Below are 72,089 nucleotides of genomic sequence, written 5' to 3'. Positions count from 1 at the left end.
TCATTTATTACTACGTTTGGTAACCAGAGATAGGGTAAGGGCTTGAAATTATCCTAAGGGGAAGGTGTTAGGCACCCCTCAGGATCTACTAGTGTGGTTTCCAGCCAAACAGGTTTTATGAATTTGTACAAGTAGCCAAATAAATAAGTATGGTTCAAATAGTGGGGGATTTAAGTTTAAGAACACAGATGTTTGAAAAGCAATTAATGAAAAGCAAGAGTTAAAAAGAATTACAATATAAGCACATTTGTGAATGTAAGGGGAGGGGGTATCCTAGGTTTGTTTATAATATGGATCACATCAATGCAATATCCGGTATGACACTCCTCAAAGAGGGACTACACGTGGTATTAACTCACCGGTCATCATGTCCATATCTACCCTTTCCTGCCCCGTGAAGGTAATTAAAGCGAGAGTTGGTCTCGACCCCTATTGCATGCTATTACCCGTCCCTTCCTATTAGTCCCGGAGGAATTTATGACTCCTATCCTATAAGAAAGGGGTTCTAGGCAGACCCTCAAGTTTAAAGGCAAAATACTAAGGCGACATATAATAAACAAGTAGGACTTTATTTAAGGGGAGCATGGAAGACAAATGAAAGGCTCAGATATACCTTCACACATAGTACACATAAACAACATGACTCATACACAATTAAGGTCTGAATTCAGATTGTAAGCATGGTATCTAAGTGATAACAACAGAGTCATATTTTGTGATGATCCAAAGGGTCATCACCTATTTTCTTATCCATTCTGTGCTTCCGAGTCCTTGAAAACCTCATTTAGAGTTGCCTCGATTTACGTGTGCAGTTCGGGTGCGTAGCCGGAAAGCTTAAACATGAAATTCTGTGAATAATGCTAAGTTTTGAGTTTAAAATGAATAAGTTTGACTTTGGTCAATATTTTGGATAAATGGACCAGGACCCGTAATTTGACGGTCTCGTAAGGTCCGTAGGAAAATATGGGACTTGGGCGTATGCCCCGAATCGAATTCCGAGGTCCCGAGCCCAAGAAATAAATTTTTGAGTAAAATCATTTTTATGAAATTGTTAAGGAATTTTGAAATGAAATTTGATTAGAACGTGTTGGTATCGGGCCCGTATTTTGGTTCCGGCGCTCGGTACAAGTCATATATATGATTTAAGATGTTAATGTAAAATTTTGTGAAAAATGAATTTCATTTGACATGATTCGGACCTAATTTGCAAAAGTTGAGGCTTAAGAAGTTTTGAAATATTTCTTTGATTTTGAGGTTTAATTCGTTGTTTATGATATATTATTGGCGATTCAGATAAGTTCATATGATGTTTTTGAGTTAGTATGTATGTTTGGTTTGGAGCCCCGAGGGCTCGGGTGTGTTTCGGGATGGTTTAGACTTAGGAAAAAGTTGCAGAACTGTTGTCTGCTGTTGTCCAGTCGTTTGTTCTTCGATCGCATAGCTATGTCCGCGATCGCATAGTGTAACCTGTTCAACGGTTCATTTTGTTGTATGCGATCGCATAGATCCTCATGCGATCACATAGTGTGAAGTTGACAAGACCTTTATTTTCCTCTACGCGATCGCATAGTGCTGTTCGCGATAGCGATGCCCAGCCTATTTCTTCTATGCGATCGTGTTCGTCCTCCGCGATCGCAATGCATAAAATCCAAACCTGGGAATGGAGCCAGTTTCTTCTATGCATTCGCAACACTCTTCCTGCGATCGCAATGGCCAATTTTCTCCTTCCCTATGCAATTGCATGACCTTATTCGCGATCACATAGAGCATTTTTCTGCCCAGTTATTTTTAAACTTCAGAAACAGTAGCTACGGGATTTCACCAAGTTTTCACAAAAACCTTTCTTCTCCAAGCTCTTAGGCGACCATTGAAGTAACCCTTCACCAAAACCTCGTGGGTTAGTAATCTGTAACTCGTTTCCTTCATTTTTCATCAACATCTATTGAAATCCTAGGCCTAAAACATGTAATTAAGGGTAGGAATTAGGGAATTTGGTAGAGTTAGGACTTTTTGATTTTTTCTTGATTTAGACCTCGTTTTGGGGTCGAATTAGAAAAAAAAATTATATATTCGGGATCGTGGGTGAATGGGTGATTCGATTTTGGTCCGAACCTCGTATTTTGACCAAGTGGGCCCGGGGTCAATTTTTGGGTTTTTGGAAAGAATGCTTGGAAAGCTATAATTAGGCACTAGGTTCGCATTGTTTAGCATTTATTGATGTATTGAAGTCATTATTGAATAGATACAATCGATTTGGAGCCAAATTCGAGAGGAAAAGAGGTAATTGAGGATAATTGGCCGTGAAAGTTCGAGGTAAGTGTTTGGTCTAACCATAACTTGAGGGACTAGGAGTTGAGTCTTATTTGTTACGTGCTAATTGTCGAGTACGACGTATAGGCATGGTGAAAAGTATCTATACGTTGGTGTCTAGCATGACCGTGTGTCTTTATATTGCAGATATTCTGATTTTTGTTGTATCTTTCATGCCTTAATGATGATTTCTATATGTTGTATAAAGCATGTGAAAGAAATTGTGATCTTTGAACTTCGAGGAGTATAGGCTCGAGTTATAATACGAATTGTGAAGGTATATGAGATAATTGAATCCTTGAGGCATTGGCTCGAGTGGTAAAGTGAGTTATAAAGTAAGAAGTGAAAGAAAGAGAAAGAGTAATTGAATTGTTCCCTTGCCGGGATGTTTGTCGTTCTGTTGTTTATCTCCTTTGCCGGGATGTTGAGATTTATTGATATTGTTCCCTTGCCGGGATTTAGCTGTTTAATTGTATTCCCTTGCCGGAATTTAGTTGTTTAATTGTATTCCCTTGCCGGGATTTAGCTGTTTAATTGTATTCCCTTGCCGGGATTTAGCTGTTTAATTGTATTCCCTTACCGGGATTTCTACCATTAATTGTCTACTCCCTTGCCCCTTTGTTTGTGATTGTTGTTTGGGTGAGGAAGAGTGTAAAGAACGTAGGGTGATGTCGTGCACTGCTTGCTATTGTGAGGAAAGAGTGTAAAGCACGAATTTTACACGAAGGGTGATGTCGTGCACTGTTTGCTATTGTGAGGAAAGAGTGTGAAGCACGAAGGGTGATGTCGTGCCGTACGATGTATCATTTTGTACCGATACTCATTGACTATATTCTGAGGAAAGAGAGTAAAAGCCTGAAGGGTGATGCCGTGTACATTATTATGATACGATTGATTTGGTGAGGACAAGAGTAAAAGCACGAAAGGTGATGCAATGCAAATTGTCGATTTGTAATTCTTGTTGATATTCTGGCTTTGTTGTTTCTTTCTTTTATTGAGGTTTTCCATTTGGAATTGTTACTACCCCCACATTATGTTTCCCCTTCCCATATTGACTGGTTACTTCCTGTATTTCTTTTTCCACTGTATATGTATATTTGAATTGCATAGGTTTATTTGGTAGTCTGGTCCTAGCATCGTCACTACTTCACCGAGGTTGGGCTAGGCACTTACTAGCACATGAGGTTGGTTGTGCTGATACTACGCTCTGTGCTCTTTTGTATAGAGCCAGGTCTTGGACAACAGAAGTAGCGCGGGAGCCAGCCTTTAGGCCAACGAGACACCGAGGTAGCCTTGCAGGTGTCCGCATGCCCGGCGTCTCCTCTATCTTTATTTCAGTTTGTTATCTCATGTATTCGAGACAAACAGTTTGTATTTTTCTTTCAAACGGTTGTATTTAGTACTCTTAGAAGTTTGTGAGTAATGTGACACTAGTTCTTGGGTAGAGACTTATGTTGATTTCCGCATTATTGTTCAGTTTCTTTAATTTAAGTCTTCTGCATATTTATTTAATTCCGTTGTTTTCATGATATTACTGATAATTGTTTAAAGAAGTAATTTGTTAATGAAAACGGTAGTTAAGAGTTGGCTTGCCTATATCTCATTAGTAGGCGCCATCACGACTCCCGAGGGTGGGAATTCCTGGTCGTGACAAGTTGGTATCATAGATCTAGGTTACGTATGTCTCACAACTCATGGACAGGCTTAGTAGAGTCTGAGGAATCGTTACAGAGACGTCTGTATTTATCTCTCAGAGGCTACAGAGTTAGGAAAATTTCACATTTGTTCTTTCTTGTCGTGCAGATTTGTCCCTCAAATGCTAATTGGATTTCTACTCTATTCTTTCGCAGATGGAGAGAACATGCGCTTCCTCATCTACCGCTCATCAGCCCGAGCCCCTAGAAGCAGCTCCCACCAGGGGCAGAGCGAAAGGCCGAGGTAGGGGCAGAGCTCAGCCCCGAGCAGCACCACCAGTGGCGGAGCCCCATGTTGATTTTGAGGAGGAGGTTCTAGACCCAGCAGTTCCGATGGGCCCAGCTCAGGTCCTAGAGGGGTTTATTGCCACCCTAGTTCTTTAGGATGCTCTGGTCCGATTGGTGGGCCTCATGGAGAGTGTCACCCGAGCAGGTTTGCTTCCTGTAGCACCAACCACTTCTCAGGCTAGAGGAGGGGCTCACACTCCTGCTATGCGCACTCCGGAGCAGGTAGCTCCCAAAGTTCAGGTTCCAGCGGTTCAACCAGCTGTGGCAGTTCAGCCGGGTGTAGTGGCTCAGACCAGCGATGGAGCGGCCATGTCCGCCGATGCTTTGTGGAGGCAGGATAGGTTCACCAAGCTCTTCACTTCTACATTCAGTGGTGCATCTACTGAGGATACCTAGGATTATCTGGATAGTTGTCACGAGGTTCTTCGGAACATGGGGATTGTTGAGACCAATGGAGTTTATTTTGCTACCTTTCGTCTGTCTGGATCCGCCAAGACTTGGTGGAGGGATTATTGCTTAGCTAGACCAGTCGGTTCGCCATCTTTGACATGGGAGCAGTTCACAGTGTTGTTTTTTGAGACGTTTCTCCCCGTTACTCAGTGAGAGGCCTTTTGGAGGCAGTTTGAGCACCTTCAGCAGGGTTCCATGATGGTCACCCAATATGAGACCAGGTTCATCGATCTAGCTCGCCATGCTCTTGTCATACTTCCTACCGAGAGAGAGAGAGAGGGTGATAAGGTTTATTGATGGTCTTATTCAGCCGATTCGTCTTCAGATGGCCAAGGAGGCCAGGAGCGAGATCACATTTCAGGAGGCGGCCAATGTGGCCTGTAGAGTTGAGATAGCTCTGTCATAGAGAGGTGGTCATGGGTCGGATAAGAGGCCCCGTCATTCAAGCAGATTCAGTGGTACCTCGTCTAGAGGTAGAGATTCATATGGTAGAGGCCCTTTCAGTCAGCTCTCCAAGTCTCACATGGTACTTCAGGTGGTAGTGGTTCTCGGACGCATTATTCTAATCAGTAGCCTTACAGTGCACCACCAGCTCCCATTAGTGCACCGCAGCTTCAGAGTTTCCGAGGTAGTCATTTAGGTCGACAAGGGCAGCAGTTTTAGAAGTCGAGGGCTTGTTATACTTGTGGTAATCTGGGTCACATTGCTAGGTTTTGCCCTCGAGCACCGGGTAGCTCTCAACATCAGTGTTCTCGTGCTATGGTACAGGCACCAGGTGTTCCACAGCCTGCCTAGCCAGTTAGAGGTGGGGGTATAGGTGCTAAAGGTGGAGGTAGAGGTCCTAGAGGTAGAGCTAAGGCCGCCAGAGATGGAGGCTAGCCAGCAGCAGGCCATCCCAGAGAGGTAGTTTAGGGTGATGGGGCCCAGCCCTGATGTTATGCCCTTCCAGCTAGGCTCGAGGCTGAGGCTTCAGATGCAATTATTATAGGTACTATTCTAGTTTGTGATAGAGATGCTTCAGTGCTATTTGATTCAGGGTCTACGTATTCGTATGTGTCATCTTATTTTGTACCGTACTTGGTCATGCCTAGTGATTCATTGAGTATTCCTGTTTATGTGTCTACACCGGTGGGTGATTCTATTATGGTCGATCGAGTTCATCGTTCTTGTATTGTGGTGATTAGGGGTCTTGAGACTTGTGTTGATTTGTTGCTTTTAGACATGGTCGACTTCGATGTTATATTGGGGATGGACTGGTTATCCCCGTACCACACTATCTTGGATTGCCATGCCAAGATTGTGACCTTATCCTTATCGGATTTTCCTTGTTTAGAGTGGAGAGGGACTCATGGTCATTCTACCCGCAGTGTTATTTCGTTTGTGAAGGCTCGACGTTTGGTCGAGAAGGGGTGTTTGGCCTATTTGGCTTATGTTTGTGATTCCAGTGCTGAGGTTCCCTTTATTGATTCTGTGCCCGTGGTTCGTGAGTTTCCTGAGGTTTTCCCTTCAGACCTGCTGGGGATGCCACCCGACAGGGATATTGATTTCTGCATCGATTTGGCTCCGGGCACTCAGCCCATTTCTATTCCACCATATCGCATGGCCCCACTAGAGTTGAAAGAGTTGAAGGAGCAGTTGAAAGACTTGCTTGAGAAGGGTTTCATTAGACCCAGTGTTTCGCCTTGGGGTGTGCCGATGTTCTTTGTTAAGAAAAAGGATGGTTCGATGAGAATGTGCATTGATTACCGGTAGTTGAACAAGGTCACCATCAAGAATAAGTATCCACTGTCGAGGATTGATGATTTGTTCGATCAGCTTCAGAGTGCCAAGGTATTTTCAAAGATTGATTTGAGATCTAGCCACCATCAGTTGAGTATTAGGGCATCCGATGTCCCTAAGACAGCATTCGGCACTCGGTACGGGCATTATGAGTTCCTAGTTATGTCATTCGGGTTGACAAATGCCCCAGCAACTTTTATGGATTTGATGAACCGAGTGTTCAAGCCTTATTTGGATTCGATCATGATCGTCTACATTGATGATATTTTGATATATTCCCGCAGTTGGGAGGAGCACGAGCAGCATCTTAGAGTGGTTCTTTAGACTCTAAGGGATAATCAGTTATATGCTAAATTCTCGAAGTGTGAGTTCTGGTTGAGTTCAGTTGCATTCCTGGGTCATATTGTGTTAGTAGAGGGCATTCAGGTTGATCCGAAGAAGATTGAGGCAATCAACAACTGGCCTAGACCAGCATCAGCTACAGAGATTCGGAGTTTCTTGGGATTGGCAGGCTACTATCGTCGGTTCGTGGAGAGGTTCTCATCTATCACAGCCCCGATGACCAGGTTGACCTAGAAGGGTGCCCAATTTAGATGGTCGGACGAGTGTGAGGTGAGCTTTCAGAGGCTCAAGACAGCTCTGACTATGACACCGGTGTTAGTTTTGCCCACAGGTTTAGGGACTTACACAGTCTATTGTGATGCTTCCTGTATTGGGCTTGGTGCAGTGTTGATACAGGATGGTAAGGTCATTGCCTATGCTTCGAGACTGTTGAAGATTCATGAGAAGAACTATCCAGTTCATGATTTAGAATTGGCAGCCATTGTTCACGCATTGAAGATTTGGAGGCATTATCTGTATGGCATGGCATGTGAGGTGTTCACTGATCACAAGAGTCTTCAGTATTTGTTCAAGCAAAAGGAGTTGAATTTGAGGCAGAGGAGGTGGTTGTATTTGTTGAAGGATTATGACATCATTATCTTATATCACCCAGGGAAGGCCAATGTGGTGGCCGATGCTTTGAGTAGGAAGTCAGCCAGTATGGGTAGTCTTGCTTATATTCCAGTCGGTGAGAGACTGCTTGCTTTGGATGTTTAGGCTTTGGCCAATCGATTTGTGAGGTTGGATATTTCTGAGCCTAGTCGAGTATTAGCTTGCTCGTTCTTCAATATTGGAGTGTATCTGTGATCGGCAGTTTGATGATCCCCATTTATGTGTCCTTAGAGACACGGTGCAGCGTGGAGGTGCCACGTAGGTTACCTTAGGAGATGATGGAGTTTTGAGATTGCACGGTCGAGTTTGTGTGCCTAATGTGGATGGACTTCGAGAGTTGATTTTAGAGGAGGCCCATAGCTCTAGGTACTCTATTCATCCGGGCACCGTGAAGATGTATCAGGATTTGCGGCAGCATTATTGGTGGCGTAGAATGAAGAATGATATTGTGGCATATGTGGCACGGTGTTTGAATTGTCAGCAGTTTAAGTACGAGCATCAAAGGCCTGGTGGTTTATTTTAGAGGATTGAGCTTCCTGAGTGGAAGTGGGAGCGGATCACTATAGACTTCGTTACTGGACTTCCGTTGACTCGGAAGAAGTTCAACGCAGTTTGGGTCATTGTTAATAGGCTGACCAAGTTAGCACATTTCATTCCTGTGGCACTCTCCTATTTGTCCAAGAGGTTAGTGGAGATCTATATCCGAGAGATTGTTTATCTTCATGGTGTGGCGGTGTCTATCATTTCAGACCGAGGTACGCAGTTCACCTTTCGTTTTTGGAGAGCAGTTCAGCGAGAGTTAGTCACCCAGGTTGAGTTGAGTACAACATTTCATCCTCAGACAGACGAGCAGTCCGAGCGGACTATTCAGATATTGGAAGATATGCTCCGAGCTTGTGTTATTGATTTTGGAGGTTCGTGGGATCAGTTTTTTCCTTTAGCAGAGTTTGCCTACAACAACAGTTACCAGTCGAGCATCCACATGGCTCCTTATGAGGCTTTATATGGTAGGAGGTGTTGATCCCCGGTTGGATGGTTTGAGCCAGGAGAGGCTCGATTGTTGGATATGGATCTGGTTCAGGAGGCATTGGACAAGGTCAGGATCATTCAGGATAGACTGCGTATAGCTCAGTCTAGGCAAAAGAGCTATGCAGATCGCAAGGTTTGAGATGTGGCTTTTATGGTTGGTGAGCGGGTATTTCTCCGAGTGTTTCCTATGAAGGGCGTGATGAGATTTGGGAAGAAGGGAAACCTTAACCCTAGGTTCATTGGTCCGTTTGAGATTCTCGATCGAGTGGGAAAGGTGGCTTATAGACTTGCAATGCCACCGAGCTTATCAGCCGTACATCCAGTGTTCCATGTGTCCATGCTTTGAAAGTATCACGGTGATCCATCCCACGTGTTAGATTTCAGCACTCTAGTTGGACAAGGACTTGTCCTATGAGGAGGAGTCGGTAGCTATTCTAGACCGGCAGGTTCGTAAGTTGAGATCCAAGAGTTTCCCTTCTGTTCATGTTCAGTGGAGAGGTCAGCCTCCTGAGGCATCGACCTGGGAGTCCGAGTCTGATATGCGGAGCCGTTATCCTCATCTATTCCCCGAGTCAGGTACTTCCTTCTTCTGTCTGTTCGAGGACGAACGATTATTTTAGAGGTGGAGAATGTGATGACCCAAAGGGTCATCACCTGTTTTCTTATCCATTCTATGCTTTCGAGGCCTTGAAAACCTCATTTAGAGTTGCCTCGATTTGCGTGCGTAGTCCAGGCACGTAGTCAAAAAGCTTAAACATGAAATTCTGTGAAAAATGCTTAGTTTTGAGTTTAAAATGAATAAGTTTGACTTTGGTCAACATTTTGGGTAATTGGACCCAGACCCGTGATTTGATGGTCCCGGAAGGTCCGTAGGAAGATATGGGACTTGGGCGTATGCCCAGAATTGAATTTCGAGGTCCTGAGCCCGAGAAATAAATTTTTGAGTAAAATTGTTTTTCTAAAATTGTTAAGGAATTTTGAAATGAAATTTGATTAGAACGTGTTGGTATCGGGCCCGTATTTTGGTTTCGGTGCCCAGTACAGGTCTTATATATGATTTAAGATTTTTCTATAAAATTTGGTGAAAACGGATGTCATTTGACGTGATTTGGACATAATTTGCAAAAGTTGAGGCTTAACAAGTTTTGAAATATTTATTTGATTTTGAGGTTTAATTCGTTGTTTATGATGTTATTTTGGCGATTTGATCGCACGGATAAGTTCGTATGATATTTTTGAGTTAGTATGTATGTCTGGTTTGGAGCCCCGAGGGCTCGGGTGTGTTTCGGGATGGTTTAGACTTAGGAAAAAGTTGCATAACTGTTGTCTGCTGTTGTCCAGTCGTTTGTTCTATGCGATCGCATAGCTATGTCCGCAATCGCATAGTGTAACTTGTACAGGGGTTCATTTTGTTGTATGCGATCACATAGATCCTCCCGCGATCGCATAGTGTTAAGTTGAGAAGGCCTTTATTTTCCTCTATGCGATCGCATAGTTCTGTTCGCGATGGCGATGCCCAGCCTATTTCTTCTATGCGATCGCGTTCGTCCTCCGCGATCGCAATGCATAAAATCCAAACCTGGAAATGGAGTCAGTTTCTTCTATGCGTTCGCAACACCCTTCCTGCGATCGCAATGGCCAATTTTCTCCTTCCCTATGTGATCGCATGACCTTTTTCGCGATCTCATAGAGCATTTTTCTGCCCAGTTATTTTTAAACTTCAAAAATAGTAGCTACGGGATTTCACCAAGTTTTCACAAAACCCTTTCTTCTCCAAGCTCTTAGGCGACATTGGAGCAACCCTTCACCAAAACCTCGTGGGTTAGTAATCTTTAACTCGTTCCTTCGTTTTTTATCAACATCTATTGAAATCCTAAGCCTAAACACATGTAATTAAGGGTAGGAATTAGGGAATTGGATAGAGTTAGGGATTTTTGATTTTTTCTTGATTTAGACCTCGTTTTGGGATCGAATTTGAAAACAAATTATATATTCGGGCTCGTGGGTGAATGGGTGATTCGATTTTGGTCCGAACCTCGTGTTTTGACCCAGTGGGCCCGGGGTCAATTTTTGGGTTTTGGAAAGAATGCTTGAAAAGCTATAATTAGTCATTGGGTTCGCATTGTTTAGAATTTATTGATGTATTCAAGTCATTATTGAATAGATACAATCGATTTGGAGCCAAATTCGAGAGAAAAAGCGGTAATTGAGGATTGAATTGGCCGTGGAAGTTCGAGGTAAGTGTTTGGTCTAACCTTAGCTTGAGGGATTAGGAGTTGAGTTTTATTTGCTACATGCTAATTGTCGAGTACGACGTATAGGCATGGTGACTAGTATCTATACATTGGTGTCTAGCATAACCATGAGTCTTTATATTGCGGATTTTCTGATTTTTGTTGTATCTTTCATGCCTTAATGATGATTTCTACATGTTGTATAAAGCATGTGAAAGAAATTGTGATCTTTGAACTTCGAGGAGTATTGGCTCGTGTTATAATACGAATTGTGAAGGTATATGAGATAATTGAATCCTTGGAGCATTGGCTCAAGTTGTAAAGTGAGTTATAAAGTAAGAAGTGAAAGAAAGAGAAAGAGTTATTGAATTGTTCCCTTGCCGGGATGTTTGTTGTACTGTTGATTATCTCCTTTGTCGGGATGTTGAGATTTATTGATATCGTTCCCTTACCGGGATTTAGCTATTTAATTGTATTCCCTTGTCGGGATTTCTACCTTTAATTGTCTACTCCCTTGCCCATTTATTTGTGATTGTTGTTTCGGTGAGAAAGAGTGTAAAGTACGAAGGGTGATGCCGTGAACTGCTTGCTATTGTAAGGAAAGAGTGTAAAGCACGAAGGGTGATGTCGTGCCATACGATATACCATTCCGTACTTATATTCATTGACTATATTGTGAGGAAAGAGAGTAAAAGCACGAAGGGTAATGTCATGTACGTTATTATGATACGATTGATTTGGTAAAGACGAGAGTAAAAGCACATAGGGTGATGCCGTGCAAATTGTCGATTTCTGATTCTTGTTGATATTCTGGCTTTGTTGTTTCTTTCTTTTATTGAGATTTTCCATTTGGAACTGTTACCACCCCCCCCCCCCACAGTATGTTTCCCCTTCCCATATTGACTGGTTACTTCCGGTATTTCTTTTTCCGTTGTATATGTATACTTGAACTGCATAGGTTTATTTGGTAGTCTGGTCCTAGCCTCGTCACTACTTCGCCGAGGTTAGGCTAGGCACTTACCAGCACATGGGGTCGGTTGTGCTGATACTATGCTCTGTGCTCTTTTGCATAGATCTAGGTCTTGGACAACAGCAGTAGCGCAGGAGCCATCCTTCAGTCCAGAGAGACACCGAGGTAGCCTTGCAGGGGTCCGCAGACCCGACGTCTCCTCTATATTTATATCGGTCTGTTATCTCATGTATTCGTGACAAACAATTTATATTTTCTTTCAAACGGTTGTATTTAGTACTCTTAGATGTTCGTGAGTAATGTGACACCAGTTCTTGGGTAGAGACTTATGTTGATTTCCGCATTATTGTTTAGTTTCTTTAATTTAAGTCTTCCGCATATTTATTTAATTCTGTTGTTTTCATGATATTACTGATAATTGTTTAAAGAAGTAATTTGTTAATGAAAACGGTAGTTAAGAGTTGGCTTGTCTAGCTCTCATCAGTAGGCGCCATCACGACTCCCGAGGGTGGAAATTCCGGGTCATGACATATTTATAACATAACTCAAATATGAAGTCCTAATCAGGCTTGCCTACTGATTTTAACATACTGACAGTTAAACAAAGACAGTTCTGGTTTTTATTTAAGCTATATTACATAAGGCTTGCCTAGGTAAAATAATATGCAACAGTTACCAGAATTATAAAACAGTTATTTTATCTAAAGCATGTTGTTCTAAATGGTGCAAAAACATGTAGGGATTGTGACCAATTTCACTGTTTTATGTCCTTTTTCATGCATCAATAGTGTAACTAGGTGTAACTGAGCGAGTGTGAACGAGATCCTAAAACAGGGTTGTTGATACCCAATATTTTCCTATATATTTTTCAATATGCAAAAGACCTTCAAAATAGTATATATAAGCATTTCCAAGTGTTTTATTATTTTCCCATAATTTTAAAGGTTTAAATTGATTTATTTTCTTCCTTTTTACCCATAAAATCCCCAATAATTATTTCCAAAATTATTATTTTGATAATTCACCTATTGGATTTTTATATTTATGCCAAAATATGGCTAAAGTAATTTTACAATTGTATTAAGTATTTTTAAAGTTAAATTTCACATAATTGTAATATTAGCAATTTTAAGGTTTAATTGTGTTTTATACGCATAAAATTGGGTCTTGTATTTTTAAATTGTTAATTATGTATTATAAATCATTTTAGCCCTTTAAATTAGTTTTCAGAAACTATTTGCTATTTTTTATAATTTAAATAGAGAAAAATAACTATTTAAATTATAGCCAAATTTGGCTTTTAATTATAGCCAAATCAAAACCCCAATTCCCAGCCCAATTAAAACCCACCGGACCCAAGCCCAAACCCAATTTTATAACCCGACCCCCAAAGCTTTCAATCCTGACCGTTGATCACAGAGATCAACGACAACCATTCACCCTTACCATAATTAATTCAAAATGACCCCCCCCCAAACCTTCTCATTCTTACAATATGTTGCCCTTGAATCCCCTCTCCTCTCCAACTCTCTCCGAAACCTAGAGCTAACCCTAGACGCCACCACCCAAACTAACCCTTATTCCTTCAATCCTCACTCAATCCATGGACTTCCATGGCCGTTTGAGACGTATACTTGTCTCCTACGTCTCCTGGTTGCCCATTTTTGTGATTTCGTGGAAAGATCTCGAAGATATCTAGTCTTGATCTTGGTCAACTTCTATCCATGGCCTTTTATGCTACTTTCCGGTCATCCATGGCTTCTCGAGTAAGGTCCATGGCTTTTCCAGCTAAAATCGGTAACGATCTAATGTTTTCGCATCCTCTTTAGGTTCTCTGAAACCCTAGCTCTTGAGATTTTTTACTTTTCTTTACATACGTCTTCGATCTAGGTGTATCCATCGGTTTTAACCGATCTTTTCTTCGTCTCCAGTAAATTCTCAAAAAACCTAGCTATAAATCCTCCGATCTTTTTAGATCTGTGATGGATCTATGCGTTTCTTAAGGTTTTCATTTGATTCCTCAAAATGTCTCTCCGATTCCAAAGGGTTTCTTCATTTTCCAAACTAGGGTTTCAAAACCCTTTTTGCAAAAACAATTTCTTTCTGATTTTAGCAATTACTTTGATTTTTAGCATGCTTAAACATTACTTGAGTTTTTCCTTTTTGCTCGATTCATTTTTATCAAGAAACCCTAATACTTTTGGGTTCGATTCAAAGTTTGAATTTGTTTGCAGTGTGTTTGCATAACTATCATGAGCATTCTGGGCTTTATGTGTGTTCTATATGCTCTTGTGCTTCTTGTTTTAATTTATTCTTAAGGTTTATTTGATTTTGTCCAAACCCGTGTTATTTATGGGTCTGACCATTTGTTTTATTGACCGTTCACGTAATTTATGTTAATTCTGTGTAATCTCCTTAAACCTACATCTTTGATTTTGTGTATTTTCCTTGTAATTATATACTTATTTTTCGAAATTGCTTCCTTACTTTTGTTATACTTTTCTTAGATAGTGTTGATTCCCTGTGATTTTCAATCTCATTCGTGATTCTCTGAATTAATTTTCAGAATCAAATTGTACTCTACCTTGTTTATGTGCATAGATATGCTGTTAATTAACGTGCACTTTTCTTATGTTGAAACTATTTTGTACTTAGACCTTATTACATGCTACATGCTTTTACTATTCCTATTATGGCCAAATCAGTCTTAAAAGTAAGTCTTTTCCTTATTTGATACAACTTGTACCCGTCTGAACCATGGCTCCTTAATTGAAGGACGTCCAGGTCTTTAATTGATTTTGATTTGTATTATTTCTATAATTATGCTAAGTCAAGTATTTATTACCTTATTTCCTGTCCGTTTTCAAAAACTATAAATACTCTACCCTCCCTTTAGCATAGATACAAACAATAGTTCAGAACACACACATATACACTCAAACTCTGTTTCCTTTCTCTACTACTTGTGCTACAACTTTGTCTAGCCGGCTGAAAGCCAAGGCTAGACTGTGGAACTCTGATTGCTTTACATTTTCTTCACTTTGCTTCTTCAACTGGTATGTTTCTAGTTCAAATAATAAAACTCAACTCTATGTGTTCCCTTGTTTGTCAATCCCTGTCTCTTTCTGCACTGACTTAATGGCCCATGCTGTTAAATTTCACTTCTTGTTTACTGCTTTACTCAGCATGCTTAAAATTCTACCATCCCTTGTTCAAATGTAATCAACATGTTTACTTGTTCCTGTTTATATCCCTCAACTAGTATGTCTCCTAATATACTTGATTAACACCAATTCATGACTGATTATGTGTAATAGACCCCGTGCATGACTACTCCCAAACCATGTCCCTATGTTTTATTACTGTTATAATTTCAAGCATGATTCCCTTGAAGTAATTATTTGTGTTACTGATTTGGGTCCTCTATGTCCCCAACCCCTACTTCCCTGTATGTAACTTCTGGAACTGTACTATTCTTTGAACTTGTTCTGTGTGTGTGCTGGATGTTTCCAGGTTGTTGTTGCTCCTATCTCTTCCCCCTTTCAAAAATGTTTGCACTAAAGCAAACATCTTCTGTTGTTGTTGCAAACTTATTTCAAGCTAATCATTTTCAAAAACTATTTTCCAACTCAACTCCTTTGAGTCTATGTCAAGTGCTCTCACATGCACTCTTAGACCATTAGGTTCTGCCCATTTTGTGCAAGCCTTGCTTTGGGACCCTTGATCTCCCTCTGAACTTAGACGCATAAGAGCTGGCCTTCCCACAATGCACTTACTCTTGGTTATGCAATCAGGGTGTGAGCAATGCCCGGGATCCCTTGAGGTCTTTTGGGAACTCTGACACGCCCAAATATGAGAAGGTCTATGGAACAATATTGGCACTTGAGGTGGTTTATTACATAACTCAGAGAGGAAGTCCTAATCAGGTTTCCTATAGTGTAACTTATTATTTTTCACTTCTACTTATGTAATTCACTTACATGGCCAGTAATAACTTTTAAACAAGTATCAGGGTGGCTAGTGAAAAAGGGATAGGGTAAATATGCATGCTATAATTTGTTAAAGGTAGAAAACATGTTATTAGGTTTATATTCCTAATTGTGCAATAGAAACCATGCTTAGGATTCATACATGCATTAGAAATCATGTTCTTAAGACCTATGTTTCTTGCTTCAGCACCTCATTTATTGATCCATGCTTTATGTCTATCACTTAGAAATCCTGCTCCTAGGACAATAATAATATTGGCATAAAAGCTGTTACCCATGAAGTCGTATTTCAACCATTCTACAACTCTCGTGTACATTTAGAAATCATGCCTTTGGGACTCTGTTTTTTTAACAACCCTGCTATTTGCATGTGCAAATTAGATATCATGTTCTAAGATCCTATTTGCAGTTTGTTTAAAATGCCTAGTTAATTACTGATTTATGAAAAGGTAGTAAAGTAATAATTTTCATATTGTGACGTTTTCTAAATAAAATTGGTAACAATCTATGCATTCGTTTCAACTAGAAAAACATTCTTTAGGTAAAAAACAAATCTCCAAACTGTCTTAATAACTTGGAATAGCTACTGCATATCGCTTTACGCCTAGGCAAGCCTTAGGTAATAACTTAAATAAAACTGGAACTGCCTTTGTCTAATTATCAACTATTAAAGTCAGTAGGCAGGCCTGATTCGGACTTCTTTTCTGAGTCAGGTAATAAATCTAGTTCTGATGTTATCACTCAAACACCCTACTTTAGGACTCTGGTTTCAGACTTTAGTTGTGCATGAGTCATGCTATCTATGTGCATTATTTGTAGAGGTATACTTGAGCCTTCTACTTGCTTCTATGTTTTCCCCCTAAGTGCAGTCTTATATGTTTTGTATGTTGCCTTAGTATTTTGCCTTTAAACATTAGGGTCTGCCTAGAACCTCCTTCTTATAGGATAGGAGTCTAAAATTCCTCCGGTACTGATAGGAAGGGACGGGTAATCCAATGCAATAGGGGTTGAGACCAACCTTCACTCTAATTACCTTCACGGGGTGGGAAAGGGTAGATATGGATATGATGACCGGTGCGTTAATACCATGTGTAGCTCCTCTTTGAGAATTGTCATACCGGGTATTGCATTGATGTGATCCATATTATAAACAAACCTAGGACCCCCTCCCCCTTTAGGCTTAGATTGTAATTCTTCTAAAAAATCTTTCTTTTCACTAATTGTTTTCAAACACTTGTGTATTTAAACACAAATCCCCTACTATTTGAGCAATATTTGTTTATTTGCTAATTGCACAAATTCACTAAAACTGTCTAGCCGGGAACCACACTAGAGGATCCTGAGGGGTGCCTAACACCTTCCCCTCAGGATAACTTCAAGCTCTTACCCTATCTCTGTTTACAAAAATGTAGTTATAAATGAACCACATAGGTGTCCTAATGCACCTTTAATCGTTAGGTGATGACTCTCCAAAATTGCAAGAACCTCTTTCCTAAAAGGAAAGAGTTGTCCCAACCAAAATGTCATAAACCCGATTCCGCGAGGAAAAAGGGGGCTTGACAACATGGCGACTCTGCTGGGGATATTTAGGCTTTTACCATTTCATACCGTTTTTGTGAATTTGTACCCCTCCATATGTGCAATTATTTGTTTAATTTCTTTAAGTATTTAATTTCTTCTTCAAAAATAAAACTGACATATCTTTCTTGTTTCCTTCCTTTAATGTTTCTTTAAATTATAAAACTGCTGTATTTATCGCTTTCTTAACGTGCAAATACATGTCAACATGCTTTTAATTATTGTATAATCATGCTCAACATCATACTTCACTCGTGCCAAATAAATACTATAGCAATGCTTGATGAGTGGTTGCACCCTTCCTATATCATTACCTCCTAAATTCGTAAAGGCGTATTTGCAGTAAAACTAGTCGATCAGTGGTGCAGTCGACAGTTCCGTATCTTCCCCCTTGAGTTATCCGCTCAAGGGTACCAGTCTAACACCCCATAGAAACCTTACTCTATTTAAATTGTGCATGCATCATGGTCAAACCTAGCCCGGTCAGTTATGTTGTCCAGATAATTATCCTTTAAGATAGCCTTGTCCAAAAGTCCATTAGGTTTCCCTAAACCCAAACGGACATCATCATGTTCTATGCATTTATTTGGAGAACTGAATGCTTCATGCTAATTATTGATATTAAATAGTCGAGTCTGGTGAAGGTAAGGGCCTAACCTTATTTGTCTTGCGGAAATATGAGGCACGAAGTCCCCAGATTCGGCATGGTCACCAACATCCGCCCAAGATTGCAAAGTTGGTAGGAATATTTGCACTCCAGTGAGAAAACTCTCATCAGAAAATAACTGGGTAATCTACCATCCCTCATAGAGATCCAACCTAACAACATGATCATAGAAGCTGCTACATTATTTTGGGATTGTGAAAGGGTCGTGTTCTGTTTTGGGGTCATCGAGATGAAACCTTTGCTAGAGGATATAGGAAGACTAGACGGTCTAGTATGGGAAACTCTAGGTTTCCTAATGCCTGAGAACCGCACAGGCAAGGGTTTCCTTAAAATAATGGGTTTGAAGAAGAACGCAGAATTGGTATGCCTGAAGGAATCATACATCCCTTTCAACTACTTGTATGAAAGATACAGCAACAACAAATCATACAGTACCTACCCTGATGAGTTTTGCCATCACGTCCTTTGGACACATCCATCGTAGGGTTTTCGTCTTCATGTTATGCTTCTTGGGTCTAATCGTGTTTCCGATGAACAAAGGGAGAATCCATACTAGGTTGGATATGGTAACCAAAACCCTAATAGAGAGGATTGGTGGCCAAACATTCAGTATTGTACCCATGATCATTGCAGACATACACCGACCCTTAGAGAAGCGTCAACAAGGAGCGAGACACTTCAAAGGATGCAATTTATTACTTCAGCTTTGGCTCATGGAACACCTCCAAAAGGGAGAATACCGACAAGAAATTCAGTGCAGGGTCTGGGATGACCACATCGCTTTCCACCACCCAAAGCGAATGAATTACATCCCTTACATGTTCACTTAGCCTAAGAATGCCAAAGGATAGGTTGAGCTCTTTGATAATCTAACTGAAGAACCGGTTCAATGGATGTTCGAGTGGTTCCCGATAGAAGAGTTCATTGCCTGATCCATAGTTGCACCTTTCCTCATACTGAATGGTCTAAGAGGAACATATTGTTACGTCCCTCTACGAGTTATGAGGCAAGCAGGTAGGAAGTAAGTCATACCCAGGGTCGACAAGATGAGCCACTTTTTAGTTGACTTCCAAAATGATGATAGTCCCTACAAGTGCCAAGCCCAACACATGTGGCACTACAAGATCAAAATGGGGAAAGACGCCATCAAACCAGACAGATATCGTGTCGGTTGTAATCCTTTCTATTCAGGTTGGTTGGAAGACAAATGGGATAGTCTGGGCCAGCCAGGGTTCGTTCGAGGTCACCAAATTATAGATGAAAAGGTCGAGGCGCAAGTCAAGTACAACCAGCTGCGCAAAAGGATCCGTGAATGCGAGAGCGAACACCGAAAGATACAATAGTCCAACAGAAGCTGATTGAGGAATGGAAGGACATGGCTGTCAGTGCCAACAAAATGCTAGGATACTTGGAGCGAGGCATAGTAGAACTGGAGAGAAAATTTCTCAAAAGGGTGGAAGATTGTCAAAAGGCTGAAGGAACCGAAGGTGGACATCTAGCCAGAGCATACCTATTGCTGGGACTTCGCGAGTTGGGGAAGCTGATCGATAGATCCAGGGATGCCGAATATGGGGAAGGTCCTTCTGGGACCAAGTAGATAGGAGTTTATCTTTTTCGCTTTATAAATGTAATAAGGCCAATGGCCATTAGTGACCTTTATTCCTTTCTTATTTAGTGTCGTGTTGGGATTCGTCTATTTTTATCAATAAAATGAGGCATTTAACATTCTAAGTTTTCCAAATCAATTTGTCGCTAGGCCTACCTCGGGCACAAAGAGGTTCCCAAATTAGGACACGCTTTACATTCCTGCACTATGTGTTTAAATATTGCAATACCTTTTATAATCAGTGGTGCAGTCGACAGTTCCGTATCTTCCCCCTTGAGTTATCCGCTCAAGGGTACCAGTCTAACACCCCATAGAAACCTTACTCTATTTAAATTGTGCATGCATCATGGTCAAACCTAGCCCGGTCAGTTATGTTGTCCACATAATTATCCTTTAAGATAGCCTTGTCCAAAAGTCCACTAGGTTTCCCTAAACCCAAACGGACATCATCACGTTCTATGCATTTATTTGGAGAACTGAATGCTTCATGCTAATTATTGATATTAAATAGTCGAGTCTGGTGAAGGTAAGGGCCTAACCTTATTTGTCTTGTGGAAATATGAGGCACGAAGTCCCCAGATTCGGCATGGTCACCAACATCCACCCAAGATTGCAAAGTTGGTGGGAAGATTTGCACTCCAGTGAGAAAACTCTCATCAGAAAATAACTGGGTAATCTACCATCCCTCATAGAGATCCAACCTAACAACATGATCATAGAAGCTGCTACATTATTTTGGGATTGTGAAAGGGCCGTGTTCTACTTTGGGGTCATCGAGATGACACCTTTGCTAGAGGATATAAGAAGACTAGACGATCTAGTATGGGAAACTCTAGGTTTCCTAATGCCTGAGAACCGCACAGGCAAGGGTTTCCTTAAAATAATGGGTTTGAAGAAGAACGCAGAATTGGTATGCCTGAAGGAATCATACATCCCTTTCAACTACTTGTATGAAAGGTACGGCAACAACAAATCATATCGTACCTACCCTGATGAGTTTGCCATCACGTCCTTAGGACACATCCATCGTAGGGTTTTCGTCTTCATGTTTTGCTTCTTGGGTCTGATCGTGTTTCCGATGAACAAAGGGAGAATCCATATTAGGTTGGCTATGGTAACCAAAACCCTAATAGAGAGGATTGGTGGCCAGACATTTAGTATTGTACCCATGATCATTGCAGACATACACCGACCCCTAGAGAAGCGTCAACAAGGAGCGAGACACTTCGAAGGATGCAATTTATTACTTCAGCTTTGGCTCATGGAACACCTCCAAAAGGGAGAATATCGACAAGAAATTCAGCGCAGGGTCTGGGATGACCACATCGCTTTCCACCACCCAAAGCGAATGAATTATATCCCTTACATGTTCACTTAGCCTAAGAATGCCAAAGGATAGGTTGAGCTCTTTGATAATCTAACTGAAGAACCGGTTCAATGGATGTTCGAGTGGTTCCCGATAGAAGAGTTCATTGCCTGATCCAGAGTTGCACCTTTCCTCATACTGATTGGTCTAAGAGGAACATATTGTTACGTCCCTCTACGAGTTATGAGGCAAGCAGGTAGGAAGTAAGTCATACCCAGGGTCGACAAGATGAGCCATTTTTTAGTTGACTTCCAAAATGATGATAGTCCCTACAAGTGCCAAGCCCAACACATGTGGCACTACAAGATCGTAATAGGGAAAGACGCCATCAAACCAGACAGATATCGTGTCGGTTGTAATCCTTTCTATTCAGGTTGGTTGGAAGACAAATGGGATAGTCTGGGCCAGCCAGGGTTCGTTCGAGGTCACCAAATTATAGATGAAAAGGTCGAGGCGCAAGTCAAGTACAACCAGCTGCGCAAAAGGATCCGTGAATGCGAAAGCGAACACCGCAAGATACAATAGTCCAACAGAAGCTGATTGAGGAATGGAAGGACATGGTTGTCAGTGCCAACAAAATGCTAGGATACTTGGAGCGCGGCATAGTAGAACTGGAGAGAAAATTTCTCAAAAGGGTGGAAAATTGTCAAAAGGCTGAAGGAACCGAAGGTGGACATCTAGCCAGAGCATACCTATTGCTGGGACTTCGCGAGTTGGGGAAGCTGCTCGATAGATCCAGGGATGCCGAATATGGGGAAGGTCCTTCTGGGACCAAGTAGATAGGAGTTTATCTTTTTCGCTTTATAAATGTAATAAGGCCAATGGCCATTAGTGACCTTTATTCCTTTCTTATTTAGTGTCGTGTTGGGATTCGTCTATTTTTACCAATAAAATGAGGCATTTAACATTCTAAGTTTTCCAAATCAATTTGTCGCTAGGCCTACCTCGGGCACAAAGAGGTTCCCTAATTAGGACACGCTTTACATTCCTGCACTATGTGTTTAAATATTGCAATACATTTTATAATCCTCACTGACTTGGTTACCTTTTGTTTTATTTTTATTTTTTATTATTCCCCTCCCCAAAGGTTAGTTCGTGCACTCTAGCATCATCATCTTATTTTATAAGATCCAGGGGCCCTCCACCCACTCCTCCTCTTATTCCTGTTAAAAGCAAGAACAAAGGCAAAATGGAAGATTTGAACAACATCAGGAAGGAGAGCATGACTAAACGGGTAGAGGCCGCTGATAGCCAGGGTATTCGGGTTCCAAATGAGAATGTGTCCCAACTCGAACAGAAACTGCTGAAATTTCAGGAAGAGCTCGATCAGGTTCGGAACCTGGCAAACCTATCATTTTCCCTCAACACCCCAGATGTCAACTTCCCCAACACTCAAAACCCTACAGCTCCTCAAAATATTCCCAAACAATAGAATCATCCCGCTTCTCACCATCACATTGCTCCACCAAAGAACCAATGTAACACCTACCATACCCCAAATAACACTCCACTACTCATCACAGAAGCTCAGAACTCCATAAATGACCATTTCCACACCTATACACCAGGCCACCACAACACTCCTATCTACGTGGAGACCATGCCACACTCCACCCAACCTCTCCCATGCACACATGAGTCTAATGAAAAGGATATGCTTATCAAGAACTTGGCCGAAGAACTTAAGAAACTAACCAGCCGGATCTAGGGCGTTGAGGAAAGCAAAGGAATCGAAGGGCTGAACTATGAGGACCTTTTCATACAGCCTGATGTCGAACTGCTTGAGGGGTACAAACCTCCTAAGTTCGAAATGTTTGATGGTATAGGTGATCCAAGGGTCCATCTGAGGACATATTGTGAAAAGTTGGTTGGAGTAGGGAAAGATGAAAGGGTCCGCATGAAGCTATTCTTGAAGATTTTGAAAGGAGATGCATTATATTAGTACATTAGCCAAGATCCCAAGAATTGGTCAAGCTGGGTAGGCATGGAATCTAACTTTATGGATAGATTCAGGTTTAGTACAGAGAATGCACCAGACGTGTTCTATATCTAGAACTTGAAGAGGAAGCCCATGTAGACGTTTTGCGAGTATGCTACTCGCTGGAGGTCTAAAGCTGCTAAGGTCAGACCTGCCTTAGAAGAGGAGCAAATGAACAAGTTCTTTGTCCGGGCTCAGGACTCGCAGTACTATGAGCGGCTGATGATGATTGAGAACCACAAGTTCTCCGACATTATCAAATTGGGTGAAAGAATTGAAGAAAGTATTAAAAGTGGTATGATTACAAATTTCGAAGCCTTGTAAGCTGCAAATAAGGCTTTACAGTACTGTAGTGTGTCCAAGAAAAGAGACGTGGGGGCCGTGATGGTTACACAGAGGACAAAATCTCCCCTCAAATACCAAACTTACCCAACACCTCCACTCACATACCAGCCAACCCCAAATTACCAAGCACCCTCACCCTCATACCAAGCTCCGCCGCCAACTTATCAGTCATCTCCACCTCCTACATATCAATCTACCTCACCCATTTACTCCCAACCCACTCATGTCTACCAAACTTATAATGATCAACCATCCCATTATCAATCACCCCCTGCACGCCAAAACTTCCCTAGACCCCGACCTAATTTTGATCGCAGACCTCCAATACAATATACAACCATAGCTGAAGCTATTGACCAGCTATACGAGAGACTCAAAGCTTCTAGTTATGTCACCCCCATCCCTACTACGACCCCTCAGAATCCTTCTCAGTGGGTTAACCCAAACAAATCCTGTGCATATCACTCCGGCATGAAAAGGCACACCATCGATGAATGTCGCTCCTTAAAAGACAATATACAGTCCTTGATTGATAACAAGATTATTATGGCAGAGGAGCTCACTCCAAATGTCCGCAACAACCCTTTGCCAGACCATAAGGATAGAGGTATCCACATGATTGAAATAGAAGATGACTGGGATCCTGAGGGATAAATCGACTAGATCATAGAAGGTGATGACCCAAAGAAACCAACAATCACTCTCAATCCAATCATAGTCCAGATCCAACCATCTGAGGATGCTGAGGTGAATATGTCTGTACCACGTGAGTTTGAAGTAGCACCATCCGCAAAGACACCAGCACCGATTGAGGTTGAATTCGTGTCTCCGGTAAATGCCCGCACCATTTGAGGTTGCAATGTTGCCACACAAGGCACATGATCCACTCAAAGTGAGGATAGCCGTGCCGATCCCAGTGGCGATGTCTACCATGACACCATACTATACAAATGTCATACCCTGGGACTATACAACCGAGGCAAGAAGGAAAGGCAAGGTCGGGATTGAAGAAACTGTCGCAGCACAGGGTATGACAAGAACTAGTAGAGTCTATACCCCGGAACATCTAGCTGAGTCAAACAAGCAGGACTCGAATCGGCCGCCCCTCATTAAGACAAGTCCCGACAACCTTTGGAGGAAGATACATGACAAGGAATATTCGGCCATCGACCAGTTAAACAAGACGCCAACCCAAATATCCATTCTCGCTTTGATGCAAAATTCTGAGACACATAAGAATGCTTTGTTAAAGGTGCTAAATGAAGCGTACGTACCAAGTAACATCACTAGAGGGGAAGTGGATAATATGGTAGGACAAGTTTTGGAAAGCCATAAGATCACCTTTCATGAGGACGAGCTGCCACCTGAAGGGCTGGGGCACAACAAGGCACTGCACATCACAGTGCAATGCAAAGATTATTTCATCACCAGAATCTTGATCGATGGAGGTTCCAGTCTTAACATTTGTCCGCTGGTAACACTCAAAAAGTTGGGTAAAGGACTGCATGAGATAAATGATGGAGCAATCAATGTGAAAGCCTTCGATGGTTTTCAGAGGTCCACCGTTGGGGAAATTATTCTATGCTTACAGATGGGGCCAACCTGGTTCGAGATCGATTTCCAGGTGATAGATATACCAACATCCTACAACCTACTGCTTGGATGGCCATGGATTCATGCTGCTGGGGTCGTAGCATCAACGCTGCATTAGGCAGTAGAGTTCGAATGGAATCACCTAGAAGTGATCATTCACGGCGACGGTAACAACCCTATATACTGTCGCTAGACCATTTCAGCGATCGAGGGAAGAAGGAAGCTGGGTGGAGAAACTTACCACCACATTGAGCGAGTCAATGCTATTGATAAAGACAAATGGTAGGATAGAAAAATCGAGAGTATACTAAGTTGGAGTGGGTACGAACCTGGCAAAGGGCTCTGTAAGAACCTCCAAGGAATCTCTAAACCCATAAAACTCAAGAAACATGGCACTACTTTCGATCTGGGATATGATTACACCTGGGAATAATTCAACAACTGGTCGCCACTATGGTGCGGTCCTTACTATCAACTAGAGCAGCCAATATCACATCTGGAGCAGACTTTCGAACAGACCGACATTATTTATGGGTCAGATAAAGAAAAAGCACTTGCAGCAATGAAGAATTTATTTTTAGAGGAAAATGATATGGACTATTGTGTTATTCTCGAGGAGGAGGGGGAGGAAGGCCCTTCCATACAGGCTGTGAGCAGAGGGGCATATCTCAGGAATTGGACCATCAGGACAACCAAAGCCCGACGAGCCTCGGGGTAGCAAGGCTAAAACAAGCATTATTCACTGTTTGATTTACTAAATGATTTTCTTTTCACATTTTTCAATTTATGCAATAAGATCTTCAATGTTCAAAATAGTTATTCAATTTACGCAATAAGATCTTCGATGTTCAAAGTATTTATTCAATTTATCAAAAGAATTTTCGATTTTTCTTATGAATTAATATTTATTGCTATCATTTTATCCCCTTGCTTTACCAATACAGCATTACTATTACTTGTCTTAATGAACCAATGACTGTGACATGCAATGAGACAACGCAACAAACGAACATTAATTCAGAGGAAGATGACATACCTGACGAGATTATCAAAGAAGTTGAGAACTTTGAGAATAGACCTAAGTCCAACATGGATGAGACCAAAATTGTCAACCTGGAAGATGTAGAAAACATCAAGGAAACACGAATCAGTATCCACCTATCGCCATCAGAAAAGAAGGAATACATAGAATTTCTAAAGGAGTATGAGGACATATTCGCTTGGTCATATGATGAAATGAATGGTCTAAGTACGTCCATTGTGGCTCATAAACTGCCAACCGATCCAATGTGTCCACCGGTAAAACAAAAACTCAGAAAGTTCAAGAGTGATATGAGTTTGAAAATCAAGGAAGAAGTTACAAAGTAGGTCAAAGCTAAGGTTCTCAGGGTAGTAGAATACCCGACATGGTTAGCCAACATTGTGCCAGTGCCAAAGAAGGATAGGAAGGTCATAGTCTGTATCGACTACTGGGATCTCAACTGGGCCAGTCCGAAAGACGACTTCCCTTTGCCAAATACACACATCCTGATTGACAATTGCGCTAAGCATGAGATATAGTCATTCATAGATTGCTTCACTAGTTATCATCAGATCTGGATGGATGAAAAACATTCTGAGAAAATGGCTTTCATTATGCCATGGGGGATGTACTGTTACAAGATGATGTCATTCGGCCTGAAGAATGCAAGGGCCGCCTATATGAGGGCCATGACTACCATTTTCCATGATATGATACATAAGGAGATAGAGGTATATATGGATTATTTTATTATCAAATCCAAGAAGGCCACTAACCACCTAGAAGATCTGAGGAAGTTCTTCAATAGATTGCAGAGGTACAATCTGACACTAAACTCCGCAAAGTGCGTATTTGGGGTTCCTGCTGGGAAATTGCTTGGGTTTATTGTGAGCCACCGAGGAATAGAACTAGATCCATCAAAAGTCAAAGCCATTCAAGAACTACCATCGCCAAAGAGAAAGAAGGATGTGATAAGTTTCTTGGGAAGGCTTAACTACATCAGCCGATTCATAGCACAGTCTACAGTTATCTATGAGCCAATCTTTAAAATGTTGAAGAAGGACGCCGCTACCAAATGGATTGATGACTGCCAAATGGCCTTCGACAAAATCAAGGAGTAGCTATCAACACAACCAGTCTTAGTCCCACCCGAGCAAGGCAGACCCTTATTACTCTACCTCGTAGTGTTAGATGGAGCTTTCAGCTGCGTCCTGGGTCAACATGATGAAACGGGGGTATTCTCTATTGGAACGCACATGTTGTGCTTTGACTTGGGTAGCTCAGAAGCTGAGACATTACTTCTGCACCTATACTACATATTTCATATCAAAGATGGATCCTTTGAAGTACATCTTTCAGAAGCCCATGCCCACTGGCAAGCTAGCCAAGTGGCAAATCCTGTTGAGTGAGTTCGACATTATTTACGTAAATCAGAAAGCGGTCAAGGGACAGGCACTGGCGGACCACCTTGCTAAAAACCCTATGAATGGAGGATACGAACCTTTGAAAATGTATTTTCCTGATTAAGAGGTATCATTCACAGGAAAAGACATTGCGGAATCCTATGACGGTTGGAGAATATTCTTCAATGAAGCAGCAAACTTCAAAGGAGTTGGCATAGGAACATTCTTAATATCAGAAATCGGTCAGCATTATTAGGTGTCTGCGAAACTCAAGTTCCCCTACACCAACAATATGGACGAGTATGAAGCCTGCATCTTAGGGCTCAAAATGGCCATTGACATGAGCGTTCAGGAGCTGCTAGTGATTGGAGATTCAAACTTACTTATACATCAGGTACGAGAAGAATGGGCAACCAAGAACTCCAAGATACTCTCGTATCTGCATCATGTATAGGAATTGAGAAAGAGGTTCACGAAGACGGAATTCCAACATGTTCCCAGAGTCTAGAATGAGTTCGCCAATGCATTGGCTACCCTATCCATGATATAGCATCCAGACAAGAATTTCATTGATCCCATTCTGATGAAAATTCATAATTAGCCAGCTCACTGTGCCCATGTCAAAGAGGAAGCAGACGGAAAGCCTTGGTTTCATGATATCAAGGAATATTTGGCAAAAGGAGAGTACCTAGAGCTTGCTAATCCTATTAAGAAACGCACACTTCGAAGATTTTCCAACAACTTCTTTCACAACAGAGGAATCCTGTATAGGAGGACTCCTGATTTGGGACTATTAAGTTGTGTTGACGCAAAGGAATCATCCAGGCAACTAGAGGAAATTCATGTTGGGACTTGCGACCCACATATGAATAGTATTGTCTTAGCAAAGAAGATACTCCGGGCTGGTTACTTTTGGATGACTATGGAAACAGACTGCATCTAGTATGTCCTGAAATGCCACTGCTGTCAGATACATGCAGACATGATAAAGGTACCTCCAAGCGAGCTTAACACAATAAGCTCATCGTGGCCATTCGCCGCTTGGGGAATGGACGTTATTGGACCAATCGAGCATGCCGCTTCCAACGGACATAGGTTTATCCTGGTAGCCATAGACTATTTCAATAAATAGGTCAAAGCAGCATCTTACAAAGCAGTGAGTAAGAAAGTCGTGGTAGACTTTGTCCGTGACCGCATTGTTTATCGATTCGGGATTCTAAAGTCAATCATTATTGATAATGGCTCCAACCTCAATTGCGACTTGATGAAAACCATGTGTGAAACTTTCAAAATCAGACACAAGAATTCCATAGTCTACAGGCCTCAAATGAATAGAGCTATAGAAGCCGCCAACAAGAATATCAAGAAGATATTGAGGAAAATGATAGAGAAGCATAAGCAGTGGCACGAGAAGTTATCATTTGCTCTACTGGGGTATCGCACCACAGTCCGCACATCAATCGTGGCAACCCCGTATATGCTGGTTTATGGTAAAGAGGCTGCCATTCCTGCTGAGGTAGAAATTCCTTCCCTAAGGATCATACCAGAAGCTGAGCTCGACGATGCAGAGTGGGGGAAAAGTCGTCATGAGCAACTAGCCCTTATAAACGGAAAGAGAATAAATGCAGTTTGCCATGGTCAACTCTATCAGAACAGAATGTCTAGAGCCTTCAACAAAAGAGTAAAGCCAAGACAGTTCACACCGGGACATTTGGTGTTAACGAATGTTTTTCCGCATCATGATTAAGCCAAAGGGAAGTTCTCTCCCAACTGGCAGGGTCCATACATGGTTCACTGGGTTTGGACAGGAGGATCCCTCATACTTGTAGAAATAGACGGAGAAGTCTGGCCAAAGCCGATCAATTCAGATGCAGTCAAGCGCTACTATGTGTAATCTTTATGCTTTCCTTATATGATGTAAATTGAACTACTCCTGAACTGATTCCTATTTAAGAGGGGATACATAAGCAGCCCTATGGGCTCGGTCACAATTCAATAAAAATTCCATTCCCCCACCCGCGCAATTGGAAACTGGTAGAATTTTGAGGAGGACCCTCAAAATTCCGAAGTAACTTCATCCGATCGCCGCACGAGCAGTAGTCAGAAACGTCAACCCATCAAACTGGGGCAGAATTTTAAGATGGAACCTCAAAAGCTTTTAGCAGGAGAGGTTGCAATGTCCTGAGCTACGTCACAGTCATCAGTTCATCTAAAAGCTATTTTTAATTTACGTCATACTTTTACAAAATCATGCATGATTATTACTGAAACTGATCTGTTTAGCAACGCTACCCCGATAATACAGAGGTATCACCAGATCAAAGTCGAACGAGTCAAGTGAAGCCAGCAGGGATACGAACTAGTCTCTCCCCTTACAAAACTCACAATTTTTCTTTGGATGCAGGCACTAGGATTGCGAAATCATTAAATATATTGTACGCCCATGGAACAAACATTATTCAAGAATACGACTCTCCAAACCATTGCACTTGCCAACATTTGCTATCAACACACACCAGTAATGTTCCGTACGTCACAATGCTCCTAGTAAACACAACGCCGCAATCTACTATTAGCTAAGAAAACTCTATTGTAATTTGTTAATTTTCTTGTATAAGGCTACCATTCTGTCTTTCGAGACTAAACACTGTCTTCATCCACATTTGCACTGCATAAGGCCACTATTCTGCTTTCCAATTTGCATAAGGCTACCATTCTGCCTTCTGAGACTAAATGTTGTCTCCATCTGCATATGTATTGCGTAAGGCTACTATTCTACCTTCCAATTTGCATAAGGCTACCATTCTACCTACTGGGACTAAATGTTGTCTCCATCTACATCTGCATTGCATAAGGCTACCATTCTGCCTTCAAATTTGCATATGGCTACCATTCTGCCTTCCGAGACTAAATGTTGTCTCCAGCTACATCTGTATTGCATAAGGCTACCATTCTTCCTTCTAATTTGCATAAGGCTACCATTCTGCCTTCCGAGCCTAAACGATGTCTCCATCTGTATTTCTATATAAGGCTACTATTTTACCTTCCAGGGTTAATCTCTACCTCTGTCCGCATTCGCATCTTTGCATAAGGCTATCATTCTGCCTTCTGAGGCTAAGCTCTGCCTCCAATTTTCTTTGAAACTAAGCACTATCTCAAGCACTATTTATCTCGCTTTTCTTATGGTCTAAGCTCTGCCCTTCAATTTGCAAGACTAAGCTCTGTCTTGTCCGCATCATACTACTCTATCTTTCATGGGCTGAAATATAGCCAACTCATCCAAAGGCGTCATCGTTCGAAGGCACCATCTTCATAGCTCGAGAACACCATGTCATGTCCTGAGGATCTCTCTCAATCTTTTGCATATCATTATTCAAAGGCGTCATGGTTCGGAGGCACCATCCTCAAAGCCCGAGAACATCATTTCATGGTCTACGAATCCTTTATCATACACTTCATGGCCTAGGACATCATGGTCTAAAGACGTCATCCTCATCGTCCGAAGACAAAATTCATGGTCCAACGGGAATTTGAATCATGTTTAAAATTTATGCATAATATATACTTGTATCGCTTATTTGCAGGTAAGACGGCGAGCAATGGCTACCCCAGCAGGAGCGATTTCGCTCCATTTCCCTCAAGCCATAATCAAACCTAACCATTCACATAAACTGTTCACTTACCCGACCCTATATATTGCGTCCGTTCTTGAAATTTCTTTATCGGCATTCTCCATCGACGGATCCTGAACTACATACAACCTGATTCCTATGAAACCAGGAATATGTAGGTAGCTCAGAAGCCAGGGTGTGGCCTAAATCTCTTCAAACCATTTCGTTCGGTCAAAATTGGTCATCATTTCTTTACCCGGAAACTCTTTCATTCTTCCCGAGTATAGAGGGGCGGCTGTTGATACCCAATTTTTTCCTAAATATTTTTCAATATGCAAAAAACCATCAAAATAGCATATATATGCATATATAAGCATGTCCAAGTATTTTATTATTTTTCCCATAATTTTAAAAGTTTAAAATGATTTATTTTCTCCCTTTTTACCCATAAAATCCCCAATACTTATTTTCAAAATTATTATTTTGATAATTAATCTATTGGATTGTTATATTAATGCCAAAATATGGCTAGAGTAACTTTTACATATTTTTACAATTATTTTTAGTATTTTTTAAACCTAAATTGCACATAATTGCAATATTAGCAATTTTAAGTTTTAATTGTGTTTTATATGCATAAAATTGGGTCCTATATTTTTAAATTGTTAATTATGTTTTATAAATCATTTTAACCTTTTAAATTAGTTTTCAAAAACTATTTACTATTTTGTATAATTTAAATAGGGAAAATGGCTATTTAAATTATAGCCCAATTTGGCTTTTAAATATAGCCAAATGAAGACCCCAATTCCCATCCCAATTAAAACCCACCGGACCCAAGCCCAAACCCAATTTTATAACCCGACCTCAAACATTTCAATCCTGGCCATTGATCATAGAGATCAACGACCACCGTTCACCCTTACTATAATTAATCCCAAATGACCCCCCCCCCCAAACCCTCTGATTCTTACTATCTGCCACCCTTGAATCCTCTCTCCTCTCCAACTCTCTCTGAAACCTAAAGCTAACTCTAGCCGCCACCACGCAAACTAACCCTAATCCCTTCAATCCTCACTCAATCAATGGACTCCCATGGTCGTTTGAGACATATACTTGTCTCATATGTCTCCTAGTTGCCCGTTTTTGTGATCTTGTGGAAAGATCTCGAAGAGATCTAGTCCATACCTTGGTCAATTTCTATCCATGGTCTTTTATGCTACTTTCCGGCCATCCATGGTTGCTCGAGTAAGGTCCATGGCTTTTCTAGCTGAAACTGGTAACGATCTAATGTTTTCTCATCCTCTTTGGGTTCTCTGAAATCCTAGCTCTTGAGATTTTTTACTTTTCTTTAGATCTGTCTTCGATCTAGGTGTATCCATGGGTTTTAACCGATCTTTTCTTCGTCTCTATTATTTTCTTAAAAAAGCTAGCTATAAATCCTCCGATCTTTTTAGATCTGTGATGGATCTATGGGTTTCTTAAGATTTTCACTTGTTTTCCTCAAAATGTCTCTCCGATTTCAAACAGTTTCTTTATTTTCCAAACTAGGGTTTCAAAACCCTTTTTGCAAAAACGATTTTTTTCTGATTTTAGCAATTACTTTGATTTTTAGCATGTTTAAACATTACCTGAGTCTTTCCTTTTTGCTCGATTCATTTTTGTCAAGAAGCCTTAATACTTCTGGGTTCGATTCGATGTTTGAATTTATTTGCAGTGTGTTTGCATGACTATCATAAACATTCTGGGCTTTATGTGTGTTCTATATGCTCTTGTGCTTCTTGTTTTAATTTATTTTTAAGGTTCCTTTGATTTTGTCCAAACCCGTGTTATTTATGGGTCCGACCATTTGTTTTATTGATCGTTCACTTAATTTATGTTGATTCTATGTAATCTCCTTAAACCTACATATTTGATTTTGTGTATTTTCCTGGTAATAATGTACTGATTTTTTGAAATTGCTTCCTTACTTTTATGATACTTTCCTTAGTTAGTGTTAATTCCCTGTGATTTTCAATCTCATTCGTAATTCTCTGAATTAATTTTCAGAATAAAATTGTACTCCATCTTTTTTATATGCACAAATATGTTGTTAATTAACGTGCACTTTTCTTATGTTGAAACTATTATATACTTAACTTTATTACATGTTCCATGCTTTTACTATTCCTATTATAGCAAAATCAGCCTTAAAAGCAACTCGTTCCCTTATTTGATACAACTTGTACCCGTCTGAACCATGGCTCCTTAATTGAAGGAAGTCTGAATCTTTAATTGATTCTGATTCCCTTGAAGTAGTTGTTTGTGTTTCTGATTTGGGCCCTTTATGTCCCCAACCCCTACTTCCATGTATGTAACTTTTGGAACTGTACTATGCTTTGAACTTGTTCTGTGTGTGTGCTGGATGTTTCCAAGCTGTTGTTGCTCCTATCTCTTCCTCCTCTCAAAACTGTTTGCACTAAGGCAAACAACTTTTGTTGTTGTTGCAGACTTATTTCAAACTAATCATTTTCAAAGACTGTTTTCCAACTCAACTTCTTTGAGTCTATGTCAAGAGCTCTCACATGAACTCTTAGACCATTAGGTTCTGCCCCCTTTTGTGCGAGCCTTGCATTGGGACCCTTGAGCTCCCTTTGAACATGGACACATAAGAGATGGCCTTTCCACACTGCACTTACTCTTGGTTATGCAATCTGGGTGTGATCACTGCCCGGGATCCCTTGAGGTCCTTAGGGAACTCTGACACATCCAGATATGAGAAGGGCTATGGAACAATATTGACCACTTCAATGGAACAATATTGACACTTGAAGTGGTTTATTACATATCTCAGAGAGGAAGTCCTAATCCGGTTTCCTATAGTGTAACTTCTTATTTTTCACTTCTACTTATGTAATTCACTCACATGGCCTGTAACAATTTGTAAACAAGTATTGGGGTGGCTAGTGAAAAAAGGATGGGGTAAATATGCATGCTATAATTTGTTAAGGATAGAAAACATGTTATTAGGTTTATATTCCTAATTGTGCAATAGAAACTATGCTTAGGATTCATACATGCATTAGAAATCACGTTCTTAGGACCTATGTTTCTTGCTTCAGGATCTCATTCATTGATCCATGCTTTATGACTATCACTTAGAAATGTTGCTCCTAGGACAATCACAACATTGGCATAAAAGTTGTTACCCATGAAGTCGTATTTCAACCATTCTGCAACTCTCGTGTACATTTAGAAATCATGCCTTAGGGACTCTATTTTTTTTAACAACCTTGCCGTTTGCATATGCATATTAGATATCATGTTCTAAGATCCTGTTTGCATTTTGTTTAAAATGCCTAGTTAATTACCGATTCATGAAAAGGTAGTAAAGTAATAATTTTAACATTGTGATGCTTTCTGAATAAAATTGGTAACTATCTCTGCATTCGTATCAACTAGAACAACATATTTTAGGTAAAAAAAATCTCCAAACTATCTTAGTAACTCGAAATAACTCCTACATATCGGTTTACTCCTAGGCAAGCCTTAGGTAATAACTTAAATAAAACTGGAACTACCTTTGTTTAATTATCAACTGTTAAAGTTAGTAGGCAGGTCTGATTCAGACTTCTTTTCTGAGTCAGGTAATAAATCTGGTTCTGAAGTTATCACTCAAACACCCTGCTTTAGGACTCTGGTTTCAGACTTTAGTTGTGCATGAGTCATGCTATCTATGTGCGTTATTTGTGGTTGTATACTTGAGCCTTCTACTTTCTTCTATGTTTTCCCCCTAAGTGCAGTCTTATATGTTTTGTATGTCGCCTTAGTATTTGCCTTTAAACCTTAGGATCTTCGTAGAACCTCCTTCTTATAGGATAGGAGTCCTAAATTCCTCCGGGACTGATAGGAAAGGACGGGTAATAGCATCCAATCGGGGTCGAGACCAACCTTTGCTCTAATTACCTTCATGGGGTGGGAAAGGTTAGATTTGGATATGATGACCTACGCGCTAATACAATGTGTAGCCCATCTTTGAGGAGTGTCATACTGGGTATTGCATTGATGTGATCCATATTATAAACAAACCTAGGACCCCCTCCCCCTTTAGGCTTAGATTGTAATTCTTCTCAAAAATCTTACTTTTCACTAATTGTTTTCAAACACTTGTGTATTTAAACTCAAATCCCCTACTATTTGAGCCATATTTGTTTATTTACTAATTGCACAAATTCACAAAAACTGTCTGGCTGGGAACCACACTAGTGGATCCTGAGGGGTTCCTAAGACTTTCCCCTTAGGATAACTTCAATCCCTTACCCTATCTCCGGTTACCAAAACGTAGTTATAAATGAACCCCATAGGTGTCCTAACGCACCTTAAATTGTTAGGGTAGTGACTCTCCAAAAATGCAAGAACCCCTTTCCCAAAAGGAAAGAGTTGTCCCAACCAAAATGTCCTTAACCCGATTCCGCGAGGAAAAAAGGGGGCGCGATAAGGGTATCTAAGGTACACATATGAAAAGTGTAGAATGATTGCAGAATATGTAGAATTCCTAGAGCAGGGTTTCTAAATGCCTAAAAAGTTACATCATGATTTCAAGGTGTGTAGGAGCAACAGTTTTATGTTTATGCAGAATTTTTGAGTGGTAAAATGATGCCAAATGTGATGCTAAAATAGAATACCTTAGAACATGGTATCTAATACATGACATGCTTTGAATATTTTGGTCTTACACATGGATTCTAATGCACATATAGGAAATGTAAATCTAAGACATAGTTTTTACCCATTGATATTGATAGCATATATAGCTACCCTTTTCTTTTCACTAGCCGGCCCCAATACTTGTTTACAACAGATTATTACAGACCAATACTTAAAAGAATTACATAAGAAAAATAAAAGTTACAATATAGAGAGCCTGAAAACAGGCCCAGATTTCCAACACCTGATTAAGACTTCCTCTCTAAGTTATGTAATAAATCACCTCAAGTGCCAAGATTGTTTCATAGCTTTTCCTCATATCTGGGTGTGTCAGAGTTCTCTAAGGACCTTAAGAGATCTCGTACAGTGCTCACACCCAGATTTCATAGCCAATACAGAGTAAGTGCAGCGTGGAAAGGCCATCTTTCATGTGTCCAAGTTCAGAGGGAGCTCAAGGGTCCCAAGGCAAGGCTCACACAAAAGGGGCAGAACTTAGCGGTCTAAGAGTAAAGTGAGAGTGCTTGACATAGGTTTTAAAGAGTTGAGTTGGAAACAGTTTTGAAAAATGATTAGTTTAAAATAAGTTTTGGAAAGCAATAGAAGAGTTTGCCTTAGTGAAAACCAGTTTGAATAAGGAAAAAAACAGGACAATCAGCAACTGTAAGCACGTGATTTTCGCCCTATATGAGAATTACTCCCAAAAAATTCAAAAAATAAAATAATTTTTCTTGGTGTGCAATTTTGTGATATTTTGTGATATTTTGAATAATTATTTGTATGTTTGTCTATGCATGTTTATTTGTTAAATTATTAAAAATACAAAAATATGTCGCATTTCGCATGTAGGATTTAATTGTACAATTGTTAGTAACTAAGTTTGTTTCACAAAAAAATAAAAATTACAAAAATAGGCATCGTTTGCATTTTTAGCATTTAAGGTCCAAATATACAATTTTATGCTTAATTATTACTTAATTGCGCGTTAATTGTTATGGGGAGTTAATATGCACTTTTATAAATTAATTTAGTTCTTAAATAATAGTTTAAGTATTTTTATAATTTAGTTTTAGAAAAATAAAAGAAGAAAAGAGAGCAAAAATATAAAGAAAGTCGGAATTGGGCCTCTTCTTCGATTTCAAGCCACAGGCCCAAAAAATGACCCAATCTTCCCAAACGACCCAGTCCATTTCGAACTGGGTCGACCCAGTCCAGTACCAACAACCCAACTCCCCCTCTTCATTTTAATTTTTTCATTTTTACAAAACAAAAAACAAAACAAAAACAAAAACAAAGAAGAAGAAAACCCTAGACTTAAACCATCCGCCACCCCCCTCCCTATCATCTTCTTCTTCCCCAAAGCTCCAAACCTTCCAACCATGGCTGCCCCTCTCTCATTCCCTTCATCCCCATGCCACACACACACAACCACGTCGACAACACACACACACACACAACCACGGCGACGTAGCACACACACAATCCGCGGCTTCACCAACATGAACGACCATCCATGTTCGATTCCTCCATTGTCGCTTCAGCTGCATCGTCTGCTTCTTCTACTGCTGCTGCACATCGAGCAGTTGGTTCGAATCCACTCCGTCGCCACTGCTTCGTCGTCAACCAAGCAAACCACGCTGCTGCTTCTCCGTCGCAGCTGTTGCCCGCGTCCGCCATTGACGCAGCCATTTCTGCTCCTTCACCTGCTGCTCGACGTGCGCTGCTGCCTCTTCGCCATGACCAGCACTGCTGCTGCTGCTCGTTGCAGCAGTTGCTAATGCTCACGATCCAGGTTTGCTGATTCATACTGCCTTTGCGTCGAACAAATGACGAAGTTGCTACGGCCTCACTAACGTTGTGGCTGCTACTTCATCTTGCCTTCGTCTTTGTCGTCATTCGTTCGAGCTTTGGTCGAGGCTCAGACAGATTTGTTTACAATCGAAGTTCATCGTTGATTCATCTCTGGTTAGTTGTTTTTGAGTTTTATTTTGTCCATATTTCGTTTTTATATTTCTCGAAGTAAAAGTCGATAAATGTTCGATCCTTGCTTTGTTCATGTCTATCGTTTGAATTAATTTTTAGTTTGTTCATGTGTTTTGATTGAATTAATTTTCAGATTTCAAATGGAAAGTTAATTAGTGGGTTTTCATGTTTATTTCATGTTTGTTTTATTGTTTAGGTAAGATTTTGTTAGTTTGATGTTTGTTAGATTCAAATTGAAATTTAATTGATTATTTCTTCAGTTTGTTTCATGTTGTTATATATTTTCCAGAAATTATTAATGTTGTTTGAGTCATTTAATCCGTCATGTTTGTTGTTTTTTAAAAAAAATAGATTCATTCATGCTCATACTTTGTTTGATTGTTCTTCAATCCGAAATTTATATAGCTTGATTTTTTTGTTTACCATTTATGATTATTTCTTGAATTTGTCTCATAAAGTTTAAAATAGGAATTGTTGGTTGTAATGTTGTTAGAGTTAATTTTAAGTTCAATATTATTGAATTTAGAAATCTAAATATACTTGTTTGATTGTTGTTGTTGTTGAATCCGAAAATAGGCTTGTTGTTGCTAAAAATATTGTTCAATCAAATTTTAGTTGTTCTTTGTTGTTCAATTTGTGTTCATGTGATATTGTTGTTATGATGTTCATCCGTGTTCATATTGTTGTTTGAACATTGTTAGAAATTGATCATATTGTCTATATTTTGGTTAAGTTTGATTAATTGATTGTTATAGCTGATGGGGTAGTTTGGTAATTTGTAGTACGTTCAGGGTTAAAATGGTAATTGCAATAAGGTCAGAGGGGTAGTTTAGGAATTGTATATTTTATAATTTTTTATGTGAAGCATGGGGGACAAAATGAAATGGGGTGGGTTGTGATATAGTTATTTAATATAAAGGGGGGACAAGACAAATTTTAGTGTGGGGGAATCTTGTATTTGTTTATGTTAGGCATGGGGGACAAAATATAATGGGGTGGTGTGATATGTTTATTTAATGTAATGGGGATGAGTGGGAAGATAATGGGTTTGGTAGAGAAAAAGTATTAATTTTAATTGATTGAAAGATTTATGGGATGGGTTATATATAGGAAGTCTTGAAACAAGATTATGAAAAGAAAAATACACAAAACGGAGATAGACAGAAAGAATAAGAACGAGAGAGAGAAAACGAATCTGAAAACAAGAGAGAGAAAAGGGCTGAACATTTAAGAGAGAGAAAATTCCGAAAAATATTTAAACTTTCAAATAAAAAAACTAAAAAAAAATATTCTGCTTTCTTTCATTGTTTGAAATCAGAATTAATTGTTGTTTCATCAAAGCTTGAAGCTTTTGTTTTTGGGATTACTGCTCTACTGGTTTGCAAACTCTTTTCCTGTGTTGTTACTGTTGCTGGGTTGTTGCTGCTGTGCTATACTGTTATTACTGCTGCTGATTCTCATCTTCATTTTTTTGCTTCCAATATCAGGTACACAACTGACACGCTGGTTATTGTAATCCGAAATATGAAGCATGAATACATATGAAGAATGAAAATTTGAAGTTTTAATTTCGTTTTTCTTTGTTCCTTTTGTTGATTGTATTTAAGCTATTTCATGTATTACTAAATAATAATTGGAATAAGAAAAAAATAATAATAACATAAGTTAGTCTTTAATGAATCAGTTTGGCAAAACAGGTTAACTCACTAGTTAGGAAGGTTTCAAGATTATCAACAGTAGGTTAATCATGAATAAGTAGCTAAATTTAGCTAAGGCATGAATTTAAATTAAATTTCGTAAATTAGGCATTAAGACATGATTTGAGTTCAAGCAAGATTAGAAGAACGTTTAAGTCTAATAAACTTTTCTAATAAGCTTTAGTAATTATAGCTAAATCTAGTGTCAAATGGTTGTGAATAATTAATATCAATAGTTTTTTTTATATAACAATGTTGAGTTGTATTTGATTCTTTTGGATATTAGTTGTTGAACTTTTATTTTATTTATAATTTCGAAATTAAGAATAAAATTCCTTTTTCATCAATATTTGTATTAATCAAGCAATTTGCATGTCATGTTTTCTTAATAATAATAATAATAATAATAATAATAATAATAATAAACGTAATTAATTAGGATTTTCTTTATTTATTTTAGAGACTAATTTTAAATAGCAAAATGTAGTCGTTTTAAGATTTGTCCATTTAAAATAAATGAGATGAGCCTCGCTTAATGAAATGTATAGATTGCGGGGCCCTCAATAAATGTACATTTAATCGCTTAGAATTAGGGAGGAGCCGTTTTAGCAAATTTCACGGCCCTACCCAAAATAATGATACGCTAGTCGCTCTAGGCGCGTATTTAATAATGTTATTTTCTTAAATACGGGTGTGCATTTATGTAACCCAAATCTAAATCTCAACGGAGTCGAAATGTGTCGATAATCACGGGTGCATTGATTGCGACGTGATTTGAAATACGTTTTCACAATGTTGCAATTCTTCGTAAAATAATAACAATAAATAAAAAATAATAATAAAAGCGGCTAAGGGATAAAATTTGCACATAAGTTTATAATACGTATTATATCAGATAATCAAGCCGAATATAACAGTTGAGCGACCGTGCTAGAACCACGGAACTCGGGAATGCCTAACACCTTCTCCCGGGTTAACAGAATTCCTTATCCGGATTTCTGGTTCGCGGACTGTAATACAGAGTCATACTTTTCCTCGGTTCGGGATTAAAATTGGTGACTTGGGACACCCTAAATCTCCCAAGTGGCGACTCTGAAATAATTAAATAAATCCCGTTTCGATTGTCCTTCAATTGGAAAAAACTCCTTGTACCCTCGCGGGGCGGAAAAAGGAGGTGTGACAGCTCTGGCGACTCTGCTGGGGACTTTAACCCAGAACCACTGGTTCAGGGTTCAAGAATTTGAGCTTAAAATAACTGTTATAGTTGGCTTTATTTATTATCTGATTTTTACATGATATATGCCTAATGTGCTAAATGATGCTTTTACCGCTTTAATATTATCTGAATTGTGTATATACAACTGCTACGAAACCCTTCTTCTTTCTGAGTCTTCTGAACTTATGGTGTACACGTGCGCGTGGCCCACCTTTCTGTTAGAAGTCATACCAAATAAGACGAAGTTGGGACAAGTAACTAGGCCGGGCAGACTTTCGTGCTCCCGGTACGTTGCCCCCACTTCGGCTCAAGCTGTCCACTTGGGTGAGCCAGGGCTAGAACAATATGCCTCAGGTTTTTTCACTTAGAATAACTCAGCTTCATGCCGGATCCCTAGTAGGAGCGATTGTTTGCATCACGTGCATTTGACTTTGGAGGCTCAACACAGGGGATGGGTCTGTCTAGGACAGGTGTACCAAAAAATGAAAATGACCATCCTAATGCATCTTACTTGCTGCTACTTGCGCATTTATTTGATCCGGATTTGAATGTTGACTGACTTTTAAATATCAGGAATAATATTTTGAAATTGAAAAAAAGAAATAGCGGTTAGGGAATTGATTGTGTATTTTTGAAAAAAAAAACCAATGCCCAAATACTGTCAAAACTCTGCCGAAATTTTGAGAAAATGAAAAAAAAATGTTTTATTAGAAGCAAAAGAAAAAAAATAGAAAAAAGGGTCGTTGTTCTGTCTTATTTTTCAAAAAAAAAATAAAAAAGAAAATAGTTTGTCTTCCCCAGAAAAATGACAATAAAAAAAAGTTTTATTTTTAAAATAGTATTTTTTTTATTTGATTTTGAAAATACCAAAACGAAAATGAAAAAAAGTCGTGCTTGGAAAGTGTTTTTGTTATTTGTTGCTGAAAAAGAAAAAAAAATCTGTTTTAAAATAGTTCGGTTATTTTGCCCGAACTACGCGGGTTTAATTCTCACCGGATGTGAGATACGTAGGCAACCCTCATCGGGTCCAACCCCCTTTTTGCTAAAATAGCCAAAAACAAATAAATAAAAAAAAAAACATGTGAAAATTTTAATTTTGTCATAAAGAAGTCGGGTGACGCTGTTTTATCAAGACATAGCCGAATGTTCCCGAAAGGGACGCCGAAAGGCTGACTTTGCATAAACAGCCACCTTTTGGGTCATGTTTAGGATTTTTGGTCCAGTTGACCCATACAGCCTTAAAAAATCTTCGTCCCCGAGGCGCTGAAGGGCCGTGTTTGCAACACCCGGTTTTTATTGTAATTTGAAAAAAAAACACAAAAACAAAGAGTCAACGGTAAGGTGAATACCGTTTGGATATTTGGTCAAAATAAGCCGAGCCAGCTTCGGCCGCGTCTTAAACCGTTCTTGCCGAAATAGCCTTAGAATATCTTTCAGTTGTCGAAAGGCTATTTTCGTAAAAGAACGGACAAGTGTGTAAAGTGTCACAAAATAATCCTCCCCGGCCTCAAAATTCATGTGAGATTTGGAAGGGGCCACATTTGCAAAAATAGTCGTTTGGTTGCATTTGTCAAACGGGGAAAGGAAGCTGGCCTTTTTGTTTTGGAGTTTGTAAATCTTTTGATTAAAATATGTGGGTTGTTTGATTTTCGAGTTTGTAGGTCATCTTCAAACCATTGAAACCCAATTTGTTTTAATATGAAAATTGATAAAAAATGTTTATTGTTTATCTTTTATTGGTCCGAACTACGCAAGGTCTGATTCATGCGGGGTCATGATACGTATGCAATCTCCATAAGATTCGACCATAACAAAAAAAAATGAAAACAAATGATGAAAAAAAAATGAAAAAAAAATCGAAAAAAAAATGATGAAAAAATGAAAAAAAAATCAAAAAAAAGAAAAATGAAAAAAGAGATGTTGTCAATGGGGACCAACTGAGTACATTCTAACCTGTTTTGTTTTGAATCGCAAAGAAAGAAAGTGGTTGGTTTGTGGTAAGCCGGAAATACAAGACCCAGAAGCACACTTTGCGGGGATCAGGCATGATAACAGAAGCACTCGAATCCTATTGGGACTTGTTGACTAAGGTTGATGATATCGAAGTTGGAAATGGTCTGGACAATACTGATGCAAAGCTCAGTGGCTAAAGATGCCAATTTCGATAAAGTGGGAGGACGCTCCGTTCCTTGGTTAGCAAAAGAGAAGCTGGTGGTGTCTTATTTTGTTGTCATTTCTGTTGTCCGGATTATTCTTAGGGTTGTAATCCGAATATTGTCTTGTGTCAAACCTTCTTATCTTTCCAGTTTGTCATATCAATTTGTTTAAGTTTTGTCAAGGCTGTGTTAGGATTTTATTCTGGTTGTTTTGTTTGTTTTATTATTCAAACCATCTCGCCAGTAGTCTAAAGCAAATCCGGTCCTTTATTGTTTCCAGTCATCTTTTTGTTTAGTCCTTTTATCATTTTGTTCAGCGCCGATTCTCGTGACATGAATTGCGCACATATTGGGCCTAATCTTAAAAGTTAATCATAAAACCCTGGGAAGGTGATCAAAGCATTTAAGGGAAATAAGAACAGTTTGAGATTATTTGAAGCCCGAGTCATGTGGAACTGGGGCAAGTAAAACATAAAGAAAACCGTTAAATGCAAGATTCGCCAAATTGGCATGAGGGTCGTTCATGAGAATGAGAGTGTCGCCCAGCAGTGCTTTAGAAATGACAATTGAAAAAGCAAGTGTTTAACATAATTGTCAAGTCCAACACCATCGGAAGAGACTATAAATCTATGTTCAATTGTGTTGTTTGCACTTGGCATGTTTTAAAGACTGGAATGACGAAGGCATTTTGTTCTGCTACCTAAACACTTTATCCTTCATTACCCCTTTTGAGCCTTATTTATTTTCTTTCATACCCCTCGTTCGGAATCAATAGCAACGACTAGGAAATAAGAGCCTGGAAGGTAAAGAAAAAAAATCAAAAAAAAAAGAACGAAAAAAGGAAAAGAAAAGAAAGATGCTAAAAAAATAAAAACAAAAACAAAAGAAAGTCAGAAGAAAACAGAGGAATTGGGAACTACGTTTGACCTGATTCCTCAAAGAGGATACGTAGGCGCTTCACGGCTCGGTCATAGTTTTGAAAAATGAAAAAAAAAATCAATTAAAATATCCCCAAATAAGAAACTGGGGCAAAGGTTGCGTTTGTGGTAAATAAATCTAATTCCGAAGGTTGTAACTAATAACCCAAAATTAATGCATTTTTGAGCCTTTAATACCCTTTCTTTCAAGCCTGTCCAAAAACCCACATTACGGTCCAAAGAAAGACCTTCTGACCAGTCTGAAAAAGATGCCAAGTCAGACAAATGAGAGTCTTACCGGCGAACATAATACTCTGTTCCACAACAGAAAGGACTCTAATCTCCAGCAGAGAGAGTCATACCAGCAACACTCCAAATCCCCAACTGGAAAGTGATACAAATGAGAGAGTCTTATTGGTGAAAATCTTTACGGACACCATAAGGCGATGAAAAATGAGAGAAAAACCCAAAATGAGAGAGGCTTGATAGTGAAAACCCTTCGGGCATTACAAGTCGAATAATATTGGGAATCAGATGGGGGATAGTCAAGGGAAAATCTTGAAAGACGATTGACGACGGAGGATAGGCCACATATGCATGTCATGACCATTAGAGTCGGTGTCTGCGTTTGATAGGTTTTTATTTATAGTTTCTTTTGTTAAAGAGTCATCTTTTTCCGTTGTCTTTTATTCTGTTCCCTTTTATCTTTGCCTTTCATAGAAATTTCCCCAGTAGAGTCTGTTTGGTCAGAACCAGAGGGAAATGACTTCAAAATAGGCCATCAGCTTTCCAAGATAAGATGTGACTAGTACATACAAATGGTATAGTCAGCAAGGAACAAGCGCGAGGCCAGTGTCAAAAAAAAGATATCCCCAGCAAAGGGAATTGACAAAAAGATCAACGAGTGTCAAGAGGGATATCCTTGCCAAAATCAAAGGTTATTAAAACCAGGCCAAGGCCCGTGGACAAAACAAGGAGAGCGATAAGCATGATTTGAGAAATTCATGCAAGACTAAAAGGTCGGGAAAATGCAAGTTTCCGAGCCATGCCACGAAAGAAGAGGGATATCCCCAGCAGAAAAGGATTATCCCCAGCAAATAATATCATCCCCAGCAAGTTTTGGAACGCAGAGCAGGGAATGAGAAAGGGAAAAGCCATCCCAGTAGGAGTATCACAACCAACCACCGCGTTTTAAACTAATAAATTTTGTTTGATTTGAAACGGGTAAAAGAAATGGCATTTAAAATGGAAATGCATGCCACAAGAAAGATTGTCAAACTGGGGCAGAAAATTTTCTTTTCAGTTAGAAAATTTTCTGGAAATCAGGTACACATTTGGGGAAGAGTAAAGATAGCACCAAGGAAGTGGTCTTTGAACCAGGGTTGCCCCCAACATAATAAGTTTCCAATGGAGGAAGTTGATCCCCAGCAGACAGAACCAAAGAGATGAAATTGGTGTTTAGAAAAAGCAAAAGCCATTATCATCCTCAGCAGCTTCCAGGAGAATGAAGCATCGATTTAAAGGGATAAAATTCCTCATCAGCGTTATCCTCAACAACGTTATCCCAAGAAGATAACACTTTTATCTCAACAGTGTTGAGAGAGAAAAAAAAGAGAGAAAACAAATATGTAAAAAATTGAGGAGGGGAAGAAAGGAGACTCCCACAGTGATATTATCCCCAGTAAGCAAGAACAAAACGGCACAAAGGAAAAGAAAAGAAAAGAAGAAATTGCAAAGGTAAGTTTCTCAAATCATTGATCTTTACATTTTTCTCCTAGGATAAAAAGTCCTAGTCTGATGAATTTCCCTCCCGATACAATCTTGGTACGATGAAATTTTCTCCCAAGATAAGATATCAAATCTTAGTCCGATGAAATTTTGTCCTAAGATACCAAATCTCAGTCTGATGAATCTTTCTGCTAAGACAGAAATCTTAGTTCGATGAAATTTTCTCCTAAGATATCAAATCTTAGTCCGATGAATCTTTGTCCTAAGATCACAACAAAATGGACCTAGTTTGACGATTTATCTCCTAGAGTCACAATCTTGGTCCGATGAAATTTTCTCCCAAGATAAGATATCAAATCTTAGTCCGATGAAATTTTCTCCTAAGATACCAAATCTCAGTCTGATGAATCTTTCTCCTAAGACAGAAATCTTAGTCCGATGAAATTTTCTCCTAAGATATCAAATCTTAGTCCGATGAATGTTTGTCCTAAGATCACAACAAAATGGACCTAGTTTGACGATTTATCTCCTAGAGTCACAATCTTGGTCCGATGAAATTTTTCTCCCAAGATAATATATCAAATCTTAGTCCGATGAATTTTTCTCCTAAGATATCAAATCTTAGTTCGATGAATCTTTCTCCTAAGATAGAAATCTTAGTCCGATGAAATTTTCTCCTAAGATAACAAATCTTAGCCCGATGAATCTTTCTCCTAAGATCACAACAAAATGGACCTAGTTTGACGATTTATCTCCTAGAGTCACAGTCTTGGTCAGATGGAAATTTTTTCTCCCAAGATAAGATATCAAATCTTAGTCCGATGAAATTTTCTCCTAAGATAACAAATCTTAGTCCGATGAATCTTTCTCCTAAGATCACAACAAAATGGACCTAGTTTGACGATTTATCTCCTAGAGTCAAAATCTTGGTCCGATGAAATTTTTCTCCCAAGATAGTATAATAAAATATTAGTAGGATGAATCTTCTTCTAGGATCAAAATCTAGTCTGATGAATTTTCTCCTATGATAATTTGAAAAAAGAAGAAGAAGAAGTTTGAATTTGAAAAAAAAAATTGTTGAAGTCAGGAGCCCCCCTGAAGAACAGAATGGCGATTTATTGGTTGAAGTTAGGAGCTCGCCTGAAGAAAGGAAAGGCGTTTTTAAAAAAAGGTTGTTGAAATCTCGCCATCCAAAGAAAGGAATGGCATTTTTTGAAAAGTTGTTGAAGTCAGGAGCCCCTGAAGAATAGAATGGCGATTTGTTGTTGAAGTCAGGAGCCCCGCTGAAGAATAGAATGGTGATTTATTGGTTAAAGTCAGGAGCCCGCCTGAAGAAAGGAAAGACATTTTTAAAAAAGGGTTGTTGAAATCTCGCCATCCAAAGAAAGGAATGGCATTTTTGAAAAGTTGTTGAAGTCAGGAGCCCCCCTGAAGAATAGAATGGCGATTTATTGTTGAAGTCAGGATCCCCCTGAAGAATAGAATGACGATTTATTGGTTAAAGTCAGGAGCCCGCCTGAAGAAAGGAAAGGCGTTTTAAAAAAGGTTGTTGAAATCTCGCCATCCAAAGAAAGGAATGACATTTTTTGAAAAGTTGTTGAAGTCAGGAGCCCCCTGAAGAACAGAATGGTGATTTATTAGTTGAAGTCAGGAGCCCCCTGAAGAATAGAATGGCGATTTATTGGTTGAAGTCAGGAGCCCCCTGAAGAATAGAATGGCGATTTAGGGGTTGAAGTCAGGAGCCCGCCTGAAAAGAGGAATGGCGATTATTTTCAAAGTTGTTGTTGAAGTTAGGAGCCCGCCTGAAGAGAGGAATGGCGAATTATTTTCAAAGTTGTTGTTGAAGTCAGGAGCCCGCCTGAAGAGAGTAAAGACGTTTTTAAAAGTTGTTGAAATCTTGCCAACCTAAATAAAGGAATAGCGATGTATCGGTTGAAGTCAGGAGCCCCCCTGAAGAACATAATGGCGATTTATTGGTTGAAGTCAGGAGCCCGCCTGAAGAGAGGAAAGGCATTTTTAAAAGTTGTTGAAATCTCGCCAACCTAAAGAAAGGAATGGCGATATATTGGTTGAAGTCAGGAGCCCCCTGAAGAATAGAATGGCGATTTAGTGGTTGAAGTCAGGAGCCCGCCTGAAGAGAGGAATGGCGATTATTTTCAAAGTTGTTGTTGAAGTCAGGAGCCCGCCTGAAGAGAGGAATGACGATTTATTTTCAAAGTTGTTGTTGAAGTCAGGAGCTCGCCTGAAGAGAGGAAAGGCGTTTATTTTAAAAGTTGTGTATTTGAAGTCAGGAGCCCACCTGAAGAGAGGAATGACGCTTATTTTTAAAGTTGTTGTTGATGTTGGGAGCCCGCCCAGATAACAGAGGCATACATTTCAGTCTTTACATTTCAGTTGTTGAAGTTGGGAGCCCGCCCATAGAACAGAGGCATACATTCAGTCTTTACATTTCAAGCATTGAAGTTGGGAGCCCGCCCAGATAACAGAGGCATACATTTCAGTCTTTATATTTCAAGCGTCGAAGTTGGGAGCCCGCCCAGATAACAGAGGCATACATTTCAGTCTTTACATTTCAAGCATTGAAGTTGGGAGCCCGCCCAGATAACAGAGGCATACATTTCAAGTCTTTAATTTTCAAGTATTGAAGTTGGGAGCCCGCCCAGATAACAGAGGCATACATTTCAAGATCAAGTCAGAGGACAATAAAACAGAGGGTTACAATAGGAATCCCCAGCAGGAAACAATAAAATTCCCCGGCACCGGGAAACAGAAGGTTGCAACAAGAGGTCACAGTACAAACTCAAGTACATGTGTCAAAAGAAGTAAAGCACCGAAAGAAATGCAAGCAGACAAGGAAGCAAGGCAACAAAAACAAATTGTACTCTAGCCTAGCTTCTTGTTTTTTTTAAGCACGGTGTAACAAGGAGATCGGTAAGCAGTAGTAATAGCATGCAACAACAGTAACATTGCAGTCCAACGGTAGTCCCAGCTACCAAAATTTCCCGAACTACATTGACCTGATTCTTGTTTAGCCCAGGATATGTAGGAAACCTTTGAAGCAAAGGTTCGGTCAAATCTTTTTCAAAAAAAAATGCTTCACACGAAGTACTCGGATGGGCAAAAATCGCTCGCTTTATCTTTGCACGAAAACCCTTCGTGTCTTCGGGCAAAGAGGGGCAGCTGTAAGCATGTGATTTTCGCCCTATATGAGAATTACTCCCAAAAAATTCAAAAAATAAAATAATTTTTCTTGGTGTGCAATTTTGTGATATTTTGTGATATTTTGAATAATTATTTGTATGTTTGTCTATGCATGTTTATTTGTTAAATTATTAAAAATACAAAAATATGTCACATTTCGCATGTAGGATTTAATTATACAATTGTTAGTAACTAAGTTTGTTTCACAAAAAAATAAAAATTACAAAAATAGGCATCGTTTGCATTTTTAGCATTTAAGGTCCAAATATACAATTTTATGCTTAATTATTACTTAATTGCGCATTAATTGTTATTGGGAGTTAATATGCGCTTCTATAACTTAATTTAGTTCTTAAATAATATTTTAAGTATTTTTATAATTTAGTTTTAGAAAAATAAAAGAAGAAAAGAGAGCAAAAAATAAAGAAAGTCGGAATTGGGCCTCTTCTTCGATTTCAAGCCACAGGCCCAAAAAATGACCCAATCTTCCCAAACGACCCAGTCCATTTCAAACTGGGTCGACCCAGTCCAGTACCAACAACCCAACTCCCCATCTTCATTTTCATTTTTTCATTTTTACAAAACAAAAAACAAAAACAAAGAAGAAGAAAACCCTAGACTTAAACTATCGGCCACCCCCCCTCCCTATCATCTTCTTCTTCCCCAAAGCTCCAAACCTTCCAACCATGGCTGCCCCTCTCTCATTCCCTTCATCCCCACGCCACACACACACAACCACATCGACAACACACACACACACACACACACAACCACGGCGACGTAGCACACACACAATCCACGGCTTCACCAACATGAACGACCATCCATGTTCGATTCCTCCATTCTTGCTTCAGCTGCATCGTCTGCTTCTTCTACTGCTGCTGCACGTCGAGCAGTTGGTTCGAAGCCACTCCGTCGCCACTGCTTCGTCGTCAACCAAGCAAACCACGCTGCTGCTTCTCCGTCGTAGCTGTTGCCCGCGTCCGCCATTGACGCAGCCATTTTTGCTCCTTCACCTGCTGCTCGACGTGCGCTGCTGCCTCTTCGCCATGACCAGCACTGCTGCTGCTGCTCGTCGCAGCAGTTGCTAATGCTCACGATCCAGGTTTGCTGCTTCATACTGCCTTTGCGTCGAACAAATGACGAAGTTGCTACGGCCTCACTAACGTTGTGGCTGCTACTTCATCTTGCCTTCGTCTTTGTCGTCATTCGTTCGAGCTTTGGTCGAGGCTCGGACAGATTTATTTACAATCGAAGTTTGTTGTTGATTCATCTCCGGTTAGTTGTTTTTGAGTTTTATTTTGTCCATATTTCGTTTTTATATTTCTCGAAGTAAAAGTCGATAAATGTTCGATCCTTGCTTTGTTCATGTCTATCGTTTGAATTAATTTTTAGTTTGTTCATGTGTTTTGATTGAATTAATTTCAGATTTCAAATGGAAAGTTAATTAGTGGGTTTTCATGTTTATTTCATGTTTGTTTTATTGTTTAGGTAAGATCTTGTTAGTTTGATGTTTGTTAGATTCAAATTGAAATTTAATTGATTATTTCTTCAATTTGTTTCATGTTGTTATATATTTTCCAGAAATTATTAATGTTGTTTGAGTCATTTAATCCGTCATGTTTGTTGTTTTAAAAAAAAAAATAGATTCATTCATGTTCATACTTTGTTTGATTGTTCTTGAATCCGAAATTTATATAGCTTGATTTTTTTGTTTACCATTTATGATTATTTCTTGAATTTGTCTCATAAAGTTTAAAATAGGAATTGTTGGTTGTAATGTTGTTAGAGTTAATTTTAAGTTCAATATTATTGAATTTAGAAATCTAAATATACTTGTTTGATTGTTGTTGTTGTTGAATCCGAAAATAGGCTTGTTGTTGCTAAAAATATTGTTCAATCAAATTTTAGTTGTTCTTTGTTGTTCAATTTGTGTTCATGTGATATTGTTGTTATGATGTTCATCCGTGTTCATATTGTTGTTTGAACATTGTTAGAAATTGATCATATTGTCTATATTTTGGTTAAGTTTGATTAATTGATTGTTATAGCTGATGGGGTAGTTTGGTAATTTGTAGTACGTTATTTTTTATGTGAAGCATGGGGGACAAAATGAAATGGGGTGGGTTGTGATATAGTTATTTAATATAAAGGGGGGACAAGACAAATTTTAGTGTGGGGGAATTTTGTATTTGTTTATGTTAGGCATGAGGGACAAAATATAATGGGGTGGTGTGATATGTTTATTTAATGTAATGGGGATGAGTGGGAAGATAATGGGTTTGTAGAGAAAAAGTATTAATTTTAATTGATTGAAAGATTTATGGGATGGGTTATATATAGGAAGTCTTGAAACAAGATTATGAAGAGAAAAATACACAAAACGGAGATAGACAGAAAGAATAAGAACGAGAGAGAGAAAACGAATCTGAAAACAAGAGAGAGAAAAGGGCTGAACATTTAAGAGAGAGAAAATTCCGAAAAATATTTAAACTTTCAAATAAAAAAAAACTAAAAAAAAATATTCTGCTTTCTTTCATTGTTTGAAATCAGAATTAATTGTTGTTTCATCAAAGCTTGAAGCTTTTATTTTTGGGATTACTGCTCTACTGGTTTGCAAACTCTTTTCTTGTGTTGTTACTGTTGCTGGGTTGTTGCTGCTGTGCTATACTGTTATTACTGCTGCTGATTCTCATCTTCATTTTTTTGCTTCCAATATCAGGTACACAACTGACACGCTGGTTATTGTAATCCGAAATATGAAGCATGAATACATATGAAGAATGAAAATTTGAAGTTTTAATTTCGTTTTTCTTTGTTCCTTTTGTTGATTGTATTTAAGCTATTTCATGTATTACTAAATAATAATTGGAATAAGAAAAAAAATAATAACATAAGTTAGTCTTTAATGAATCAGTTTGGCAAAACAGGTTAACTCACTAGTTAGGAAGGTTTCAAGATTATCAACAGTAGGTTAATCATGAATAAGTAGCTAAATTTAGCTAAGGCATGAATTTAAATTAAATTTCGTAAATTAGGCATTAAGACATGATTTGAGTTCAAGCAAGATTAGAAGAACGTTTAAGTCTAATAAACTTTCTAATAAGCTTTAGTAATTATAGCTAAATCTAGTGTCAAATGGTTGTGAATAATTAATATCAATAGTTTTTTTTTATATAACAATGTTGAGTTGTATTTGATTCTTTTGGATATTAGTTGTTGAACTTTTATTTTATTTATAATTTCGAAATTAAGAATAAAATTCCTTTTTCATCAATATTTGTATTAATCAAGCAATTAGCATGTCATGTTTTCTTAATAATAATAATAAAAAAAACATAATTAATTAGGATTTTCTTTATTTATTTTAGAGACTAATTTTAAATAGCAAAATGTAGTCGCTTTAAGATTTGTCCATTTAAAATAAATGAGATGAGCCTCGCTTAATAAAATGTATAGATTGTGGGGCCCTCAATAAATGTACATTTAATTGCTTAGAATTAGGGAGGAGCCGTTTTAGCAAATTTCACGGCCCTACCCAAAATAATGATACGCTAGTTGCTCTAGGCGCGTATTTAATAATGTTATTTTCTTAAATACGGGTGTGCATTTATGTAACCCAAATCTAAATCTCAACGGAGTCGAAATGTGTCGATAACCACGGGTGCATTGATTGCGACGTGATTTGAAATACGTTTTCACAATGTTGCAATTCTTCGTAAAATAATAACAATAAATAAATAAAAAATAATAAAAGCGGCTAAGGGATAAAATTTGCACATAAGTTTATAATACGTATTATATAAGATAATCAAGCCGAATATAACAGTTGAGCGACCGTGCTAGAACCACGGAACTCGGGAATGCCTAACACCTTCTCCCGGGTTAACAGAATTCCTTATCCGGATTTCTGGTTCGTGGACGGTAATACAGAGTCATGCTTTTCCTCGGTTCGGGATTAAAATTGGTGACTTGGGACACCCTAAATCTCCCAAGTGGCGACTCTGAAATAATTAAATAAATTCCGTTTCGATTGTCCTTCAATTGGAAAAAACTCCTTGTACCCTCGCGAGGCGGAAAAAGGAGGTGTGACAGCAACTCAAAACCAAATCAACATACATAGTTCAAACACAAACAGGGAAAGAAGGAATTGGGGACATGTAGTTCATATGTGAAAGCATATTTGCATACAGGTTAACACCAGAGAAGTACTACAAAACTTTAAATAGTCACAACAATAGTCTATCACAAAGTGTTCATGCCAGGAGCTTAACATCATTAGATTAAGGGGTGCTAAAGAGAGTTACACATTAGGTTTAGGGGGATGGGTTCAGGATCACATAGTAACTAGGTGTCACGAACACATGCTTATAATGTATTGGAGGTTAGGGGGTAGGGCAGAATAGTAGTAGAAAATGTAAAAAAGCAGTAGACATGTTGAATTATAGGGAAAGGGTAATCACATGGAAAAATAAGCATGCTAATTGCAAGGGAGACAGCAGAACCACAAGTAGAAGCATAAGAGAAACAAAAGGAAGTGCAATACAAATAGAGACATATTGTTTTGGATGCTATAAGTTAAACTGAAAGCATACCAGTAAAAAAATGAGAGAATAAGTGTAGGGTGAGGAGTGAAGAGCAGTACAATGAAGGGAAGTAGAGTAGTAGTGTGTAGAGCAGTAAAGTAGTAGAACAATAGAGCAGTAGAGCAATGTAATCACTCAGTTTTGGCTTGCAGCCGACTGAGTATCAAGTAAACAACAAGAGAAGCAAGAGAGTATATATGTGTGTAAGAGAGAGTTCAGAATAGTGTAATTGTTCGTATTTTAAGACTATAGAAGAGAGTCATTTATATAGTAGTTTGAAAACTAGTTAAAATATGGCAAGAGTCAATTCTTCAGTAATTATAGAAATTAGTATAAAAATTGGTTTGAATCTCCCTTTAATTAAGGGAGTCAGTGTAAATGGTAAAGAGCAGGTGACAAGTAAGGAAAAAATCATACACGGCTGGAGTATAACAAATAAGTAAAGATTTAAAAATAGTACCAGTATAGAACAGGTAATTAAGGCTAGGTTCAGAAAGTTTTCAAACTAAGGAAACAATCAGTAAGAATTAAGTAGCAATGCAGACAAGGCAAGGGAAAATAAATTAAGGCAAGCAACTAATCAAATTAAGTGGAAAGGTAGGAGTCAGGGGGGTCTAAAGGAAAATGTTCAAATCACACCAAGTAATAAGGAATTTAGAATCAATCTAAGAGAAAGTCATGGAAATGAGTCAGCATGTTTAACATATAAATAGAGTAAAACATGGGTAGTCAAGAATTGGCACACAACTCTAGCAAAACATGAAGATCAAACTATACTGAATCAGTGAGAAAGATGCAAATCTTGATGCGAACAGTCAAGACGAACACAAACTCATAGAATTGGTGTAAGTCTAGGCTGAGAAACTCAATAAAAGCATATCAAGGCAAGGCAGTCACAAGAAATCACAAAAACTCAAAAGAAACATGAGAATCGGTAAGTCATGCTACTACACAAAAACCAAACGAACAACCCTAAAAGGGGTTTTTACATAGGCTAGTTAGGGTAGGGGAAGAACTCAACAAAATCAGTCAAAACCCATAGACGCAGGGGATTAAGCACTTAGAACCAGAAAGCGTTTCGAAGAAAAAGATTTTCAGAAACACTAGTATAGGAAGATGACAAGCCACTCGAAAATCAGGAGATTTTCCATAAAAATAAGTTCGATCCTTCTCAGATTTGTACAGATCTAAGAAGTTTAAGAGACAAAATTAGGGTTTTAAATAGAATAACTCGAATAGAGGAGAAAGCTTAAACAAACGTTTTAAACATAGAGACTCGCAGATTAATACAAAAATCAGAAGAAAAAAGCGTTTTTGAAGAGGTGTTTAAGAACCCTAGTTCGAAGATGAAGAGTTACAATAGAAAAATCAAAAAAACCTTTGAGGAAAACAACAAAAACTCATATTATACATAGATATAAAAGAAATCGGAAAATCTTAAGAGTTAGGGTTTCAGAGAACCCAGAGAAGATGAGAAAACCTTAAAGTGTTATCGATTTTAGCCGAAAAAGTCATAGATCTTACTCGAACGGCCTGAGGTGGTTGAAAATGGAATGAAGGACCATGGGTAGGAGTTGAACCGCTCCAGATTCACCTGAGGACCTCAGGGTAGTGTCAAACCGGCGTAGGGTGAAGCAGAGGAAAGGAGATGATGAGAGACTATGGTTTCCGGCGAGGGAGGTGACCGGAGAAGGTGGACAGGGTCCATCGGACAGGAGGGGAGAGGAAAAAGTTCTAGAGAGAACCATAGATAGAGAGCGGGAGATAGAGAGACTGATTGAGAGAGAATGAGAAGGGGTAAATGAGAGATGGGGGGGTAGTCATTAGGGTTTAATATGGTATGGGGGATCTGGACCATTGATTAGAATTAATCAACGGTCCAGATTTGACCAGGGATTGGGTCGGGTATGGTTTGGGTTTTGGGTTGGGTCTGGTGGGTTATTTAATTGGGTTGGGATCTGATTCAATTATGCTAGAATTGAAAATGGAATTGGCTATTTGTTAAATACCTAATTAAAATTAGATAAATAATTAATAAAAATAGCTAATAATTGGATAAAATGAAATTAAATCTAAATAGGTGAAATTATGGTAATTAGATAATATTTAAAATATAAAATGACTAATTATTGAATTAAAATAGCATAAAGTGTATAATTAGGCTATAATTACAAAATTATTGTAATTATAGCCAAACAATGCCAAATTGGCTAATTTGTGAAATAATTAAATCCTAATAGGAGTAATAATGATATATTGAGCTAAGAAATTCTTTGAAATTACTTATAATGTAATTTATGAATAATTATTGGATATAAAGTACTGAATAAATCATAAAATAAATTGATAATAATATGGAAAATTATGGAAAAATACCAATTATTATAAAAAGTGATTTTGAAGGTATATATGCAAATTTAAAAATAGTTTGAGAAAAAAATGGTTATCAACATAACCCACACTGCGTCGAACTTCTTCTGAGTCCGTGGGAGTCCAACAACAAAGTCCATATTGATACGTTCCCACTTCCACTCAAGAATCTTAATCCTCTGAAACAAACCACCAGGTCTCTGATGCTCGTACTTTACCTGTTGACAATTCCAAAACTAAGCCAAATATGCAATAATATCCTTCTTCATCCTCCTCCACTAGTAATATTGCCGCATGTCCTGATACATCTTAGCGGCACCAGAATGAATAGAGTACCGGGAACTATGGGCCTCCTCTAGAATCAACTCTCGAAGTCCAACCACATTAGGCACACAAACTCGACTTTAAATCCTCAAAACTCCATCATCTCCTACTGTAACCTGCTTGGCACCACCGTGCCGCACACAAATGCGGATCATCATATTGCTGATCTCTAATACACTCAAATAATGAAGAACGAGCAACCTTGCAAGCTAAAACACGACTGGGCTCAGAATCATCCAACCTCACGAACTGATTGGCTAAAGCCTGAACATCCAAAGCAAGCGGTCTCTCACCGACCAGAATATATGCAAGACTGCCGATACTGACTGACTTCCTACTCAAAGCATTGGCCACTACCACCTTCTCTGCCTCAAATTTAGCTCCTTCTTCTTGAACAAATACTGCAGACTCTTGTGATCCTTGAACACCTCACATGACACGCCATATAAATAGTGCCTCCAAATCTTTAGCGCGTAAACAATGGCTGCTAACTCCAAGTCATGAACTGGATAGTTCTTCTCGTGAATCTTTAATTGCCGAGAAGCATAAGCAATGACCTTGCCATATTGCATCAACACCGCACCAATTCCAATGCGAGATGTGTCACAATTTACTGTATAAGGTCCTGAACCTGTGGGCAAAACCAACACTGGTGTCGTAGTCAAAGCTATCTTGAGCTTCTGAAAGCTCGCTTCACACTCGTCCAACCACCTGAACTAGGCACCCTTTTAGGTCAACCTGGTTATCGGGGCTTCTATAGATGAGAACCCCTCCACAAGCCGACGGTAGTAACTGCCAAAAACAAGAAACTCCAAATCTCTGTAGATGATGTGGGTCTAGGCCAGTCCTTGACTGCCTCTATCTTCTTCAGATCCACCTGAATACCCTCTGCTGACACAATGTGACCAAGAAAGCAACTGATCCTAACCAAAACTCACACTTCAAAAACTTGGCATACAATTGACTATCTCTTAGAGTCTAAACAACGACTCGAAGATACTGCTTATGCTCCTCCCGGCTGCGGGAATAAATCAAAATATCATCAATGAAGAGAATCACGAAGGAATCCAAATATGACTTGAAAACTTGGTTCATCAAGTCCATGAAAGTTTCTGGGGCATTTATCAACCTAAATGACATCACTAATAACTCATAGTGCCCGTACCGAGTGCAGAAAGCTGTCTTAGGGACATTGGATGCCCTAATCCTCAACTGATGGTAGCCAGATCTCAAACTAATCTTTGAAAACACTTTGGCACCCTGAAGCTAGTCAAATAAATCATCAATCCTCGGCAATGGATACTTGTTCTTGATGGTGACTTTGTTCAACTGCCGATAATCTATGCACATCCTCATCGATCCATCCTTCTTCTTAACAAACAACACCAGCGCACCCCAAGGCGAGACACTAGGTCTAATAAAGCCTTTATCCGGCAAGTCCTCCAACTATTCTTCCAACTCTTTCAACTCTGGCGGAGCCATACGATATGGCGGAATAGAAATGGGCTGAGTTCCCAGAGCCAAATCAATGCACAAGTCAATATCCCTATCGGGTGGCATCCCTAGCATGTCTGAAGGAAATACCTCCGAACAACTCACGAACAACGGGCTCGGAATCCATAGAAGGAACCTTAGCACTTGAATCACGAACATATGCCAAATAGACCAAACATCCCTTATAAATCATACGCCGAGCCTTCACATATATGGTAACCCTACGGGTGGAATGACCAGAAGTCCCTCTCCACTCTAAATGAGGTAAACCCGGCAAGGCTAAGGTCACATTCTTGGCATGACAGTCCAAGATAGCGTGGTAAGGTGATAACTAGTCCATCCCCAATATGACATCAAAATCAACCATATCCAAAATTAATAGATCTACTTGGGTCTCAAGACCCCAATCACAACTATACATGAACGACCAACACGATCTACCAATATAGAATCACCCACCGGCGTAGGCACATATATATGAGCACTCAAAGAATCACGAGGCGTGACCAAATACGGGGCAAAATAAGATGACACATATGAGTATTTAGACCCTAGATCAAATAGAACTGAAGCATCTCTATTACAAACTAGAACAGTACCTGTAATAATCGCATCGGAGGCCTCGGCCTCAAGCCTGGCTGGAAGAGCATAACATCGGGTCTGGGCCCCACCACTCTGAACTACATCCTTGGGACGGCCTCTTGCTGGCTGGCCTCCCCCTCTAGCGGCTTGACCTCCACCTCTAATACCTCTACCTCAACCTCTAGAACCTCTACCTCCACCTCTAGCTGTCTGAGCGAGCGGTGGAACATTCGGTGCCTGAACCATGGCACGGGAACCCTGCTGTTGAGAGTTACTCGGTGCTCGAGGGAAAAATCTAACAATATGCCTCGTTTCACCACAAGTATAACAAGCCCTCGGCTATTGGGAATGCCGACCCTGACAACTCTAGAGTGGAGGTGCACTGATAGGAGCTGGCGATGCACTGTAGGGTTGTTGAGCGGAATACTGTATATGAGAATCACGACCAGCTGGAGCACCATGAGAAGCCTGTAGTGCTGAATTAAACGGCCTGGAAGGATGGACCCTACCAAAAGAGTCCCTGCCTCCAGATGAGGCACCACTGAACCTACCGGAATGACGAGGCCTCGTGTCAGACCCCTGACCACTTCCTTGTGATAGAACCATCTCAACTCTCCTGGCCACATTGGTCGCATCCTGAAAAGAAATTTCGCTCCCCGTCTCCTTAGCCATCTCAATCGAATAGGTTGAACAAGTCTCTCAATTAAACTCCTCACACTCTCTCGGTGGGAAGTATAAGAAGAACATGACGGGCCAAGTCAATAAATATGGTCTCATACTGAGTGACAGTCATAGAACCCTACTGGAGATGCTCAAACTTCCTCTGATAGTTCTTCCTCTGAGTGATAGGAAGAAACTTCTCCAGAAACAGCTGAGAGAACTGATCCGATGACCCATCTAGTCTAGAAAAACCATAATCCTTCCTCCAAGTCTTGGCGGATCCTGACAAACAAAAAGTAGCAAAGTCTACCCCATTGGTCTCCACTATCCCTATGTTCCGGAGAACCTCATGACAGCTGTCCAAATAATACTGGGGATCCTCGGAAGATGTACCGCTATAAGTGGTAGTAAAAAGCTTGGTGAACCTATCCGACCTCCACAAAGCATCAACAGACATAGCTGACCCATCACCGGTCTAAGCTACAATACCCGACTGAACTACCCCAAATTGGCTGAGCTACTAGAGTATAAAACTAGGGAGCCATATACTCCGCAGTGTGGGTAGCGAGAGTCTATTCTCCTCCCCCATCGTAAGAGACGGCTGGTGCTACAGGAAGTAAGCTTACTTGGTAACATTCTCCATAAGGCCCACTAGACGGACTAGAGCATCCTAGAGTACTGGGGTAGCGATGAACCCCTCTGGGACCTGAGCTGGTCCTGCTAGAACGGTCTGGGCTAGAACCTCATCATCAAACTCAACCTGAGGCTCAGCCTCTAGCTGTTACTACCCCAGTTCACCCTCCATGAACTATCGTGATGGCACCTAGTCTATACTACTAGGTAAGCCTAACAATTGCGGAAAAAAGTAAAAAACAGATAAAAACTAATAGAAACTGTGGATAAAATAAATAAAAATGTTTAAGATGTCGCTCGACATATACAAATGTAGATATACCTCGAATTCTCTAAAGAATCGCCTCGCCTGAAGGATAGTAGGTCTGAGTTGAAGAACTTAGATCTGCACACAAAAAACATGTACAAGAAAGGGTATGAGTACACCAGAGCAGTACCTAGTAAGTGCCAAGCCTAACCTCGGTTGAGTAGTAACGAGGAAGGTTAGGGCCCTACTGGTCATATATATATATATATATATATATATATATATATATATATATATATATAATAAAACAGTATGAAGTAACACAGGATAACAAGAATAACAACAAGTACAACTGAGAGAAAATCATAGAAAGAACATAACTCCACATAGAGATAGCAATCGGGGATCTACCAGGAAACCATCCTGTAGTCCCCAAATATAAATATCTAGTGGATCTCCCAGGTGTCGTCCCGTAGTCCAACTCGTAGTGCATAGGGGATCTACCGGAATACCAATCCGTAGTCCCAAATGTAAATACCAGTACTAGGAGAATCTACCGAGTGCAGCCCCATAGTTCCAATATAAATGTGCAAGGGATCTACAAGAATACCAATCCGTAGTCCCAAATAAACATGCAAGGGTGATCTACTGGGATATCATCCGTAGTCCCAAAGTAAACACACATCAGCAACACAAAGAATATTCAACTCAATCTAATTTCATAACAAGGTAAGACATGTATTTCTAACCTCGCATGCTGCACAAAATTCAAATAAATCAGTTTGGGCAAGTAAAGCAATTAAGTCATTTAGACATGCTTCCCTAAACTAATAGTAGGATTAAATTACAAGTGGTATAAACAAGAAAGAAAACATAGTTATAGTTACTTAATGAAAACATGATTTTCAACAATTAGCACATGTACGCACTCATCACCTCACTTATAAGGAATTTCATATATCAACAATAACAAATCCTATGGGGAGTTCCCCCACACAAGGTTAGACAAGCCACTTACCTCGACTCCAAATGGCCTGTTTACCTTTAAAATGGTAACAACAATTAAATTTGTAAATGTGATTCTAAAAATACGTGATCTATTCCCTAGCTAGTTGTTAAGGCAGTTTGTGTTAAGAATATGCAGTATAACGATAAAATACGAGTTCAATCGAGGCAGTAAGCAAACCGAAGGGGCTTGCTGCATGAGTGCGGAGAAAATCAATGGAGGCCTCCGGGCCGAGGCTTGAGCCGGTATCAAGCTATTGGGGACAGTCGGGGAAAGTATAACAAGCAAAAACACGATTAAGGCTTTTCGCGACCAGTATTGAGCTATATAATGAAGAGCAGGTTAAGAGACAATGGATATAAGGGTGGATTCGAGCCAATTCTGAATAATAAAAGGACAATCGAATATAAATAACATCGAACTAAGGAGAATGAGCAAATTAGAGAGAGAGAAAAGAAGATATTATTGCTTTTCGCGGAGAAGTGGAGCTCTGCCTTGCAGTGTGTTAGCCTCCCCCTTTTTATAGAAAATGGGGTGCCCAAGCTTAGTATAGAATCTTTTTACATGACAAAAGAGGCGGGATGTGACAGTCCATTAGCTTTGCATCGAGTGAGGGCTGGCATCGAACTGCTTAAATAGGTCTGATCGACCCCAGGCGCATTTCTCGAGGGGTTCTCGCGTTCATCGGGATTTTAGTAGATGTTCATTCTCGGCAAGGCATCGGTGGGTTTTGAGGGGGAAGATCGACCCGAGATCCCATGATTCCGGGGTCATTCTTCAAAATATCACTTCGAGGGAGGGGAAAATTGGTTCCCCGATTTTCACCGCGCACAGATAGTTTCCACGTTTCTTAGAGGTAAGTGATAAGAAACGGTATGAACACATCGTTTCCTGATCATTAGTAGGAGTACCATACCGCTGGCGCAGCCCTTCTACAACAGGTATCGAAGTATTTTGCCTTTTCGCTTCTTTGAGGCCACCCAAAAGGTTACGACCCTTGGAGTCAGTGCTATTAATTCAGTTTCTATGAATGCATTGATTGCGCCTGTTGTTACGTTTTCGAGGGTGATAATGGCACCGTCGGTTTCTTTGTTCTCCCTATAAATGGGGATATTTGTGGTTACCTTTCTTACCCACACTTCATTTGATACCTACCCCTCCTTCCTACTCTACTGCCTTGAAGTTCCACCATCTTGCCGTGTTCGAGGCCCCATCCTTCAAGATTTTACGTCATATGTGCCCCGACTCCTTTTTTGATCTCTTTTTGATTGGACAAAGTCGTACCGCCGTGATGTTGCTGTTGTTGCTGCTATTACTGCTGCTATCAGCTTGGGGCGATGAGGTAGAGGGTCAACTCCTTTCGATCTTAGGGGGTTCCCCTTTTGGATTATGCACTGCTGCTCAAGAGGGGGCTCGGATTATACACCCCTACTCACCATCCTCATTAGGCTAGGTGCATTGCACCCCTTTTGGATACCTAAGGGGGGTGCGACACTGGTTCCTGCTGGCAGTTACCTCCCGAGCTGGGGCAACGTCTCAAGGAGTGGTCTGGCAGGTTTCTCTACAGCCTGATGTTTCACCCATTCGCTTCTTGTTCTCCTTCCCCCACCTTTCTCCCTTTTGAAGATGCTATTCTAAGGAATCGAGGTAGGGTCCCCGAGGGCCTCTAACTTGGAAGATATTATTTTTGAGGTTATACGCCCTAGGAGATGATGACAGAGATGTCATAGAAAGGTAACCTAGACCTTTAGGTTTCGGCTGTATGCATATCTTTGAATTTGTCTTCTGTGTAATAACCCCCTTGCATGCTTTTATAATCATGTGTAAGGACCCCTCGAGGGCTGTTGTTTATGTAATTTCTATGAATATGAATAAACTCTTTTAGACTTCCGCTTTCCTTGCTTTGCTTTTGTTTTTGAATGTTCTCATACCTTTTGAGGATCTTTGAATGCTTCCTCTTACTCGCGGACTATCGACATCTGACTCGGGTGCGAGTATTTGCTCTGATAGGTTCGGGCGAGTATTTGCTCCGATAGGTCTGGGCTATCCCCCCCCCCCCCCCGAGTTACTCGGAGATCATGCGTTGAATTCTAGGACCTCTAGGAACGTTATCTCGGACGAAAGTTGCTTTCGAGTATCTGGGCTCCCTGTTGGTTCTTCGATGTAGATATCCCCTATCCAGAATGTATAGGATTGACCTTTGTTTGTGCTTGACCACTCCCTCGAACATTTGTGGAGCTTTTTGATTAATAAGATGGCTCCGCGTAGGGTTTCTTGTGACCCGACCAAAAAATGAGAATAATAACATCAGGCAGTCAGGTCATTATCGTAAATGTGAGGGTGATGTCTTTGGACTTTGTGATGGGGACTTCCGAGGCCGGCTATTATGACGGCGTAGGATATGAAGATAATGGTCGGTGTCCTTGGTTGAATTTGCATCCTTAGGGGTCGCCGGGACCTGCCTTAATGGCTGCTTCATTTGGGGAAGGCGGAGACCGGGCCCAGGCGAGTCGTTCCCCCGGGCGTTGGGGCCATGCCTTCGATACCCTCGTTAGTTGTTTGCAGGGTTGAAAGGATATCCTTCGAGCTGCATGCCCTATGTTCCGTCGGTTCCATCTATGATGACGGTGAATTCAGCAATTGTTCTTTCCTTCCTCAGTCGCGGGCATTATTGGTGTCGGATGGTCCCTTGGGGGTGCGGATGCGCCTCCTCCCAAGGCTGTAGATCTCTAGGTGGGTGGCATTGATAATGAGATATGTGGTGTGCTATCGCCTTTTTATCAAGGTGAGGCCTCTTTACGCTTCTGTGGAGAATGCATCGACTAAGCTGGGTGCCTCTAGGCTCTTTATTTCTGGGGATGGGCCCAAAATATGGGAGCTATTTGATGGAGCAGGTGGCTTTTTGTAATGCATGCTTCACCCCTTCTGTCTTTAGGGATAACCTCCCCTTTTCCATTTATATCAGCTGTAGAAAAAGAGTGAAGTTTTTGGAGTACCTTAAGGGCGATGTTGATTTCGCCAGAGTGGCTCGTGGGGAGCTAAGATCTCAAGTGTAGGCTTATGCTCTAGAGGGGGCGGATGCCTCGAATAAGGTCTGTCCCTTGAGGCCCGACTCCCTTTGTGCCAGCGTTAAAGATCAGCCGGGTGTGACCAGAAAACTCTGGATTTTGATCTTTAGGGCCGAGATAATTTGAGACTTGGGCCGAAGTGACATTAAGCTGAATCAAGGTGGGTCGGGAGACGGTGATTCGCATGAGGGATGCTGCTGACGTCCAGGCTAGATTAGAGTGAGCCTTCAACCATATGCAGAGAGTCGAGGAATGTGTCCATCGTAGAACCGAAGAGGGGTACTCGAGCATATTGTTGCAAGAGGTTCCGTCATCCCGGAGAGATTGGCTCGAGAAAGGAGATTAACCGTTGCGCTTGATTATTTCTTGTGGAGGGAGAAATTTTGGCAAGCTGTGGCTTTCTTTAGTGCGGAGTGTTGATTCTTCCATTTTGTCACTTTGCTTCTGATGCACGCGGAGTATGTTTGCAGATGGAAAATGTGCCCTTTTTTGCGCACGCAATATATAAGAAGGAATTTGTAATTTTGTAACTTTGGTACCTTTTTCTTTGTTCGTTGCTCTGGACTGGGCGTGCCAGTTTTGGACGTTTGGTGGGATCCTTGTAGGCTCGAAACTAACCGAAGGTTCTTAGGCATGATTCTTGATGCGAATTGGTTTCAGGACTTTCGCGTTTGGCCTGGATGCTTCGGCTTGGCCTCCGAGTTGTGTTCTGACTTCGACCTTTCTTACACTTTGAATTCTTTGTGCCTGTGCGGGCAGGTAGTAGTTTTTTTCATCTTCTAACTTTGGGCATTTTTCTGTTTTTAGCTGTCTTTGGGGTCTGGTCGTATTGTGACCCGAGCTGCACTTTGATCTTTGGGATTTATCCCTGCCACATGGGCAAATGCTGGTGGCCTTTCCTGCTTCGAGTCGAAGTGACCATGCAGATACGTGGCCTAGAAATTTAATCCACAGATGATGGTCTCTTTCGAGTCGTGCCCTTAGGCATCCCGCAACTCAATTATTTTGGGTCCAGTCTCCGAGTCGTGCTGTGACTTCGAGCTTCAATTGATCTTCAAGCTCTACACTGCCTGTATGGGCAAACTATGATGGCCCTTTGTGCTCTTGGTTGAATTTGACCTTGCGGGCACGTGGTCCGGAGATCTGATGATGGTATCATCTGGGCCACGCCCTTAGGCACGCTATGTTTTAACTATCTTGGGCCCAGTCTCCGAGTCGCGTTGCGACTCGAGCTATAATCGACCCTTAAGTTCCTTCGATTCTCTGGCTGGCGATGGTGGCTTTTATTCCTCGCCCTTAGGAATCTCGTAATTTCCGGGTCTAGTTTCCGAGTCGCATTGCGATCCGAGCTGTGATCGACCCTTAATTCTCATTGATATCCCGACTGTAGAACTTATGTCGCGCCCATAGGCGTATTGCAATCTTCGAGTCCAGTCTCCGAATCGTGTTGCGATTTGAGCTGTGTTTTACACTTAAACTTTATTGAATTTCTGGCAATGATGGCACTTATGCCATGCCATAAGGCACGGTGCACTTTTTCGGGTCCAGTCTCCGAATTGCATTGAAATTAGAGCTGTAATCGACCCTTAGCTTTTAATGAATTTCTGGCGATGGTGGTACTTATGCCGCTTGGTCGTAAAGACCTTTTAATATGTGGCCCGTAGGCTTGCATAGTTAACTATTTTGGATTTGGTCTCCGAATCGCGTTACGATCCGAGCTCATTTTAATCCTTAAGTTGTCAAGATTTTTTAGCTGGCGACAATGGCTCTTACGTTGTCTGGTCGTAGAGACCTTTCAATATGTGGCCCGTAGGCTTGCTTAGATGGAGAATGTCTCTTACGCTATTTTTTGCCTGTGGGCTTTGTGTAGGCTTTGTATCCTCTCATTAAGGTCTTTTTGTTGCATTTTGCTTGACCCGTCATAGGTTCTAGAGGAACCTCGATTTCAATTCGTTGTCAACGGAGTTTCGAGCACCTCGTAAGGTTCATAGCTCGTAGGTCAAGTAGATCGACGCTCTTGCATTTTTGGAGCCGACATTGTTGGAGCTCGTTTTTTGCCTGTGGAGGAAAGCCTGTTTTAACCGGTTCTTTCCGAAGTATATCAAAGTAATGGCCGGCGATTTTTTAGCAACAGTCGGGCGTCCCCGAGTCGCGTTATTTGGGCTGTATCAGCCGTTTCGGCCGTAGTCGTATGCGTTTGGCCGTAGCCATTTTTGATCCCTTAGTGATAGTTTAAGCGTCTACATCGAGGGTATGCCCTTTAGGGAGTCTTACAAATGCGATGTGTAGCCTACATATCAGGATTTTTATGCCTGTTGAGGTCTTACAGTTTTGTCATGCTTGTTGAGGTCTTACAGTTTGTTATGCCTATTGAGGTCTTACAGTTTGTCATGCATGTTGAGGTCTTACAGTTTGTCATGCATGTTGAGGTCTTACAGTTTTGTAGAGTAGATCTGGTTATGCCGAGGTTCCCTGCTAAGGTCTTACAATTTCAGATTTTCCAGTGTGTAGCGATTGGCGATAGCCTCCAAGTCATCGAGTTCCCTTGAAGACAACTTCTCGTGAGTTCAGATTTTCTTTCCAGGGGCTTGATGATCCCGGCGTTCTGACCCTGGAGTTATGCAGGTTGTTAGAATTGCTTACATTGAGTCTCCGAGTATATCAGATTAGTTTAGGGTCGAATACCGCCTTTTGTAAACTTGGAGTTGTATCGCGAGGGCTTCGTGAGCTCGAAATCCCGACCCTGGGGTCGTGGGGGTGCTGAACCATTTAAGTCTTCGAGTATATCAGATTTGTTTAAACTTGAATACCGCTTTTTGGAAAATGAGATATTGTAAGATATTCTCCGATTCATCGGCGTAGTATCGCGCTATTGTGTTGGGCCGGCTTATTTTTCGTCAAATATGGTTGCTCTGATGATTTGTCTTACTTTGAGAGGGATCCTTCCTTTTCTTTCACGGGAGAAAAATAGATATTTTTTGATTGATTACCCGATAATAGTACATGCTTCCGCTCTGGCAAATTTCGATTATATCGACTGTTTGGCCCTATACGCCGTCTTCCTGTAGAAACCTTCACTTTGGCGTTTCTCCATCTCCTTTGGATTGGGTGGCCCCCAAGGGGAATGCCCCTCGCCACATGTAAGTTGGCCGTTAGGGTGGCTTTGATCAACCCTGTGGAGTTTTCCCCTTTAAGCAGTTTTGCTGTCATTGCCTCGTTAAAAACCTTGCCGGTAAAAACTCTTTCTTTGTTTTTAGGATAAAAAACTCGGTCGAAGGAAAATAGTGCAACGGGCATGCTTCGGGGGTCTCAATTTGTTCCGATAGCATCAGTGTCCCGATCTCTCGGGTTGGGTACCTGCATAGGGGTTAGTTCTTATTCTGAAACAAAATAAAAGAAATGGACGTATATTAAAGTGAGTCAAGTCGGTGGCACCTCGGGGTCGGCTTATTTTGACCACCCAAGGATGGACAGGTGATGCAGATTTCATTTTTGTCAAACCCGACCGGGGCCGAGGTCTGATTCACCCATTGGCTTTTTTGGGAGCAGAGGCGCAGGCACCGGCAGCACATCGTGTATGGCGAACATCTCTCTTGCCGCATGTTGCTTCCCATAGACGGTTTTGATCTCGTCCTTTGTTGGGAATTTTATCATCTGATGGAGAGTGGATGGTACCGCTCTCATGCAGTGTATCAACGGTCTCACAAACAAGGCGTTATAACTCATATCTCCTACGATGACATGGAATTTGGTGCATTGGGTTGTGCCGACCACGGTAATTGGAAGGATGATTTCCCCTTTCATTGTCTCGCTTGCCATGTTAAACCCATTAAGGACCCGAGTGGCGGGTACGATACGTTCAGTTAGCCTGAGCTGTTCTACCACTCTTGACCTATTAATATTGGCCGAGCTACCTGTATCCACTAGTACACATTTTATCTGAAAAGAATTTACAAGGAAAGAGATTACTAGGGCGTCGTTGTGGGGTTGGGACAGAGCCTCAGTGTCTTCTTCGGGGAATGTGAGGGCGTCTTCGGGGATATATCCCCGAGTCCATTTTTCCCTGGTGATGGATATTTTTGTTTTCCTCATCATGGGCTCCTGCGAGGTATCCGCGCCTCCCATGATCATGTGGATGACGTGTTGTGGCTCGTTTGCCTTGTTTTTCTTGGTAGCCTCCCTGTCCCAGAAATGATTTTTGGCTCGATCACTAAGGAATTCCCGAAGGTTCCCTTTGTTGAGTAATCGGGCCACTTCTTCTCGTAATTGGTGGCAGTCCTCGGTTCTGTGACCGTGTGTATTGTGGAACTCGCACACTAAGTTGTAATTCCTCTACGACGGGTCTGACTGTATTGGTATGGGCCACTTGGCGTCCCTGATTATGCTGATAGCGAACATGATGTCTGATACATCGACACTGAAGTTGTATTCTGACAAGTGGGTTGCGTTTATTGGTGCCATGTTTCGATTGAGCCTTGTTCTGTTGACGAGCCCTCGAGGGTCCTTTCCTCGATCTATCCTCCGATCATTGGGGGGTAAGTTGTGCCTTAGGGCATTTCTTCTATCTTCAAGGTATGGTTGGTACCTTTCTTTGTTTGGTTTCTTCTCCTTTGCCAGGAGTTTGTTGGGGTATACTGAGCCTGAAGGAGCCCCCAGTTGGTCATCATCGGCCCTGATTTTTGACTAGTATCGATTGGGAACGTTCGACCAAATTACGGTCGGGTACTCGATTAAATTCTCGGTACGGGAAGGAAGAGCATAGTATCTAGCCTGGCCTCTCCCTCTAGGGCGACCTCTACCTCCCCGACTTCCACCTCTAGTTGGATAAGAAGCTAGGTTAGCAACTAGTGCCATAATCATAGCTTGGGAACTTTGCGGGGCACGATGTGGCTAAGAAGTCTGTGGAGGTGCACCCCTCCTAAGTTTTGGGAAATCTCTCACCATATGGCATGTGTCACCACACTCAAAACAATCTCTAGGAGGACATGGCGGCTATGACTGGCTTGTGCCAGGTCTGTTGGACTGACCACTGAAAGCACCCCGTGCAGGAGGCGTGCTAGATACTACATGTGCATAATAAGGCTTCTGAGGTGTAGGAGGAGCTGGAATACCACTGGGCTGCTGGAAGAGCTGAATGAACAGGGTGACTCATATAACCTCTACCATGATGAACTGTAACTGGGGCACGGGCACCAGAATAATGGCCCGACTCTCGAGACCTCTAGGCCTCCCTCTCCTCTCTATCCCAAGCATGCATACCATCTACTCTCCTAGCAATGCTCACCACTTGCTGATAAGAAATATCCATCTCCAACTCCCGATCCATGCTAGACTTGATGCTGGGAATAAGCCCCTCCATAAACCGGCAAACTCTCTCACAAACTGTAGAAACCAGGTCTGGTGCATGCCTAGCCAAGTTAGTGTAATGGACAGCATACTCTGAAACAATCATAGTGCCTTGGTGCAAATGTTCAAACTTTGCACGACATGCTTCCAGGAGGCTCTGAGGGACAAACTCTCTCAAGAACATATCTAAAAATTGCCTTAGCTGGACTGTCCAACTCAAAAGTATGCCACCACTGATAGGCTGCTCCTCGAAGTTGGAAGGCAATGAAAGAAACCCCACTCGATCCTGATATACCCATAGTGCGGAGGATATAGTGGCACCCCTCCAAAAATCCTAAAGCATCATATGATGCTAGACCACTAAATATATGAGGCTTGTACTTCTTGAACCTCTCAAGCCTCCGCTGCTCATCCTCTGAAGCTGCTACCCTGTCTTCGAGTTGAACTGGGGCTACAGGCGATACCAGTATAACCTCTGGGATCTGATCAACCTGGACCCACTGCTCTGGGGTGCGGCGGCGGGAGTTTGTGCTCCTCCCTCGACCTGGGATTTGGCTGCAGCAAGGGGAATCAGCCCTGGCTGAGCTAGAGTGGTGCACATGCTCACGAACTGTGCAAGGGTCTCCTAAAGAGTTGTAATAGTAGTAGCAGTAGGCATATCAGGTGCCTGGACTCTGGCTGGAACTACGGGTGGCTCCTCAGTGGCAGCTCATGCGGGTGCTCTGGCTGCACCACGTGCACATCCTCGGCCTCTACCCCAGCCCCGACCTTTGACGACTAAAGTAGGGGGCACGTGTGCCTGGTCATCTTTGGTAGCACGTTTTCCTCACCATCTATGGGAGAATAAAAGACAAAAGTTTAGAATTGTGATATCAAAATCTCGCACGACAAGGATATAAAATAAAGTAGAATTTTCCTAACATTTACATAGCCTCTCGTAGATAGGTACAGACGTCTCCGTACTGATCCGCGAGACTCTAATAAACCGGCTTGTGATTCATGACTCCTATGAACCTAGAGCTCTGATACAAACTTGTCACGACCCCAGTTCGCCCTCCGTGAACTATCATGATGGCACCTAGTCTCTACTACTAAGTAAGCCTAACAATTGCGGAAAAAAGAAACAACAAATAAAAACTAATAGAAACTACAAATAAAAATAAATAAAACGTTTAAGAAAGCGCTCGGCATATACAAATATAAACTCTAAAACTGAATCAACTATTAAAACTAGGAATCACATGAAACCACAAGCTGTTGAATATCTACAAGTGTTCTAACTCCAGAATGTCTAAACAAAAGTAGAAACAGGGGAGCCTAAGCTACATGAGAGAATAAAGAGGGACTCCTCGGTCTGCGGACGCGGTAGATATACCTCGAAGTCTCTAAAGAATTGCCTTGCCTCAAGGATAGTAGGGCTGAGTCGAAGAACCTGGATCTGCACACGAAAAACATGTGCGGGAAAGGGCATGAGTATACCAGAGCGGTACCCAGTAAGTGCCAAGCCTAACCTCGGTCGAGTAGTGACGAGGAAGGTCAGGGCCCTACCGGTCATATATATATAAAGAAAATGAAATAGTATGAAGTAACATAGGATAATAAGAATAACAACAAGTACAACGGAGAGAAAATTACAGAAAGAATGTAACTCCACACAAAGTTAGCAACCCGGGATCTACCAGGATACCGTCCTGTAGTCCCCAAATATAAATATCTAGTGGATCTCCCGGGTGTCGTCCCGTAGTCCAACTCGTAGTGCGAGGGGATCTACCGAAATACCAATCCGTAGTCCCAAATGTAAATACCAATACTAGGGGAATCTATCGAGTGCAGTCCCATAGTTCCAATATAAATGTGCAGGGGGGTCTACTAGAATACCAATCCGTAGTCCCAAATAAACAGGCAAGTGGGATCTACCGGGTGTCGTGCCCTTTTTTTCCCTCTGCGGATAGAGGTCCCGGTTTTGACATTCATGGGGGTAATAAATCATTTCCTTTTGGGAATTGGGTATTTGAAGAGTCGCCACCTAACGAGTTATGATGCGTTAGGGAACCTAGAGCGATTAACTCTTGGATTGGTTTGCATTACCAGAGATTAGGGTAAGGGATCGAAATGACCCCGAGGGGAAGGTGCTAGGCACCCCTCTTGGTCCACATGGGTCCCGACCAAACTTATATTTACGAATTAGTCCATTAACAAACAAATAGTCGAATCAAATAATTTGCAAGTAAAGCACGTTTGTATAACTCAAATAACAAGGCAAAGATTTTAAACAAGTTGTATACATATAAAACAAAGTTTAAACAAAAGGAATTTTGGGAAAAGGGGAAGTCCTAGGTTGGTTAGCCTATAGGATCACCCCACACAATGTCTGTTAAACACTCTTCAATGAGGGGCTACACGTGACATTAGCGCGTAGTCATCATATCCCATATCTACCTTTCCCATCCCCTTGGTGGTCATTAAAGCGAGTGTTGGTCAGCGATCTCTATTGTGTGCTGTTACCCGTCCCTTCTTAATAGTCCTGGAGGAAATTTAGAACCTCTACCTATAGGTAACTAGACAGACCCCTAAGGTTTAAAGGTGAAAATACTAAGGTGACAGGAAAGAACAATTAGGACCTTAGCACATAAGACAAAAAGGAGCAATTAAAGGCTCAAGTTTACCTCCTCAAACAACACACGTAAGCAGCACGACTCAAACATAAATAAGGGACTTTTGTTAAATAGTATCCTAAGACATGATATCTAAGTGAACATCAAGACATAGAAGATAGGCAGTTTGTTTTAAAAACTCAGAAGTAATGGCCCTATCAGTTTGCCTACTGATTTTTAAAGCCTGTTAAAATTAGAAAGACATTAAGTAACAGAAACAATTTCAGAGTTACAGGATTTGAAAACGCCCTATAGGCTTGCCTACACGCGGAATACTGATAACTACGTTTATATAATGAAAACAGGGTAGATTTCAAAACGTACTCTTGTATCCCTATAGGCATGCTGTCTAATGATAGATTAAGGCAGTTATTTTTTAAAGAAATCGTTTCAGGAAAAATAAACCATTAATTAAACTAATTTCGTATTGAACTAACCGTGGACTGGATTGATTTATTTAAACTAAACATGTTTACATCTATAGGCAGAGTTTCCAGTATTGTTCCATATAGGCATGATATCTAATTGTTTAAAACTGATTTTAGAAACTTGCAGGCATGATGACAAATGAAACACGCATTTAAACAGTTGTTATAACAGAAGTTGAACTGGATCATATCCTATAGGCATGGTA

The sequence above is a fragment of the Nicotiana sylvestris genome, chromosome 1 (genome assembly GCF_000393655.2).
Source record: "Nicotiana sylvestris chromosome 1, ASM39365v2, whole genome shotgun sequence".
In the NCBI taxonomy this organism is placed as follows: Eukaryota; Viridiplantae; Streptophyta; class Magnoliopsida; order Solanales; family Solanaceae; genus Nicotiana; species Nicotiana sylvestris.
Note: the sequence above shows the minus strand (reverse complement) of the source record.